Source organism: Prunus avium, chromosome 7 (assembly GCF_965620075.1).
Source record: "Prunus avium chromosome 7, drPruAviu1.hap1.1, whole genome shotgun sequence".
Classification (NCBI taxonomy): Eukaryota; Viridiplantae; Streptophyta; class Magnoliopsida; order Rosales; family Rosaceae; genus Prunus; species Prunus avium.
The window spans coordinates 3,685,925-3,742,371 of NC_142290.1; the positions used below are offsets into that span (position 1 = coordinate 3,685,925).

The 56,447-nt window shown below is 38.1% G+C and overlaps 4 protein-coding genes across 4 annotated transcripts; 2 read left to right on the forward strand and 2 right to left on the reverse strand.

Annotated features, from left to right (window-relative positions):
• Positions 1–133: 133 nt before the first annotated feature.
• Positions 134–4,411, forward strand: LOC110757921 (ArgH (DUF639)). Its single transcript, XM_088244181.1, has 9 exons — positions 134–448; positions 782–883; positions 1,079–1,248; positions 1,774–1,907; positions 2,013–2,190; positions 2,428–2,986; positions 3,227–3,339; positions 3,423–3,666; positions 4,057–4,411. The coding sequence occupies exons 1-9, from the start codon at positions 149–151 to the stop codon at positions 4,273–4,275; spliced, it is 2,019 nt and encodes a 672-aa protein (XP_088100307.1). The 5' UTR covers positions 134–148; the 3' UTR covers positions 4,276–4,411.
• A 287-nt stretch (positions 4,412–4,698) lies between these two features.
• Positions 4,699–9,768, reverse strand: LOC110757897 (HSP20-like chaperones superfamily protein). The gene is made up of 5 exons (XM_021959644.2): positions 9,632–9,768; positions 9,184–9,527; positions 5,978–6,009; positions 5,854–5,899; positions 4,699–5,096 (listed from the first exon to the last, which is right to left on the reverse strand). The coding sequence occupies exons 1-5, from the start codon at positions 9,634–9,636 to the stop codon at positions 5,065–5,067; spliced, it is 459 nt and encodes a 152-aa protein (XP_021815336.1). The 5' UTR covers positions 9,637–9,768; the 3' UTR covers positions 4,699–5,064.
• Positions 9,769–34,137: 24,369 nt separating this feature from the next.
• On the forward strand, positions 34,138–34,683 carry LOC110757908 (uncharacterized). Its single transcript, XM_021959661.1, has one exon. The coding sequence runs from the start codon at positions 34,138–34,140 to the stop codon at positions 34,681–34,683; it is 546 nt and encodes a 181-aa protein (XP_021815353.1).
• Positions 34,684–38,465: 3,782 nt separating this feature from the next.
• LOC110757909 (uncharacterized) lies at positions 38,466–55,284 on the reverse strand. The gene is made up of 3 exons (XM_021959662.2): positions 55,085–55,284; positions 54,855–54,968; positions 38,466–38,715 (listed from the first exon to the last, which is right to left on the reverse strand). Exons 1-3 carry the CDS (start codon positions 55,282–55,284, stop codon positions 38,466–38,468), a joined length of 564 nt encoding a protein of 187 aa, XP_021815354.1.
• Positions 55,285–56,447: the final 1,163 nt, after the last annotated feature.

Sequence of the window (56,447 nt, forward strand, 5' to 3'; positions counted from 1 at the left end):
ATATAGAAAACTACATGGAAGGCAGATGAAACGGCTACATAAAAGTGTGTATATGTTCGTTAAATCCTTCTATAGATGTTGTTCTCCAAATTGTTGGATATATAAAAATATAAAACTGGTTGTGTGTGTGTATATATATATTTGTTAAATGATTATGTTATGTGGCAGAAAATTGGAAACTCCTGTGGAGAAACTGGTGGAGGAATTTGAGACTACATGGAAGGCAGATGAAACGGCGCCGGTTGGTCATAATATTACTGCTACTAATAATAATAACAATAGTTATGGTAGGAAATTTGTAGAATTTTGCAGTGCCAAGGTTCTGCAGACTAGTGACATTTGCAAAACCATTGAGGAAAAGATTGCGGATGGGTCTTTTAGCCGCTTCACTTTCAACATGATGCTTGCCTGGGAGATGCCCACTTCTGCGGACGAAGAATCTTTCACGGTGATTGATTGATTAACTTTTTCCATTTTTATTGAACAGAAAAAATAGTGATCAACTTTGCATATGATTGTGAATAGTAGTATTTTTAATTACCTCCACCTCTGCTAGTTTCTTCGAACTATTCCCCTAGCCGTACCCTAAATCCTCTTAACCTTAGCCCTACCCTAAATGATGATTTTGTCACTGTTTCTAATTGCTGTACCTATTCAGCTTTGTAACACATGGTATTAATTTTTTCTTCTACCAGAATTCTTATTATTGGGATTTAATTATTTTTTGGTTTCGTCTCTAGTATTTCTATTGTTGTTGCAACACAATCTTTGGGGTTTTCAGGAGTGTGTGGCAAAGGAGAAAGAAGAGAAAAAAGTACCTGCAAAATTTTCTACAGAACAAGATGAGATCTCTCTGTTCTATTCCGACCTCATGCCACTTCTTGTAAGCTATATCAGTTCTTAAAATTTAATTTGCAAGCATTGATTTTTCAAGAACAAAGCATAGATGGAATTTTGGATCGAACCAAGTTTTGGTATGAAGTAATGGCAGTTGCTTGAACAAATAATCTTCTATTCCTCCTTGTAGTTGTAAGTATGTTTGTATTTTCTTATTCATGCTTTATGTACTGTCTGGCAGGTTGATAATGAGCAAGATGTTGGAGAAGATGCATTTGTGTGGTTGGGATCGCTGGTTCCACTAGTTGCAGATGTTGTTAATGGGAGATTTACCTTTGAAACTTTAACAGCACCTACAGGAAACCGGCTCCATTTTCCTGCCTATGACAAATTTTTAAAGGAAATTGACAGGTGATGCATCTAACCCTATATTGCATTTTTATGATGTATTGTAAGCATCTACACGAATAATATTGCTGGAGACACTCTTTAATACACTCTACGGCAAACATGCATTGTAAAAGACTAGCAGCTACGCATTTTAGACTAAAGAAAACAATAACACTCATTTGACATGCCCAAACTTAATCTAAATGCAGTCTTTGACCAATACTTGAATTTGAACCTTGTCATATGCAAGATTGATTACTGGAACTATCACATCAGTCGGATCTGCATTAGTTTTTAACTGTAGTTTTCCAGTCATACCCATTTATGGAGATTATCGAGGTTAGGAAGCCAAACATTGTGTAGTCTGATTAAGAATACATCAACAACCTGCTTGCAGACTAATTTAGTTATCTGCTGAGCCAAATACATTTAAACGGGGTAGCAGATGACAAATGGTAGTGTAACTCATAAAAGTATGCTTACATTTAAAGTTTTGAAAAGATTGTTTAAACTTTTTCCTTTTGTGTACTGTTTTGACTTTTGTAGATGTATAAAACATTTGCAAAAACATGCAAAGCCCAAGGGTGCGGAGCTTGCAGATGACGAATTCATTTTACATGTGGAGGGAACTGCTAGCACACAGAGAGTAGTGCGCCACATTGGAGGAACAAGTTGGCCTGGTTTGTTTAAAAGGACAACTTTGATCATCACAAACTTTTTTTTTTTCCCCAGAATTAAATAATTGCTTCGATCTGGCCAGCCATGAATTGGTGTTTTTATTTCAGGTAGGCTTACACTAACAAATTACGCACTCTACTTCGAGGCTTCTGGAATTATAACTTATGAAGATGCTCTTAAAATAGACCTTTCAAAGGATATGGAGCAAAGTGTGAAACCAGCTGCAACAGGGCCATGGGGTGCCCCACTTTTTGACAAGGCTATAGTTTATGAGTCTCCCAATTTGTAAGGACATATTACTCTGCATCGAATTTTTAGATACTAGTATTTGACACTGAAAAACTAAAACCTTCATAGTGCATGTTTTGACTCAACTTGTTTCATGCTAAATGCTGAAGGGTTTCTAGCCCTCCTTGTGGAAATTGTATGGATGTGACATCTACCTAACAGAAACACAACAAAGCAAAGTTTGTTAATTCTTGATATTGTTGTTTTGAATTACTCGTCTCACCAATTTTCTAGATCAGAGGGGATAGTTCTGGAGTTTCCTGAGGTAACAAGCTCTACAAGACGTGACCACTGGCTTGCACTCACAAAGGAGATTATGTTGATGCACCGTTTCCTTGCAAAGTATGAAATAAAATGTCCAATACAAGCATGGGAGATGCATGCAAGGACAATACTATCAATAACAAGGCTTCATGCAGCAAGAGAAATGCTAAGAATATCACCCCCTACACCGACAAGATTCTTAATTTTTTCCTTGTTCGATGAGTTACCAAAGGGAGACTATGTACTGGAAGAGCTTGCTGAGAGTCTAAAGAAGGTCAATAGCGGGCATCCATGCAGTGCTAGTTCCATTCTACGGACTATGAACATGTCAGAGTCAATCATCTCACGTTTAGATGTAACAGAAGCTGGCAAGGAAAGTATAAGTCCAACTGTTCAAGATGAAGACAGTTTCCTACTAGAAACTGCCATTAATCAATCAAGAGAGGAAGAAAAGGAAATTGCTATTGCCAAAGCTACCACAAAGGAACTGAAAGAGGAGGGAATCAGCGAAAGCACTACTATCTTTTTGGTAAGCATCTTACCCCCATCGATGTCACTTTACCCGTATGGATCTTTTTATGCCCTTCATTATCTTACCCTATATGACCATTTAAGTTACCCTTATAAAGATCTTCTGCTCACTAGGTGACCATCCCTAGTATGTTCCTCTCATATTTGTGGTGCACTAGTATGGATGTGGTTTTTTTAGATTGTCTCCTCACTAGGTGCACATTCGCATGCATCATTACTGTGCCCTTTTTTCATGTAGGAGTTACTAAGGCCCCTTAGAAATTCTGTGCCTTGGTTTGAAGAAGTCCTCACATGGGAAAGACCGTCAACCACCCTAGTTGTGATTGCTGCTGCTTTAATAGTGACTTACGAGTAAGTGTTTTCTTTAACTGAAGTGCTACTTTAGCTAAGTTGTGATGAGATTTAGTTAACAATAAGTTATTACTAACATTTAGGGAATGGGTTGGCAAAGCAATAGCAGCTTTCTTGCTGTGGCTGGTTGCAAAGATGTTTAGAGCCAGACTACAAAGGCTTGATACAAAATGCAATGAGATAGTAGTGTGCACTGCATCAGACCAGAGTACAATGGAAAGCATTGTTTCTGCTCAACATGGAATGCAAACTGTGCACGAAATGGTGCAAACGGCAAATGTTTCATTAATGAAGTTGTGGTCCATATTTATTTCGAAGGCTCGCAAGGTATTTACTGTGCCAAGCTATACATTTACTTCTACAACTCACTGTGATTTCCAGTTCTAACTATAGGGATATCAGAAAAGGAAAAGGAAATTAAGAAATGTGAGCGAACGAGAAATTATCTTAAAAGTATCGGAAATGTGAGCATAACATTGGCACCGAGATGAGTGACAGCATGCCGCAGTAATTTAAATATGAATTTGATGGGTACTTGGCAATTCAATTAATGGTTCAAATGTCAATGCTCATGTTATTGTCACTTTTTTCATGCTTATTTGAAGTTCTTGTCAGCGCATCATATTCTGCCGGTTCGCCAGTAATTTACTGTTGAAAAATTGTTGATTACTTATTTCAGTTTCATTCAACTGAAGTAATTATTGATTGTTATTGCAGCATGCAGATATGGCGATGATGGCAATGAGTGCGGTAGCAATATTTTTAGCAGTGGTTCCAATGAAGTTAGTTATAATGGCAGGAATATTGTGTTGCTTCACTATGACATTGGCATCGAGGTTAGGGATGAGCAAGGGGGAGAACCAAAGCAGCAGACGACTAAAAGAATGGTGGGATTCAATTCCAGTTATCCCTGTCCGTGTTGTCGATACTAAATAGACTTCTTCGTGCATCAGGTTTGGCACAGTGTCTCCCTGGAAAATGCATAGAAAAGAGTAGGTTGCATGTGTCCATTTGTAAATCATTATCAAAACCACACTCTATTTGGCATGATAATAATGGAGTTATTGTATAAGCAGCTTCTCTTCCGTCGTTCATTCAGTTACTACACACATCAAATATGATGTAACTGCAACTGCCACCACCACACCACCACTAATTTATAGATTGATAAAGCGATCAATTTTGTGCTTAAATCCTACTACACTACACTTTTACGTTAGCCAAACAAGAAACTTCACAAATTCCGTCATTTTAGTAAGATTAGTACATGTGATGGAGAACATAAGGGCATTTCTAACAAAATTAAAGTTTAAAACCACACGACTGGCATTCGACATGTAGGATAAACAAGAAGCACCATTTGTGATTTTAAACCGCCTATTTATTAACAAAACAACGAGTTGTACCCGTGTTCATATAGCAACAGGAGGTGTCAGCTTAAAGATGATCTGTATCTATTACAACAGCAACTGGTCTACATGTTTTTTTTTTTTTTTGCTGTTATAATTTTAAGATTCACAATGGACAGACTATCCCTGTAATTTAGTTCCGCCTCTTGAAAACTGTGAGTTAGAATCAAAGATGAGACTAAGTTTAGCGCATGAGGATAACCAAATAGTTACAAGGATCTGTCATGTCCAAAGTTCTGCCTTCCATGAAGTGAACTTTCCCTATTCTAATTTCTATCTACCTCATAAGAGTTCCTTGCTGCCCATCCCAAATTGCTTACTTTCTTGCCTTTTCCAGGTCCGGAAGATCTGTTAAAGAATCCAAAACCAGGTGTTAAAGAACATTGAGAGAGAGAGAGAGAGAGAGATGGAGATGCGGAAAAGGCATGTAGCATGCATAACGAAAGCAGCACTTTTAACACCCAAGACAGTTCATATGATTTTCTCTAATTTTTCCAAGAACAGACCGAAATCACAATGTCCTAAAATGCAGCGCATGCATTTCTTCTCATTAAAAGAGAAATGGACTCACTGAAAGTTGAAAATAATGGAGACAAAGTGATTGTAGGCTTTAGAGAGAGAGAGAGAGAGAGAGTGCTATGCATAGAAAAGCAGCAATGTTAATAGCCCACACAGCCTACATAATTCACTATGGTTTGTTTAAAAACACAATCAATTAGAAATGTCTTAAAATGCAAATGCACATTTCATCTTTAGAAGGACGACAAACAAAATTTAAACTCAACAATAAGAAAAAATGCCAAATGTACTAAAAGTCACACAAATTTTGGTTTCAAATATATCAACGTGACAGTTTATGTGGCATGCAATGCATATCGCACTACCCAAACCAATAGTAAACTTGGGAAACACAGGATGCTGCCACTGGCTTGCTGTCTATGCTGCCACATTATCTAGTGGAAGAAGTTTTGCAAATTCTTCACAAGGCTAACCAGCACACATGACTGGAATGATTTTAAAATTCAGGGAACGCAACCAATGCACATCTTTCTATAGAGAAACTATGATTAACATCTCCACAGGACAAATAGAAATATAGACTTACAGAGCATTCCATCATCATCACTGCTTCCACCATCTTGACCGACATACTGCAAAAGTAAAAAATCCATTTTACCTGATTAGATGAACTTAATTCAATACTCTATGATATAGGGTGTCAAATTTACCGCAGCATTGTCATCATCAGAGGCCAAATCAGCTGCAAAAGACCACGCAAAAGTTCAGTCAGATCCAGAAAAGTTTCTCTCAAGAACTAAAGTAAATTCCCGGCACATGATTCTAAAGATTATCAATTTAAAGGCAACAATAATACGGCCCAAATGGCATCCCAAGGCCAACCATGGGATTTCAAGTGAACAATAACAGCATCTTATAGATAGTCATACCCATTGGTATCTATAGCATGACAAGACCAGTGCTGTCATATCATCCTCACTAATGGTCGCCTGCTGCTACAGTTCCGGCTTGGATGTCCCATTGTGAAACCAAAGCTAATTCCAAATTTCTCAGATGATATAAATTCTTTTCTGTGAATAAATGCTGAAGCTCTAATATAATTGCATCTCCAGAGAGATTGCGTCAAAACTACCTGAGGTAGTTAGAAGCTAGGCATGGATATAAGAGTGATGGACATTTTTGCTACCACACATGACAGAAGATGGGTGCCAGTTTTTTATTAAGCATGTCATAGGTTTTCGGATGAGATACTACATGCCAGTTCAAAATGTGGTTTCTGAACTCATATCAACCTTATCGTAAACAACAAATACACATAAAGAAAATCAGTCTTATTTATCTAATTAATGTTAAGTAGCTAAAAAGAAAACAATCTAGACGGCATTTAAGTTTTCTATTTGAAAACTAAGAGGGGCTCGAGCTGTTAACCAGTAAACAAGTTATTCGGTTCCTCTCTCTCTCTCTCTCTCTCTCTCTCTCTCACACACACACACACACACACACACATCATAAGATGCACCTTAAAAATAATATCGTAAGTAACATTCATGACAATTCTGCACAACCTCAAACAATCTGATAATAATATGTTCCCCTGAATCATCTTAAAGGACTTCATCACGCCTAAAATGAATGCATCCAATCCTTAAGGACCAGATCCCCAATTTGTATAGCATATCATCCCCAAATGTTCGGGCACCATAACTTAGATGCTGATTTGGAACAGAAGGCAAAAAGTAGAAGTTAGAAGCAAGGTTTTTGGATGAGGATCAAATTTGGGGCTTCTTAGCTGGATACAGTCTGAAAATAGGAGGTACAAGGTTGCTGTTTTGTGCAATGCATACATGCAGAAATATTAATAGCCGACACAATTTATATAATTTACTGTGGTATGTTTAAGAACACATTCAATTAGAAATGTCTTTAAAATGCATATAAACATTTCTATCTTTTAGAAGGAAAACAAAACAAACTCAAACTCAAACGTAAGAAGCAATGCAAAATGTACTAAAAGTTTACAAATCCCTTGTGAACTTGACATTTTGATGGTAACCTAAGGATGTTGTTTCTAATTCTTACATCATTTTTGGTATATTTTTTTTCACTTTGACTCTGAGTGTTGGTGGGGTTTGTGGAATATGATATTTAGATTATCTCATCATTAAAACAAGACAAATTGCCTAAAGTTTCCTAATTACTTTTACAAAGCCTTACTTATACAGATCTTAATCCTAATATAATAAATTTGGACAAAGGATTTCCTCAGAACTTTAGGAACCCAAATTAAACAGACAACAAAAAAAAAAAAAAAAAAAAACTGACCTCTAACTAAACTAATCCTCAAACTAAAATTAAAAATCTAAATATTACTAATTTTCCCAGTCATGTCTTTAAAAGACAAAAATACCCCTGAGTGAAAATACTAATATAACCCCTACCTATAGAAAATCTTAATAAGGACCCCTCCCAAGATATCCCATTATAATGTGTAATCTACCAAAAAACAACTTTGCGTTAGTTTTGGAAGTCTTATGTCAAAACCCAGATAACAGACATTAGCCCACCTAGGCACGTATCTAGCCACTCACATCGGGGTGGGCAGAGCCATTTAGGTGGGGAAGTTTGGTGATGGGTGTGGGTTAGAGCTACGCTATTATTTAGGAAAATTTTTTCTGATTTGGGGTGGGCTGGAGTGGTTAAAGCAGTGACCGGCATGATAATGCAGGTTAAACTGCAACTTGTGGACTTGGGATTTATCAAAGACAAGATACGGCTGGCAGCAAATAAACTGACTTTTACAAGGAGTACGATTTGACCCAAAAGAGAGAAAAACAAAAGGAACGATGTGCAATCATAGCTGAAATAAAATCAAAATCTATTGAATAGAATCAGCTATGTAGTTACTCTCCAAAGAGTAAAAATGAGGGTTGATCTCATGAAGAAATGGTTTAGCATTTCATCTCTTTTAACCCCAAAAGATGCATTTCCCAACCAGATTGTATTCGAGGAACCTAGAATTGTTTAACAAAATTGCTGAACTGCCACCTAAATTGACTCTCTTCCCAGCATCTCCCTCTCCTCTCTAGGAAATATTAACAAACACAAGGTCACTGATCACACCTCTACATCCTTACAGCACAAAGTATGGTGAGAAGGTGTAGATACTCGATTGACTCTACAAATATGAAAAAGACACGTAGCTTGTGAATCTTTGCTTTCCTTTTTTCCAACTACTTGGAACTTTGGTCGTTCTCTGCTATCTTTATAATCTTCGAATAACGATAATTATGAGTGAATCCCTATGGCCTATTTGCTAAAAATAGAAGCCTATGAAAGTAAAGGTGCTAGGTTTTAGCCTTTCGTACACATCTTAGTGAGCAAATGAAATCACCAGATAGTGCTGCTTCTCTCCTTTCAATCTTTAACTACTGACTAGACAACACCAAGCACAGCAGATAGAAAACGCAACATACCTCTACTCTACCTACCAATCTAGGGCCTTTACATAAACAAATATCTCTTGAATTGTTGAGGAAATTTATTCCACCTCCTGCTTCACATTTCCCCTCCTGGCTCTTTTTTCACATACCATGGTTAGCAAAATAGTGGCAGTAGCAAAAACAACATCATCATCATAACAAGAACTATATTAAAGTTCATTTCTGTTTCACTCTTCACCTTGTAAGTCGCAAACTAGTTGCTAAAATTCATAACTACACAACCCAACAAATAAATATACCCAATTACAGAGGATATCAGAAATTTGCTCGCAACAAAAAGACTGTGATAACAAAAAATAAAACCAAGGTAATAAATAAATTTTAAAAAGCAGCTAAAATGAAATATATAAATACATTTGTTCCAAATGCAAGAGCAAAAATAACCCACTTCATGAAATGTTAAAAAAAGAACTCACAAGTAGAGTCTTCCTCGTCCTCATCACACCATTTGTTCCAATCAACCTTAATGTAAGGTGCAGGCTTCTCTTCAGTCTTGAGCAGCCGTTTCCACCAACCTTTCTGATCTTTCTGGATTGAGCAGAGGATGTTCCTCAACCCAGCTTTAGTTTTGCAACCATCAGGCGTTATTGGTCCGTAAAGGTCCAAAGTGAAGTGAAAGGGCTCGCCTTGGACTCCAATGGCGGAGAAGCTGAAGGAGCCCTGAGGCTCACACTTGATGTTGATGTCTTTGGCGTCGGGTAACGCCACCGTTAGGTACACCTTATCGGAGCGCTGGGCCCACAGAACCTCCGGGTGCCGACTGTTCACACCACAAAACATAACAAAAAAACAAAATCAAATAAATCTGTCTAATGTGTGTGTGTGTGAGAGAGAGAGAGAGAGAGAGAGAGAGAGAGAAGGAACCTCATTTTGGAGCGTGGCTGGGGAAGGGCAGAGATCGAGTGTACTCCGTACTGTAAGACCCAGTATAAGGCAATAAGGAATTTTCCAAATGGAAACTTTGAAACAACCCTCAACCCTAAAAGAATGTTCAAACTCGAATCAAGTACGGCCAACGGGTCAAATTTGGTCAGAGTCTCATTTATGGAACAAAACTTGACCACGGATTGTGGGGTTGAGCTTAGAACTGACAATATTGTACACGATCCGTTAACACAATACGAATCAAACGAAAATTTCAGTATTCGGGTCCGAGTTATCAGGTTGTGCTAGTTGTGTCGTGTCAATTCGCAAATACCCATTAACCCTTTAAGAGCGGACTGACTGCAGGAGTATTTTTGTAAATTTATATCTCCTTCTTTTTTTCTTTTCTTTTTTTCTCCTTCTCTTTCTTCTCTTTCGTCTCTTCCTCCCCATTACCCCGACTCTCTCTCTCTCTCTCTCTCTCTCTCTCTCTCTCTCTCTCTCTCTCTCTCTCTCTCTCTCTCTCTCTCTCTCTCTCTATGCCACCCTCTCTCTCCTCCTCCTTTACCACTCAGCCATGAAGTCCTTGAAGATGTCCATAGATTACCAAGGAATTGAAATCTTCTCAATTTGGCTTCAAGGTTGTAGTTTAGTTAGGTCATCCCCAATGGTTGGGGCTCTAAAAGGAGTTGATAGAACCTCATTTAGAGCTCCGATGGAATCTTTGGGGCTCTAAATGCATTTCTCCCACAATGGGAGGCTTTATATTCATGGAGGGCTCTAAATTTTTTTATGATGTAATTTGATTTATGTGGTTTTTTTTTTTTTTGGTTAACTATTTTACTTTAATGTTTGTTCATGTTATATTAGTTAGTTTTTTTTTTTTTGTGAACATTTCAACCAAAAAAAATCAAAATTTGGACAAAATTTGGAAATCAACATTTTATTTCATAGATACGATACAACAACATGGTTAAATTAAAACAAGATGCACAACATTAATTTGGTGGTCCTCCCAAAGTTGGATATGGGTCCCTTGCATTATGGCTTTCCACCTCTCTCTTATCTACATTGTCAGATAATAATTGTGGTAGCATGGTGATAGCTAGATATGGGTCCCCTTTGTTATGGCCTTTCATCCTATGCCATTTACATTTGTGAGATAATAATAGTGGTAGATGGATATGGGTCCCATTCATTATGGCTTTAGATAAAAAATCTCATCTCTTCATATTACATCTTACAATAACCGTTGGATCCAATTACCTCATATGAATCTCATCCGTATATTTGTTATATCTTAAACCATCATATCCTCTATAAATGAACAACCACCTTATTTTCATAACACACCACCTCCCAACTCTTGTATTCTCAATATTCCTTCTTCTACCACCGCACTAGAATGGCTGACAATGGATATGATAGCTCTTCTAGTGATGAGACAGGTGCCAAAATAATATTTTTGGAAATGTTCGAAAGCTACCAAAGGAAAAAATTAGCAACGAAGAAGGAGAAGGCCTCTATGGTTGTACACAGGGGTACATCGTCACGACAATACCAAGAAATCTAGTAAGTGCCCATGAAAACTTTTTTCAAAATTACTTCTCTAACCATTCGTTGTATCCCTCGTCAGATTTTCGTAATAGGTTTCACATAAGGCATGAGTTGTTTAATCGAATAATGGAACAAATTGTCCCTTTCGACGATTACTTCAAACAAAAACCTGATGCCACTAGAAAGCTCGGTTTCTCACCACAAGTGAAGATGACAGCCGCCTTACGTATGCTTGCATATGGTATGGCAGCTGACCTCAATGATGATTACTTGAAGATAGCATAGATCACATCATTTGAAGCTTGCAAGATATTTTGTCATGCAGTTAACAACTTATACGAAGCTGAATATCTCTGTAAACCAACGAGGGCGGACCTACAAAAACTGCTTCAAACGCTGAGGAACGGGGGTTTCCTGGCATGCTAGGAAGCCTTGACTGCATGCATTGGGAGTGGAAAAACTGCCCAATGTCACACCATGGGGCATACCCGGGCCACCATGGTCGTCCAACCATAATCCTTGAAATGTTTGCTTCTTACGACACATGGATATGGCACGCCAACTTCGGAATGTCGAGAGTATTTAATGACCTCAACGTACTATACAAATCACGTCTTTTTGATGACATCATTCAAGGACGTGGTTCACGGGTCTGATATTATCTGAATGAGAAACAATACAAGCAAGGGTACTATCTTGCAGATGGAATATATCCAAAGTGGAACACAACTGTCCCGTCATTTTAGGATCCTCAAGGACAACAACATCAATTATTCTCTAGTATGTAAGAGGCGTATCGTAAGGATGTGGAGAGAGCTTTTGGAATTCTTCAAGCTCGTTTTGCAGTTGTCACGAAGCTTGCATGCCAATGATACTGAGAAGACATTTGAGAGATACTGAAGACTTGCATAATTTTTCACAATATGATTATTGAAGATTAGCGTGACCAAGACGACATAACTCCTGCTAAGGACACACCATATCATGTGGAGGAGGCTCTAGTGCCACATGAACATGGATCACGCAATATACAAATAGAATCTATTAATCGAAGCATAATAAATGATCCAACTGCCCACTACAACTTTCGATATGATATCATTCAACACTTGTGGGAGTAATATGGAATAGAACTTTAATTGTTGTCTTTTTAAATTTAGTGTTGTGTGTTTAGAATTCAATAACTAAATTGCAATGTCCTTGAATTCAATCATTTCATTAAGTTAAACAAACTAGAACATTTTTAAAATAATAAAACAAAATACAACAGAATTTAAATAAAACAAACTATAACATTCTTTAAATAAAACAAATTGCTAAACTATTCTAGAAATCATCATTTTCTAGGGTTTGGGGACGATAGACTTCATCCTCAAAGTTTAGTGAACGGGAAGAACTCTTCGCGATAATAGCAGCTTGTTTCTATTGGACCCATTGCCTTCTCACCGAAGTTTGGATTGTGGCGGTTTCCTTAAACATAACCTTCAACTCTTTGTTCTCAATCGTACAATCTTTGTAAGACCTCATAATTTCTTTGAGCTCTTTATCATCATGAGATTACTCTTCCGCAACAGCATTTCTTTTTAGCTCCTAAGCTTTTTTGTGTCCCATAGACCTTCGTTGTGGGTTTGAGGTTTGTATGAGAGCTTGAGTTTCTGGAATGGATTCATATGGTGAATCATCATCTACATAACTGGATTCACTCATTGGAGAAGCGTTCATAGAAGAGGAGGATTGGAACCCTTCAAAGGGTTGCCACTTATGAGCATGTTGGACAACATTCCAACAGTGGTCAAGGAGGAATGCTTTCTTGGTCCTCTCGAAAAAAAGTCGTTTTGCATCAATAATCTACACATATTATATGCAAGAATTTAAATTAGTTGGCAAAATAAATTAATAAATTATAAAACTCACATTGTCCATTTTATTTTGGCCACTCTTGTTTAACCTTGCCACTTGAGTAAGACACTCAGAGAATTTGTTGCACATTTGGGAAATGTTCGTCCAACGCGATTTCAATCTCTTTGATGACCTAACTTCCTAGGCATCAAGATGAAATTGTATGAATTGATCCCTTATCCAATTCCACATCATTCCACTTGATTGACAATTCCCGATAATTGGATCTTCACTAATGATTATCCAAGCTCGGCATTGTTTGGATGTGGTCACCAAATTCAAGCCAAACCAAGTCAAGTGGGACTCAATTCTACAAGGTTTAGCCAAAACAAAAGATATTGTTGTTTAGAATAACAATAGTCAAATAATAAATAAATAGAATGGCAAGATCTACAAACTTGGCTTGGGGCCAGCCAAGGCGTGTAAAAGAATAAAGAATCCTCACTGCCAAAAATCAGCTGAAGTGTAGATTTCCTTCAATGGCAGCTGGAATAGTAAAAAGAAAGTGAGTTATTGAGCTGAGATTTTTTATCAAGCTACAGCAGCTGGGTTTCAGACCCTTGGGTGATATCAAGAAGGCCAAAGCCAAGCCCCACGTTAATATTTATGCTGTGAGTTGAAAGGTTGGCTAGTCAAAGCCAACCTGTTGCTGATCAGGTCGCAAGTTTCAATGGCATTGAAACAATTGGTTATATATATATAGTATTATATATATATATATATATATATATATATATATATATATATATATATATATATATATATATATATATATATATATATACTGAATTGGTTATATTATTGGTTAATATTATATATTATTTGAATTGGCTACCAAAAGGGGACTAGAACCTATAATCTAGAAGAACTAGACTAAAAAGGATTTTTAACTAGTTATTGGTGGGAACTTGACTTTAAGAGTTGGTTTGTGTATTTAATAATTTGAAGACTTTGAAGACATGGAAGAAGAAATGGAATTGTTAGCTATGGAAGAGAATAGAGAGTATGACTAAATAGTTGACTTGGAAGATGACTTGGGCAACTAAAAAATAAAAAATAGAGAAATAATGAATAAAATAAATTAATGAATAAATGCAAATTGAAATTAATAAATTAATCATAAACTTAAGAGAAACTTAACATAGGTGAATAAATTATACAAATAAAAAATTATGAGAGCACTAAGTTTAATTAAATAAAGAATATAGATTAATGAAAATAATTGGACTAACATAAATTAGAATTTGAAGGACTATGAAATAAACACAGAAAATAATATTAATTGGAAATATTATTAATTGTGGAAGCTTTGAAAACAAAGTAAGAACTTACAGAAATCTTAGTTCAGTGAAAGCAAGCAATGTCACGCAGGACACTCACACTCCACTCTCACTCACAACTATTGTAGTTGCCTCAGGTCTACAAACTCTGAGAGAACTTTGAAAACTGAAAGAAACTTACAATGCTTATTGAACAAAGCTTGAGGAAACTGAGAATGAAAACTCCTAACTTATAGCCTTGGCTTTCAAGAGAAGACAAAATAACTTTTGACTTTAACTTAAGTGAAAAACATTTAACTTAAACTTTGTCGGACAACTTTGACTGGAAGGAAAGGAAAGGTATCTGCTTTCACGTGGGTGAAAGGACTTTAACATCTGCTTTCGGCTACTTTAACTTGAAGGGCATGGGCATCTTTGAAAAACCTTTAACTTGTCAGGGAATCTTTGACTGGAAGGAAAGGCATCTGCTTTCACATGGGTGAAAGGACTTTATCTCTGCTTTCGGCTAATTTAACTTTGGCAGAGGCATCTTTGACTTGGAAGGCTTCAATCTTCAGAGAGATCATAAGGATCTTGACTGTCGGGCACGTAATCTGACCATCTAGGCTTGGGCTTCTGACTGAATTGCTGACTAGGCACTTGACTGGAAGAAGATTCTGACTTTGGACTAGCATCTTCATCATCTTCATCTTTCATTTGAGAAACTTGGGCAAGGCGCTGCTGTGCTAATTCTGTTAATTCTTTCTTAGATTTTCCTTTGAGGGAGGCATTTGAACTGCTTGGAGAGGCTTCTTTAACTGCATTTGAACTGCTTGGAGGCATCTGAATAGGGGGATAATTTGCATTGACTTCATTGATAATATTTCCTAGAATGACTTTGTCCCACCATTTGACTACATAATGGCGGTTCATAATCCTGGTGTCCCAATTAACCTGATAACTCCATTTTAGAATCCATGGAACCTTGTATTTGGCAAAGAAATGGAGAAGCATAGGGAAGAACTTTTCTTGCTTAGTTAATTGATGCTTTTGACTAAAATAATTAATTGTGGGCTGAAGGCCTACTGGAATGATTTCCCAACAGGGGCCAACAATGTTCCACCATTGGAGAAACCAGCATGGAAAATAGGGCTTAAATTTGGCATCAAAGTTCATAAACCATGAATGACTGAAATCCTCGTGCTGATGGAATAAAATTGTGTACCAGGCATCAATGTAGTCTCCATAATTATAAGTAAGGCCTGATTGAAGTGGTAATTGATCATAGGCATTTTTGCTCCAATGTTCTGGTTTAATGACTTGGCGTATATAAAGGGCATGAAAAATTGTGGCATCTATTTGTTTATCTTTAATGGGCCTAATATCTGCTGATTGGGATTCATAAAGGATATCCCTATAGAACCTCAATTGTTTCGAAGGATGACTTGGAAAATAGTGCATGTTGGGAGGAAAGAACTTCTTAGCTATTTTGGCTGGGTCATTCAAATCTTCTAAATAAGGCTCAACAACAAAAAGATGGGAATTGCTTTTGGGATGATATCTAGACCTTTGGACTGGGCTTTGAGGGCTTTGACTCTGAGAAGGCATAGGAGTATGAATAATAAAAGGGTCATATTGAGAAGTTAATGCTGCTTGATAATTGGGGCGTAGAGAAGGTTGGCTTAGAGGATTAAATCTATTATTAACTGGAATTGACATATAACCTGGAAAAGGCACAAGTTGGGCATTGGCTTCTGGTTTGGGCATCAGGGTTGCTGGCAGGACTCTGGGTTGACTCTGGCCTGGGCTTGATTGGCTTGATTGACTGTATTGCATTATTTGCTTGTCTTTCTTTTCTTTTTCTTTACTTGACATGGCTCTGGCTTTTTATCCTGTAAAAACTCTCTTGTAAGAAAATCTGGAATACTGTTTTCACTACCTCTCAAATATTCTAGCTCAAAATCAAAAACACTCAGAATTGCTTGCCATCTTGCAAAAATTTGCTTACTAGCTATATTTTTAACATCTTTTTCTAAAACATGCTTTGCAGACTTACAGTCAACACGAACTAAAAACTTTTGATTTAATAAATCATCTTGGAATTTGCTTATGCATAAAACAATGGATAAAATTTCTTTTTTAATAGTACTGTAATTATTTTGAGCTTGATTCCAGGCACCGGAATGAAAACGAACAATTTTTTCAGGAGACTCAGGGCTTATTCTTTGTTTTAAAATACCACCATAACCAATATCAGAGGCATCTGTTTCAACAATTTTAAAAGAATTGATTGAAGGAATACCTAGGCATGGGAGTGACTTGACATGAATCTTAATTTGCTTAACTATTTATGTATGACTCGAAGTCCAGGCAGGAGGATTGCTCTGGAGACGATCAAACAGGGGCTTACATAATTTTCTCAGATTTTGATAAAAATCAGAAACACAATTTAAAGATCCTAAAAACCTTTGGAGTTGGCTTTTTTCAAGAATTTGATCTGGGAATTTATCAGCAAACTGAATGACTCGGTTGATTGGGCTTATTTGGCTTTGGCTTATGTTGAATCCTAGAAACCTGACATTGACCTGGAATAACTTGATCTTCTTGGCTGAAATGACTAAACCATTAGATTGGACTATTTGGAAAAACTTATGTAAATGCTTCCAATGTTGTTCTATTGATTCGGAAAAGATCAGGACATCATCTATATATACTATGGAAAAATGACTGTAGGTATTAAAGATTTCATTCATAATATTCTGGAATTCACTAGGGGCATTTTTTAATCCAAAAGGCATAACATTCCATTCATAATGACCAAAAGGGGTAACAAATGCAGTCTTATATCTATCTGATTCCTTAATTTGAATTTGCCAAAAACCACTTTTCATATCGAATTTACTAAAAATTACTGCCTTTTCTAATCTGTTAACTAGATCTCTTTTATTAGGAATTGGGTACCTAATCCATTCTATAACTAAATTAAGGGGCTTATAATTGATAACTAGGCGTGGGGCTCCTCGTTCTAATTCAGCATTTTTCTGAACATAAAAAGCTGGACAAGACCAGGGTGACTTACTTTTTCTAACTATTCCTTTGTTGACTAGATCCGTGACTTCGGCTTTGCATAATTCCATTAATTCTTGGCTCATTTGAATTGGACGGGCTTTGGTTGGAATATTCTTTTCACTAAATGACTTGACATAAGGTAAAGTAACTACATGTTGCTTTCGGTGCCAAAAGGCATTGGGTAAATCAGAACAAACTTCATTTTTTTAACTTTTCTTCAAATTTACCTATTTCTAACTGGAGTGACTTGTCGGTTAACTGTTGTTCTACCCTTTTAAATTTAATTTCTTCTTTTAAAAAGTTAACTTGGCTTGTTTTACTCTGAATTAACTTAATTGACTTAGAAATAGCTGACTTTTGTAATGACTTAAGACTATGTAATTATGGCTTAGTTAAAAATTCAAATCTAACCTTTTCTCCTAATTGGCTTGAAGTGACTCCATCATATTCTACCTGAAAGGGATAGAGTAAAGAAATAAAGGGTAATCCTAAAATTACATCATCCGTGATATTCTGGATCAGGACAAAGGATGTCTTAAAGCATATTTTATTTTGGCATACATGGGCTTTTGGTAATTCATATTTTAACTTAAGGGCTTTACCAGATGCTGTTCCTAAAACTTCTTTTGACTTTTTGTAAAATTGAGTTGGAATTAGACCTTCCTGAATACAATTTAAATCGGCTCTTGAATCAAATAAAGCAATTGTATTTAATTCAAATTCATTAATAAAAATACTAACTCTGGAGTACCATTTTCTAAAATTAATTTGCTTAATTAGACTTATGACCTTTTCTTCTTTATCGGATAGATCTGGCTCAGACTCAGAACTAGACTTACCGAAAGGATTACTAGACTCTGCTTTGGATTCTAACAGACTAATTAAATTATGTTTAATTGCATAATTCTCAGTTTCTAATTTTTGGCTTATTTGTTTTAACTCTAAAATTTCCTTTTTAACTAATTTGACTTCTAACTGGAGATCCTGGAGGGTGACTTCTTTCTTTCTATTAAATCTTTCTAATGTGGCATTAAGGCTTATCTTAGGAGGCGTAGGGGAACTAGACTCTTCTTGACTTATGATTTTCCTAAGTTTTCTAAGATACTCGGATTTCAATTCTGGGTCCTGGACTTTGCTAATTAATTCGATTAATAATTCTTCCTGTTCTTCCTGCTTAGTTAAGACACAAATTGATTTATTTAAAATTCTACAACATTTATCCTTACAACCTAATTGGACTTCTGGCTCACTAGTCTGGGAACTGTCTGAACTATAGACATGTGAATTATCTGAAGGCATAGGATCCGACTCAGTGTTGGCTAACTCTAGGACTTTAATTAATTTGGCTTCTTCCTCGGATGCTAACTTTAACTGCTTAATTGCTTCTTTTACCTTACACTCATTAGCATAATGACCTTGCTTTTTGCATTTGTAACATCTGACTTCGCTTTTATCCGTACTTTTCTTAAAGTAATTCTTTTTACCTTGTCGGGGGCTTTTCCTAAAACCTTTTGAATAACCTTTTGACCATTTGCTTTTCCTAGGGGTAAATTTCTTTTTACTATAAAATTCATTATCATCTTTGAAATAATTTTTTCTACGAGAATAATGGCGTCTTTTACTAAAGCGTCTATCATGGCTTCTTTTGATTTGTCTAGACGGTGGGACCGGTGCTAGACCATATTGTTCACAAAAATTACCTAATTCATACTTGGCATTTTTACTATCGGCTTGGATTGATTTTCCTATTTTTAAATCTACACACATTTTCATACCGACTTGATTGATCGTACTAATTATATTACCGTAAGTTAACTCATCATAATTAATTTGACCTGATTCATTGCTTAGGACTGCTCTAATCTTATGGGCAAATAAATTGGGGAGACCATTTATGAACTTTTCTTTCCAAAAGGCTTGATTACTGTCATCTCTAAGCATGACTCTGGAAATGAAAACATCTTTATACCATCTAAAATCACTTAGCTTAGGGCATCGTAAATTACTTAACTGGTCATGAATTCTGGTTGTTGTACTACTGGGTGTTCCTATGAAATGCTCAATTATTGTATATAAAAGGACATTGACTCCATCTTCTATGCTTGTTCCTACTCTTTCATCTAAAATAGGGTAACCATCTTCATTAGTTTTAAAGGCATGGATTATTCTTAACTTGGCATCTTCTGTGAGATGTTTATCCCACCAGAAACGAAGTGTTCCTGTAAACCCTGTTTCTAAAAGGGAGACTATTTCTGACTGTTTTAGTTGGTGATTAGTGGCATAACTATTGGCTACCATAGACATATGTTGTAATTTATTAAGTATTTCCTGTTCGGATAAACCATCTATATTCCATTCGTAAAGCTTATCGGAAGATACTGAGAATTGGCTTTGGGTTCTTTCTTCAAATTGAACATCTGGAGGCGTAGGCTTAGGATACCAATTTTTTGTAAGACTTGTAGGGTTAACTTTACCTGTTAAACGACTGACTTTAAGACTCTGGGCATCTTGATTAACTTGGAGATTGCTAAAGGCTTTTTCTATTTTAGAAATATTACTAGTTTCTGACTCTAAACTTTGGCTTGATTCTTCAGACATGATTGACTCACTATCAGGATTAACATCAAAACTTAAGACTTTAACTGAGGCTTCTTCTTCCTTTCCTTTGTCTTTTTCTTTATTAGGCTTTGGTTTAACTGGGGTTAATTCTTGAAACATTTCTTCTATTTTTCGCATTGTTGGACTGACTTTTAGGGCAGATTCTGGTTTTAACTCAAAGTGGACTGAAGGCTTTTCTTTTCTAGGCTTAAGAGTAACTTCCTGTGGGATTAATTTATCAACTTTTGTTTCTATCTTATCTAGTTGCTTACCTATTACTATTAGGCTTGTGTTGGCAAAATTATTTTGTTCTATGACCTTTTTTACTGGCTCATCTTTTGACTCAGCTACTTTGTAAGGGCTTGCAACAACTTTGGTATTTCTATGATTAATTATTATTGTTTCAACTGGGGGGTGCGTACTGACAACTTTGGAGGCTAACTAAATTAAAAGAAACTTGGGAGACTTGCTAACTCAGAAAACTTAAATCAGCCACTTGGGCGATATGAGTAGCAGACTTAGACTCAATATATATATATATATATATATATATATATATATATATATATATATATATATCCAAGTCATACAGAAATAGTTAAGCAAATTAAGCTTCATGTCAAGTCTCTTCCATGCTTAGGTATCCCTTCAGTCAATTCTTTTAAAATTGTTGAAACAGATGCCTCTGATATAGGTTATGGTGGTATTCTTAAGCAAAGAATTAATCCTAATTCCCCTGAGCAAATTATCCGTTTTCATTCCGGTGTCTGGAATCAAGCTCAGAATAATTATAGTACTATTAAAAAAGAAATTTTATCTATTGTTTTATGCATAAGCAAATTTCAAGATGATTTATTGAACCAAAAGTTTTTAGTTCGTGTTGATTGTAAGTCTGCAAAACATGTTTTAGAAAAAGATGTTAAAAATATAGCTAGTAAACAAATTTTTGCAAGATGGCAAGCAATTCTGAGTGTTTTTGATTTTGAGTTAGAATATTTGAGAGGTAGTGAAAACAGTATTCCAGATTTTCTTACAAGAGAATTTCTACAGGACAAACAAGCAGAGCCATGTCAAGCAAAGAAAAAGAAAAGAAAAATAAAGGAATAATGCAGTATAGTCAGACAAGCCAACCAAGCCCAGGCCAGAATCAACCCAGAATCCTTCCAGCTACCTTGATGCCTACGCCAGTCAAACAAGAAGCCAATGCCCAACTTGTGCCTTTTCCAGGTTATATGCCCATTCCAGTTAATAATAGATTTAATCCTTTAAGCCAACCTTCTCTTCGCCCTAATTATCAGTCTGTCTTTTAACTAGTAATAGATGGAAGACTTAGAGTTGGATTTGGCTTATGTGTATTTAAAGACTTAAAGACTTTGCATGTGTATGAAAACTTTGCATGTGTATTTAATGGAGTGAAGACTTGGAAGAAGAAATGGAATTGTTAGCTACGGAAGAGAATGGAGAGTATGACTAAATAATTGACTTGGTAGATGACTTGGGCAACTAACAAATAAAAAATAGAGAAATAATGAATAAAATAAATTATTGAATGGATGCAAATTGAAACTAATAAATTAATCATAAACTTAAAAGAAAATTAACGTATGAGAATAAATTGTATAAATAAAAAATTATGAGGGCACTAAATTTAATTAAATAAAGAATATAAATTAATGAAAATAATTGGACTAACATAAATTAGAATTTGAAGGACTATGAAATAAACACAGGAAATAATATTAATTGAAAATATTATTAACTGTGGAAGCTTTGAAAACAAAGTAAGAACTTACAGAAATCTTAGTTCAATGAAAGCAAGCAATGTCATGCAGGACACTCACACTCCACTCTCACTTACAACTATTGTAGTTGCCTCAGGTCTACAAACTCTGAGAGAACTTTGAAAACTGAAAGAAACTTACAATGCTTACTAAACAAAGCTTGGAGATACAACTGACGGAAGGCTTCTATTTAAAGCCTTGGCATACAAAAGAGGACAAAATAACTTTTGAATTAACTTCTACTTTGACTGAAGTGAAAAACATTTAACTTTGAATTTTGTCAGGGCATCTTTGCTTTCGCCAACTTTGAATTGAAGGGCATGGGCATCTTTGAATTGAAAGGCATGGGCATCTTTGAAAAACCTTTAACTTGTCAGGGCATCTTTGAATTGAAGGGCACATCTTTGAATTGAAAGGCATGGGCATCTTTGCTTTAACTCTGGAGAAACAGAAAGGCATCTGCTTTCACATGGGTGAAAGGACTTTAACTCTGCTTTCGGCTAATTTAACTTTGGCAGAGGCATCTTTGACTTGGAGGGCTTCAATCTTCAGAGAGATCATAAGGATCTTGACTATCAGGCACATAATCGGACCATCTAGGCTTAGGCTTGCTCTGGAGACGATCAAATAGAGGCTTGCATAATTTTCTCAAATTTTGATAAAAATCAGAAATATAATTTAAAGAACCTAGAAACCTTTGGAGCTGACTTTTTTCTAGAATTTGATCTGGAAACTTATCAGCAAACTGGATGACTCGATTGATTGGGCTTATTTGGCTTTGGCTTATGTTGAAACCTAGAAACCTGACATTAACCTGGAATAACTTGATTTTCTTAGCTGAAATGACTAAACCATTAGATTTAGCTATCTGGAAAAACTTATGTAAATGCTTCCAATGCTGTTCTATTGACTCGGAAAAGATAAGAACATCATCTATGTATACTATGGAAAAATGACTGTAGGCATTAAAGATTTCATTCATAATATTCTGGAATTCACTAGGGGCATTTTTTAATCCAAAAGGCATAACATTCCATTCATAATGACCAAAAGGGGTAACAAATGCAGTCTTATACCTATCTGATTCTTTAATCTGAATTTGCCAAAAACCACTTTTCATATCAAATTTACTAAAGATAACGGCTTTTTCTAATCTATTAACTAAATCTCTTTTATTAGGGATTGGGTACCTAATCCATTCTAAAACTGAATTAAGAGGCTTATAATTTATAACTAATCGTGGGGCTCCTCTTTCTAACTCGGCATTTTTCTGAACATAAAAAGCTGGACAAGACCATGGTGACTTACTTTTCCTAACTATTCCTTTGTTAACTAAATCCGTGACTTCGGCTTTGCATAATTCCATTAACTCTTGGCTCATTTGAATTGGACGGGCTTTGGTAGGAATATTCTTTTCACTAAATGACTTGACATAAGGTAAAGAAACGACATGTTGCTTACGGTGCCAAAAGGCATTGGGCATATCAGAACAAAACAAACTTTATTTTTTAACTTATCTTCAAATTTACAAATCTGTGACTGTAGTGACCTGTCGGCTAACTGTTGTTCTACCCTTTTGAATTTAATTTCTTCTTTTAGAAAGTTAACTTGGCTTGTTTTACTTTGAATTAATTTAACTGACTTAGAAATAGCTGACTTCTGTAATGACTTAAGACTATGCAATTCTGGCTTAGTTAAAAATTCAAATTTAACTTTTTCTCCTAATTGGCTTGAGGTGACTCCATCATATTCTACCTGAAAGGGGTAAAGTAAAGAGATAAAGGGTAAACCTAGAATTACTTCATCCGTGATATTCTGGATCAGGACAAAAGACGTCTTAAAGCATATTTTATTCTGGCATACATGGGCTTTAGGTAATTCGTATTTTAACTTAAGGGCTTTACCGGACGCTGTTCCTAGAACTTCTTTTGACTTCTTGTAAAACTGGGTTGGAATTAAACCTTCCTGAATACAATTTAAATCTGCTCCTGAATCAAATAAAGCAATTGTATTTAATTCAAATTCATTAATAAAAATACTAAAGTCTATGCCATGGTCCAGTACATTTTGATTGTTATCCAGATTTTACTGTAAGCCTTAGTGATCCGCATATTTTGAAAGTTTTAACTTTAACTATTAAAATGCACGGTTATAATGTTTTACCAGGTACCCAACCTTTAGCTTTAATTTATAGAATTTATTACAAAGTCACAGGCACCAACATTAATTTTCAAGCCTTAAGCAAAAGTATGATAGGCTAATTGATGTTTTCGACTTGGCTGAGAGAATGACCTTTTTGAAGTTGTTTGGATAGTGGACTTGGCTGGGAGAATGAAGAGTTGGCTGGGACAAGTCAAGGCCTTGGCCTTTCATGTCAATGAGTTTGCTGGAGAATGGAAGTCTTGGCTGAAGAGATGGTTTGGACATGAGAGGACCCACATGGATTTACCTTGATATTCTCAAATTTGGTTCCAATTGGCATGGGTTTCAAGATGGCTATGAGCAATATATATATATATATATATATATATATATATATATATTGCATATTATACTTTATATATGTATAAGGCCTATGGCCTGGGAGGTTAGAGACAAGAATCAAAGGCCAACTAAATGGCCTACGAGTTCTCTTTCTACATATAAATAAATAAATATATATATATATATATGTATGTATTAATATTGAAAGATAAAAATTCATGTAGACCTTGGCCAAGTTTCTTAGACGGACTCATTGAAATTCCAAGTCACCCAGCATTAATGGATTATATTCAATCAAAATTAAAGACTCCGGAAGCCACATCGTCTCACCAGATGTTAAGCCCAAAACCTCCAGATATTTTCATGCACGTGACAAGATCCATTCAAGGAAAGCAATCAAAGAGAGTGATGTCAATCTGGAACATTCCTAAGGATGAGAGAATCAAGTGATCAGATTTGCAATCCGATGATCTCATTCAAATCAATTCCACAAATTTAGGAAGCCACACAAGGAAAGATTTTGAACGAAGTTGACCTTTGGCCATTCAATGGCCAGCCCGTGGGCTGACGAATGCCCCTATATAAACCTCATCAGACAAAGAGCAAAGGACCCCGACATCAGACACAAAAACCTACTTTTTGTCTTTCAATTTTTTATCCCTAGACTAGGTTTTTATTTTCCAAGCAAGTAGACTAGATCAGTTCTTCACTTTCGTTAGTGTAAGTTTAATTTCTTGCATTTTCCTTTACGTTGTTTTAAGATTCAAGCTTATCGCTTTATTTTTAATTGTTATCGAATTCTCTTTAAGATTATATTAATTTCAGATTGCTTTATTTTATTGTCTTTATCATTTATATCGTTCTTGTTTTGTTCTTCGTTTAATTTATGTTTATCTATTGCTTTGATTTACTTTATTGCATTTTAATTCTTGTATTTAAGTTCAATCGCATCTTTTAATTTAATTTGCATCATTATCATTAAAATCTCAAAAAATACTAAAATACTCATACGAAACCTAACCATCCTCGACCCCGAGGAAGTGAAAGGACCTAGGCCAAGAGGCGATTCCTTGCTTGGCCAATCAATCGGCTGGTTAGAAGTCAGAAGCGCGAACTTAACAATCCAACCTTTTTCATTCGAGCCAATCAGTGGCTTGGTGGTGGCACGCCTACGCAATCCAAGAGAAGAATGACCAAAAGTTCCTTCCAACAGCCACCTTGGCCGAAAAGAGGGAAACATAATTCGGCACGCCCAGTTGGACCACTAGGTTTTATATGGTCGTAAACACTAGGAGGAATCCTAGAAGAGATCAAGAATTTGAAGAATCTAGACTTCGGTCGGAATCAGAGACAAGCATGGCTGGATCACTCCCTATGAATACTCAGCCACAAAATGTTCCGACCGCTCAACAAGAGCAAAATGGCCCTGGCCGGGCTACGGCCATCGGCCACGACCAAGTGTTAGTTGAAGATGTTACGGAAGTCGTTGGGGGACCAGTCTTGAGGCCGAATCCGGCCACTTCATTGGAACTCCAACAACTCATGCGTGTCATGGAGACAATGGCATAGACAATGGTCACTCAAAATGCTCAAATCAATGAAAGGTTTGATCGATGGATAGGCCAACAAAATGGCCAAAATGGGAATCAGGTGCCTCCAAATGGAGTGCCAGCGGCTGGGCCTCAAATGGAGGTTCAACCAAATGTCTTGGGTGCGAATCTGCCTCAACCGAATCTACCAGCTGGTGGTAACCCAACCCTAGCAGTCAATGTTCAACCGATAGGTAATAACCCATTTGTGGCGACCAACCAATTCCAGGGATTCCCGCCATATAACCAATTTCGCCCACAAGTCCACCAGGGGGCAGGACTTAACTTCGTTGGACCTCATATTAACAAATTCGCCGGAATCGGTGGATGGAATAATCTTGGTGGGAATGCGAAGTTGAATAATCCACTACTGGGAAACCAAGCGATCGACCGAGGAGCGATCGAACAGATGATCCAAGATATGGTACCTCATGTTTGGAGGATTGGTAGACCAGTTTACTAGAGGCCTTATCCGGAGCATTTTGATCAAGAGGAGTTTCCACGAGGATTCAAAGTTCCGAACTTTGCACTGTTTTCAGGAGACGGACTTCAGTCGACCGTGGAGCATATTGGCCGATTCACGGCTCAATGTGCTGAAATCGGACATCGTGAGGCCTTGAAATTAAGGTTATTCCCGAGTACCCTCACGGGGGCTGCTTTTTCATGGTATGTCAAACTTCCTCAGAACTCCGTTCCAAATTGGCAGACCATGGAGCAAATCTTCCATGAACAATTTTATTGGCCAGAGTCAGAGGTTTCGATGGCTGACTTGGCCAAGATGCGTCAAGGATCAAATGAGTCAGTCCAAGAATACTTGGGGAAGTTCAGAGAAGCAAGGGCTAGATGTACGGTCAACATGCCTGAACATGAGTTTGCAAAGTTGGCCCAAGGTGGATTATTGCTCGATCTCCGGAAGAAGTTTGAGGGTATTGAGTTTCGCGACATTTACGACCTCCTACTTCGGGTGGATCGATATGAAGCTCTTCTAAAGGAGGAACAACAAAAGAATCGGCCAACATCTCGGCCAACCTTTTATAGAGATCTGCCAAAACCTTCCACATCTAGAACCACAGCTGTCCATGCAGTGGATGTTGAAGATATGGACTCGGAGGAAAGAGACGAGGAAGTCTTCCTAGATGAAGAAGGAGAGTTGGCTGGGGTAAACTTGGCTGAAATCGTGGTCAGCGAACCACACGTATGCAAGGCTTTGTCCAAAGCCTCCAAGGATCAGAGACCGACGACGGTCCAGATTTCTAATTTTAGCGGAACCTCACAAAAGGGAATTGGGACGAAGTCCTATACCTTTGACATTTCGAAAGCCGAACTAATCTTCGACCAACTTTTAAAAGAAAATATGATAAAATTGCCTAATGGTCATGATATTCCATCGGCTAGCGAACTTAGAAAATAAGACTTTTTGCAAATGGCATAATGTATGGTCTCATGCGACTAATAATTGCCTTGTTTTTCGAAATGTTGTGCAGGACCTCATTTATCGAAAGACCTTGAAATTTCCGGAGAAAGCTACGATGGGTGTCGATCAGAATCCGTTTCCTAATGCTCAGGCCAACATCGTGAATGCTAACTTCCCAAGGCCAGATCAACCTCGACCAAGGTTGGACTTGGGTGGTTCTGGGAAAGCAGCGGCTAAGAGAAGAGCAAGGGAGACCCAAGTGGATCCTAAGGCGAAGGGTAAGGCCAAGATGTATCTAGAAATGACTAAGACTTTAGATGAAAAGACTCCAATCAGGGAAGAACCTCCCAAGGCCATTGTGTTATGCAGCCGATGTCAATGTGAGGTCTCATTGGAGTAGTTCCACCAAAGCCCAAGGAGCCATCCAAAGAACCGACTAGGGAGTCGGCCAAGGAGCATGTCCAGGCAAGTAGACTCAAAAGTGAGGGGAAGAATATGATGAGAAGTCCGGCCAAAAATTACGGCCCACATAGCCCAAGGGACTTGATGGAGACAATGCCGAACAACCGACCATTACATGAGTACCAAGATAGGTACGAGAGGTCACGATATCAGCCTAAGAGAAGAAATCAGCAGATGCCTCTAAGGTATGAGGATGTTGATCCGCTGAACCCAAGCCGAAACCAAAATAGAAGCATGTGGGTTTCAGTGGGAGAAGGAAGGAATCGAGATGTGGCTTATGTATCAAGACCTCGCCCAGCAGATGGTAGTGGTGTTCCGACGTTCAAGATGCCAAACACCAAGGTAGGTCAGTGGTATAGGAGTAGAGGTTCAAAGCTTCCTCCAGTACCTTTAAGCAAAACTCAAACAAGAAGGGCTCAGAGGAAATATGTTGCCTCATGTAATGCGGAGTTTGAATGGGCGGACGAGAGGCAAGCCCAACTTAATCGATTAGTTGAGCTTCGAGAAAAACTTCGGCTGGAAGAGTTGGGGTTAGCCAAAGCCGATGCCGTGGCTTCGTAGATAAAAATCCGCCGACAATGGGCAAATGGCCAAGTTGTGGTGACAGCCTTAGATGAGCCAATCTTGGAGTTGGAGGCTCATTTGAGTGGAGCTTTTGAAGCAAACAATTCCAAGGCCAAATCTAGTGGGCCAACGAAGGGGTTGGATGACAAACCATCAAAGGTTGAGAAGTCTAGGAAGGTTCAGTTGAAGGCCAAGCCTCCAGTCCTCAAGAATCAAGTAGCGACAAAGGTGGTATCAACATCTGAGGTCGATGAGAAAAAAGAAAATGACCATGAAATGGTCGAGAATGTTAGGGGAAAGCCCCAAACTAGAGAAGACAAGCCAAAGGTAGAAGAGGACCAAGTCATGGTCGATGTTCAAACACCTGAGGCGGAAGAAAAGGCCGAGGCTACGACCGATGTTGAGGCCACAAAAGCTTCAGAAAATCCAGAAGGCACTTTGGCTGACGACGAAGAACTTTATGGGGAAGAGGAAGAGTATGGTGATGATGAGTACTTCGAAGAACTTACAGAAGAAGTTATGGAGCAACTAGCTAAAGAACGCACGGAAGAGATGGCCAAGTTTGAAAATGAACTAAAAGTGGGCAAGGCCAAGGTGAAGTTTGGGGACTTCGATGAAGTTGAAGCCATGGTCATCACACTTCCCTTATTTTTCGAGGCTCAGCCAGGTCAACCAAATTCCATGGATGGGGATGTGTTCGATGAAATCGAATCCATGGTCCAGATGGGAGAACCAAAGGAAATCGAAGTGATTCGGGAAATCCCGAAGGCAAAGGTAGCTCATCCTCAAATCGTGGTTCCAAGTTTAGAGAAGGAAATGCCGAAGAAGGTGTGCTACGAAATGCTCACTAAGAAGATGGCTTCCCATCTTAAACCTCTATATGTGAGTGCTCATTTTGATGGGATTCCGGTGAGCAAAGTTCTAGTCGACACAGGGGCCACGGTGAACATCCTCCCAGCCTCGGTGATGAAGAAATTGAAGAAGAGTTCAGACGAATTAATCCCGACCGAGACAACGGTCAGCGGCTTTGTGGGAGACACCACAAGATCGAAGGGGATCATCCCACTCCAAGTCAGAGTAGGAGGAAAGGTCAGGATGACAGCCTTCTTCGTGGTAGAAACAATGGCTCACTTTAGTACATTGTTGGGTCAAGATTGGATCCACGGAAGTATGTGTGTCCCTTCCTCGCTTCATCAGACTCTACAATTTTGGCACGAGGATGGGAGTGTGGAACTAGTTCAGGCCGACTCACGGCCTTTCATGGCTTCAGCCAACACAGTGAAGGCCAGATTTTATGAGGATGATCTTGGTCTTCTTTATTTCACAGGGTCAGATAAGAACGGCCGACCTACGGGAGTCTCGGCCCAAAAATTGATAGACTTGGGGTCACATGATGCCCAAGCAGATGGGGAGCGCCCCACGATGGCTGATTTCTTCTCTCTCAATGAGTGACACGACCATCGAGGAAGAAAAAAGAGCCGCGGTGGAAGACACTTTGAGACGGCTATATGGTTTTTGGGCCGAGAGAGCAGCCGAACATGGGTCCACTGCTCATTTGGTGGAATTCCTTCACAAAGGTCCGGAAGATGATGCACTCGAACTTGAAGAAGTTGAGTTGGCGCCAACTGAGATGGATGATTCAAAGGCGGAAGTCCAAGATCCATTATTGGAGATCAACCTAGGAACGGAAGACAACCATCGGCCAATCTACATTAGTGGCCTAATGGAGCCAGAGCTTCGGACCAAGATGGAGGAGCTTTTAAGAGAATTCAAGGATTGCTTTGCTTGGGATTACACCGAGATGCCTGGATTGAGTCGTGACTTAGTCGAGCATTGCTTACCAACAACGGAGGATTTCAAGCCCTTCAAGCAGTCACCTCGTCGAATGTCGACGGAAGTAGAATTACAGGTTAAGGAAGAAATTGTAAGGCTTGTTAAAGCCAAGTTTATTAGGCCAGCTAGGTATGTAGAATGGCTTTCAAATATTGTACCTGTAAAGAAAAAGACTGGAGCAATAAGAATTTGTGTTGATTTTCGTAATCTCAATCTTGCAACTCCTAAAGATGAATACCCCATTCCTATGGCTGACCTCTTAGTTGATGGGGCAGCCAAGTGTTCGTACCACTTGTGCAAAACCCAAGGGAAGGTATCGTATAATAGTGTAGCTCGGAAGTCCGAGTGTCGTATCCACAGAGAGCAGGTGTAAAGAAAATAACAGAGATGAAAAAGAACAAGTGTGATTGAGAGGTAGATTTATGCAAGATTTGATTTAGAGAAAATTTAATTGATTAAAACACTAAAGCATTGGGATTCCACTTTTAACATAAACATGCAACTCTTAATAATTTGATCCACAAAATATTTTTCAATGTAGTTGTTCAAAATAATTAAAGCTCTTTTTAATTTCCTTTAGAAGTATTCTAAGCATAACTTGTACCATTGGCAACAAACTATCAAAAAATAATCTTCATCAAAATTCTATTAATCCTTAGTAATTCTCTTCTCTTTTAAAAGCATGAAAGTTTTTACTACACAATGGGAAAAACATGATTGAACCCATGAAATAGATTATCAAACATTCATCAATTAATTAAAAAGAAAACTACAAATTCCATTTGAACAAATACTACAAAATCACATTAAAGCTTAAGTTTGGATCAAACTAATAAAAATTACACACTTATATTGAAAGCTTTCTCCCTAGCCTTAGCTAGGGAGTTAGTTCCCCATAATAAAATAAAACTTAAAACAGAAATTAAAACTTAGAAAGATGGAGGGAAGAGAGAGAAAGCTCAAGAATTGTGGAGCTTGGTGTAGTTTTACAATGCCGTAGCTCCACCTATTTATAGGAGGATGGGAGCAACTCTAAATTCATTAAATCCCTCTATTCATGAATTTAATATGTCTTCCACTTGCCATCAAACCAATTGCCAAGTTGCTTCCTTTAATTAATTCATTGTGATGATGACTCCTTATCTAAATTCTTCAAAACTTTCTTCCACTTGAACACTTTATCATGCATTTCCATACTTTCCTTCGTGCCTTCTCATAAAAACTGCAGCAACTTTCCTCAAATTGTAGCTAGATAACAACTCAAGCATCATCATTCTTCTTTGCATTCATTGGTTGCAAGTAGTCAATTTGAACTTCTCCTTCATTGTTTATTCATTCTTTCTTTATTTCTTCAATGATGGAAGCTTGCATGCATGTCCTAGAGCATAGATACAATTGATTGCTTCTTCTTTTCATTTGGCATTGAACCACACGTTGTCTTGAGCATATTTCCTTCACCATGGCTGCACACATTTTCATCTTTCTTCTATCTTCTTTTCTTGCAACACATTACTTATTCCTCCTCCTCCTCATGCCATTGGTGGAAGACACTTAATATCTACAAATAACCACTCATTAAATATAAAAACAAGATTTGGAATGAAACAATAAAAATACTCTAATAGATTTACATGAAACAAAAGAAAATACTAACAACTATAAATTTAAGGATAAAACTTGTATTAATTTTGTACTCATCACCAAGCATGAAATCTTATCCTTTATGGATGGACACTCTTGCTATAATCAAATTTTCATAGCCGAGGAGGATATCCACAAAACAGCCTTCAGATGTCCCGGGTCTATTGGAACCTTTGAGTATGTGGTGATGCCATTTGGCCTCAAGAATGCCGGAGCCACATATCAACGGGCGATGAATGCCATCTTCCATGACATGATCGGTCGAAACTTGGAAGTTTACATCGATGATGTAGTTGTGAAGTCGGAGTCAAGGCCAGGTCACTTGATTGACCTTCGGTCGGCTTTCGAGAGAATGCGAAAACATCAATTGAAGATGAATCCAAAGAAGTGTGCCTTTGGGGTTTCAGCTGGAAACTTTCTAGGGTTCTTGGTGCACCAAATGGGGATCGAGATAGACAAGAATAAGGCTAAGGCCATCATTGATGCGCCACCCCCGAAAAATAAGAAAGGGTTACAAAGCTTGCTAGGCTAAATAAATTTCCTTATGAGGTTTATAGCCAATTCACCCGGGAAGGTTGAACCTTTTTCATCTTTGCTAAAACTCAAGGAGGAAGAGAAATTTAGGTGGGATGAAGTCCACCAAAAGGCTTTCGATTCTATCAAAGAATATTTGACCAAACCATCGGTTCTCATCCCACCAAAACGAGGCCGACCCTTGAAGCTTTATATCTCGGCCTCAGAAAATTCCATTGGAAGCCTTTTGGCCTAAGACAACGATGATAAGAAGGAGCAAGCGGTGTATTACCTTAGCCGGATTCTAACGGCCACCGAAAGGAAGTATTCACCGATTGAAAAACTTTGCTTGGCTTTATATTTCACAGCGACCAAGTTGAGGCACTACATGTTGCCTTCCACGGTTCATATAATTGCCAAGACTGATATGATAAAATACATGCTTACTCGGCCAATTATTAGAGGTCGAATAGGAAAATGGACGATGGCCTTGGCTGAGTTTACTTTTCGTTACGTACCACAATTGGCCGTCAAGGGGCAAGCTTTGGCTGATTTCTTGGCCGCTCACCCTTGTGTCGAAATAGAAGACATGGACTATTTTTTGGTCAACACGTTGAGTCTATTCCCGTGGCGTCTCTATTTCGATGGATCTCGAACTTCAAACATGGGTGAAGCAGGCATCATCATAGAATCACCCCAAGGTTTCCGAACTGGATATTCATTCCAGTTGGACTTTGATTATTCCAACAATCAAGCCGAGTATGAGGCTTTGATCATTGGGTTAGAGATCGTGAGAGAACTCAGAATAAACAATGTCGTAATTCTTGGGGATTCAATGTTGGTTTTGAAACAACTATTTGGAGATTACAAGGTGACCAGCCAAGCCTTGCTTGGCTATCATGCTTTGGCCAGCCAAATGATCGAGGATCTTGATGAAGTGACTCTTACTCACCTAACGAGGGAACACAATTCTCAGGCCAACGCCATGGCCCAATTAGCATTAGGAGTATAAATCTCCGAAGGACTCTCTGAAGAACTTTCAAGGTAGAGAAACGATCTCTTTCTTCTGTTTTTGAAAAAGGGATTTCACCGGAGGTCATGGTGCTAACCGTAACGCCGGATGATTGGAGGCATGATATCGTATCCTATTTGAAAGCCCCAAACGGGCCACATAGCCAACAAGTTCGGCGGAGGGCTCGATATTATGTGATAAGGGACGAGATACTCTTCCGCATAGGCTCCGACGACTTGCTCATGAAGTGTTTGGGCAAGAAAGAACAACTTATAGCCATGACTGAAGTCCATGAAGGCATATGTGGAGCTCATCAAGCCGGCATCAAGATGAGATGGCTTTTAAGGAGACATGGCTATTATTGGCCAACTATCCTCAAAGATTGCATTGAGTATGCCAAGGGATGCCAAGATTGTCAAAGGCATGGTCCGGTTCAACATGTTCCGGCTGGACCTATGAATCCCATTGTGAAGGCTTGGCCTTTCAAAGGTTGGGCGATGGATGTGATCGGTCAAATTTACCCAGAGTCGTCCAAAGGCCACAAGTACATCTTGGTGGCCACCGACTTCTTCACCAAGTGGGTGGAGGCCGTCCCGCTAAAGAAGGTAACCCAAGCCGAGGTGTTAGAATTCATCGAGAAAACCATCATCCACCGTTTTGGCCTACCTAAATCTATCATGACTGATCGAGGAACGGCTTTTATGGGGGAGGCTGTCCAAGCAGCCGCAAGAAATTGGGGGGGTTAGAATAGTTCAATCCACTCCATACAATCCTCAATCGAATGGCCAAGCTGAGGCCAGCAATAAAGTTATAAAGGAGATCTTGGGAAAAATGATAGAGAATAATCCCAGAGAATGGCATTCCCTCCTTTCTAATACTCTATGGGCGTATAGGACCTTAAGAAGGTCTGGTACCGGAACGACACCATTCGCCCTCACATATGGCCATGATGCCGTTCTCCCCCTCGAGATATCCGTAAGATCATTGAGGGTGGCTCGTCATGGCGAATGGAGTAAGGATGAGTACAACCAAGCCATGACGCAAGAGTTGGACGATCTTGATGAAGTACGGTTGGATGCCTTGGACAAGCTTAGGGCGCAAAAGGAAACGGTGGCCCGAGCATATGACAAGAGAACTAAGGCCAAAAGTTTCGGAGTTGGAGATTTGGTGTGGAAGACCATCCTTCCTATTGGATCTAAGGATTCCAGGTTTGGTAAGTGGTCTCTGACTTGGGAAGGCCCATTCCTCATCCACCAAGTTTTAGGGAAAGGAGCCTATAAGCTAAGTGACCGAAATGGGCGAGCCCATGATGCTCCAATTAATGGCCGATTTCTGAAGAAATATTATCCTACAGCTTGGGAGATGATGGAGAAGTAGTCTACCAGAACATTCGGGTTTGGTAAAGTTAGTTTGTTATACGGGTAAGACTTTTGAAGTAAAGCAAAATGAATAGCCCGAACAACATCGTATATATGGATATGTCAGTTAAGCCATCTACAAAATAGGCCCAGCAATGGCCAAAACATCCATCGGATTGAAAAAAGCTAGCTTTATCATATATGACAACAACAAAATGTAAGTCTAGATAGATACAAAAAGGGCCAACTAATGGCCTAATACATGTCTAAACATCGGGAAACAAGCTACGAAGAGCAGTCCTGAAGCTCTCACATGCGCTCTCTCCAGCGGATAAGGCAGATATGATGGGTAGCTTCCTCGCCTCAAATGACTTCACCGCAACTGAGTCCTGGCGAAGTTGAGCCTCAAGAGGCCCATAACTCCGAATATCCTCGGAGACCTCGGTGAGAATGGCAGCCCTCCTTTCCTGAAGCTGCCTGATCTGCTCATCAATATTCCCGACCTCATGCCTTTTCTTACGACCAAGCTCGACCTTCTGCCTAATAATGGCACTCGTCGAAGCAATATGCTGCTCTAGGGCCTCGCCTACCCTTAGTTCCTCTCGAAGGGAAGGATGAAGGGGAATCAATCTCGCCACCTCTCCAAAGAGATGCATGATCGTACGCACTGTAGTCTGGTCAGGAAAAAAGCCGGAGCTCACCAATGCCTCAATAGCGGCTTTGACCTTGTCTCTCTCATCCTGGTCGGCCAAGGATATGCAATCTCGATCTCTGTAGGACTGAAGTAGGGCCTCAACTGCGGGATCTGAAAGCACCACAGCCATAGTCGAAGAAGTGGCATGACGAGTGGAAGCCTTCGCAGTAGTGGCTGAAGCATCCCAATGATGGAGATAAGCAAAAATGTCGCCAGGGGCCTGCCAATTAGATTATATGAATATCAGAAGTCCCAAATTATGGAAAAAAGAATTGAGGGGATTGGCAAATGATGCTTACATGGTCCAAAAGCGACTGAATAAGGTCATCTTGGTCTGTCGATGGTGGTTGATCACCGCCACCCTCAACCAAAGCTCCAGCTGTACATGCCTGAACGGAAGGGGGATCGGGCATAATAGGTTCTCCAACCTAGCATGAGATCGAATGAGTTGAGAGAATATTTAAGCATTGAAAAGCAAGATGTCAAGACATACCTCATGTCGATGATCTGTCAGAATAGGTATGGACACATCTTATGATGGCTGAGGGATTCATGATGCAAGCCCGTCGCTCAATGCGACTGAGATGGCCGAAAGTACACCACTGGCAATGGCCGTCTGATCGGTTGAAGTAGTCTGATGATCCACAACATTCACCAAAGTGAGAAAATGTAAATTTTCGAAAGACTTTGGAATATGTAAAAAATAATGAAGCATGTGGAATTACCTGAAAAATCTGACCATCTGTGGAATGATTGTTTGGGTCTAGAAGATCTGAGGTGTGATCTGGTAAAACTTGAACTTCATCTCTAATTGTCGTTGGGTCAACCAAGGTGGTCTCAAGACTAAGAGAAGCTACCTAAAACGGTTCAAAGTTTTAATAAAGGGACCGGGGGCAAGTTGTCAAGTAAAAGAAATTCGATGAAGTTGAAATACCAAGATTACCTGATGATCTGGAATATGGGAAGAGTCATCAATGACGCCATGATCAGCCTCATGACTTCCTGATGGCTGGATGACTTGTTGAGTCTCAGCCATGATAATATCCGGGTTGGTGGAAAGGTTGGCATCGATAATCTCAGCCTCAGAAGTAGCAGTCTGTCCACCAACTTCAGCCTCGAATATGGGAATTCAAGATTCCTACATTTAAACCGCAAGCTGAGAAAATACCAAGATTAAAGTGGAAAATGTAGTGAGAATGAAACTTACCGGAATGGCCGAAGAAGAAACGGCTGAGTGAGTGGCCATAGTCGAGTGAGTGGGGTTGGGTTGCTCTGTTATCCTACTCGAGCCTATAAGGCCAAAGTTCAATTATAATTATTTAATAAATTAATTAATAAATTTATTTTATTTTTATTATTATTTTTATTTAAAGGATCGTACCTGGGGGCAATGGGTTCCTCAGGATCTTTCTTGGTCGAGCTAGGATTGTGTCATTCGCTAGTGGAATCTCAACATCATAGCCGGAGGAGTTCCGATCTTCTCCAACATCTGAAAGAAAACATCGAAAATGTTGGCTTCTAAAAACACCCAAGATTATATGGGAAATGGCCAGAAGTCCAACAAAAGTTGGCTTACCTTGTGTGGAGGGAAGTGGCCTCTTCTCACCTTGACTACGATTGGAGTCGGCACTCGCCTCTTTTGTGGCTGCAAAAGGTGAAGATGTTAGTGGACTAATAGTCAAGGCTAGCATATATAAAAAAACAAAAAAGACTAAAAGTTTACCTTGTTTAAAACTATAATAAGTCGAAGAGCAAGCACAACCCCAGAAAATCTTCTCCATATGGACCTCAGAGGGTTGGGAAAACCAAGTGGCTGATATTTTTCCCCACCAAGCCTTGAAAGATTCGGTGATGCCAAATTCGGGGTCGCGGGTCTGGAAGTTGAAAACTTTGACCAGCTCACGATTAAAGTTTACCACGGAATTCACCTCTTCTACTTCCTTAAAAAAGACTCTCCATGAGAAGAAATAGTTATGGGAGTCAACCATGGGAGATGGAACACCCTGAATAAAACCCATATGACGACCAACGGCAGCAGGATAATAAACCTCGCAGCTGCAAGGGTAATGGTTCCCTTTGTTCAATGCAAGGCCATAAGGAAGATCTCAACTGATTAAGATGCTTGCCCAAAGTTCTCGTCGTTCTTCCTTGGTCCCAAGTATGGGGACACTGGCAAGGTCCAATGCCAAATAACCTGGATAACGATGATCTAAGCACATGTATAACTCACTAGGTGACCTCTGCGAACATCCGTAGAAAAATCGGAAGCAATCCTCAACGTGGTGTTTGGGCAAGGGGAGGCTAGCAATCGATTTTCCCAGAAGCGAGTCACCCCGGAATGTGACATTGGTTGGACCCAACTCCGGGAAGTAAACTTGAAGCCACAGCTGAAAAAACCAAATCGGGCTTGAAGGGTTGCATGACATGGGTTTGGGCAAGACAATATCACGAAGACATCTGTAAAGGTAGGCCAAAAATATGGGACCCAAGGCCACTGCTTGGCCATCTGCAAGAGCTTCAGCCAAAGGTTGGACTTCTTTGGTGACTTGGCTAGATTTTGAGCAAGTCAAGAATTTGCATAGCCACATCTGAAGAAATGCTACATGCTCTGTGTAAGATACACCATTTGTTGAACCTATCGGAGCACCAGATGATGACCCGGTATAGCCAAAGTGGATCTTGATCCAGTTAGTGAAATTCTTGTTGGGCTTGTCGTAGTCCGGCTTCAAAAGGGGTTCCGGAAGGTCGACCACCGAATAAACCACACCATGTGGACGAAGGCCGACGATAGCCGCCAGATCAAGTAGAGTGGGGGTCATCATCCCAAATCGTAACCTCATGCAATTAACAGAGGATGACCAAAAACATAGGCCTGCGATGATAAGTGAACGATCACAAGGAAAGTCCCCGGAGGCGCAAAGAGCCAAGACATCATAGATCCCACTTTTTTGCCAAGAAGTCTTGAGTTTTGGTTCCAAAGCTCTATACCAGTCATACCAACTTCTCTTAGGATCAACGTCGGCCACTGAGTTGGGTTTCTTGGCTTTAGACTTCTTCTTAGCCACACAATCAACCTCAGAAGTTTTGCATGGCCAACCTTTGAAAGGTCAGAGGGCTTCCCAAGTTGATTTCCAGTCGAACTCCATGGTTAAAGGTGGAGGATCATCACTTTGCTCGGCCCAAATCTTCACCACTTCATCTGGAGGTTGAAGTGGGTACAAAGGACCAAGAACATATCTTGGAACATCTCCTTGTAATTTGATGGCATAGGCTTCCTCGGGTTGTTGATCACTTTCCGCCATGGCCTTCTTCAACTTGGCCAAGTGAGAGATGATGGACTTCAACTCTGGATCCATCCTACAAACACAAATATTATTTCAATCAAGAAAAGTAGAGTGGCAAAAAAGCAAAAATTTGCCAAGAACACGAAGAACATTCAAACTTTCAAAAGTTTAAAAAATGAGCTTCCAATGGCCACCATTCATCAAAATCACAACAATATCAACCGGAAAAGACTTTAACATACTTGAAAACTCGCAAAATAACGGATTTGATGATGATTTGAATGGTTTTTGGCCTATCAAATGGTGAATCTAGGGAGCAAAGTGTAGGTTTGGTGGGAGAGAGTTTTCTAAGAGCAATGGCAATGGAGTTTTGAGTATGAAGAAATGTTTGGAGCCAAATTGGTATTTATAATGCCTAGGTTTTTCAACGGTTATGAAGTTGAAAAGTTTTTTAAAAATTGATTAGGGTTTCTCCCTAAACATCAATTTAATTCAAACACAATAAATTGCCACAGAGAAGCATGACATTGAAACATCCGAAGAAAAATGAAAAGTCATGAGAGTTTTGATTCACTTACCCTTTCCCCAATTGAAGGCCAAGGAATCAAGGGGGCAATGTTTGGATGTGGTCACCAAATTCAAGCCAAACCAAGTCAAGTGGGACTCAATTCTACAAAGTTTAGCCAAAACAAAAGATATTGTTGTTTAGAATAACAATAGTCAAATAATAAATAAATAGAATGGCAAGATCTACAAGCTTGGCTTGGGGCCAGCCAAGGGGTGTAAAAGAATGAAGAATCCTCACCACCAAAAATCAGCTGAAGTGTAGATTTCCTTCAATGGCAGCTGGAATAGTAAAAAGAAAGTGAGTTATTGAGCTGAGATTTTTTATCAAGCTACAGCAGCTGGGTTTCAGACCCTTGGGTGATATCAAGAAGGCCAAAGCCAAGCCCCACGTTAATATTTTTCCTGTGAGTTGAAAGGTTGGCTAGTCAAAGCCAACCTGTTGCTGATCAGGTCGCAAGTTTCAATGGCATTGAAACAATTGGTTATATATATATAGTATTATATATATATATATATATATATATATATAATATTGAATTGGTTATATTATTGGTTAATATTATATATTATAATAATATATAATATGATAGGCTAATTGATGTTTTCGACTTGGCTGAGAGAATGGCCTTTTTGAAGTTGTTTGGATAGTGGACTTGGCTGGGAGAATGAAGAGTTGGCTGGGACAAGTCAAGGCCTTGGCCTTTCATGTCAGTGAGTTGGCTGGAGAATGGAAGTCTTGGCTGAAGAGATGGTTTGGACATGAGAGGACCCATATGGATTTACCTTGATATTCTCAAATTTGGTTCCAATTGGCATGGGTTTCAAGATGGCTATGAGCAAAATATATATATATATATATACGGTACTGGCCTAGACTCTTAAGAGCAAAATTTTTCTCAATCAATTTTAAGCTTTCGAGCGGAAGGTAGTGTAGAGACGTAGAGAATAAACATAATTATTATGAGGAATTCAAACATACAAAGCCAAAACCAAGGATAATAATATAGAGAAATTAAATACGATATCAAACGTAGTATCATTAATATTCAACAAACTTACATAGAAGCAGGGAAAGCAGTAGTGCTTAACAGAAGCTTCGCAGAAGCAGCACTTGAAAACACTCAAAAACACTCCAAAACACTCAAAACACAAAGTTTATTTTCTGCTTGAGAGGCGATCTTTTTCGGTGCTTCGCAAAGGAGGAGAAGCCCTTCATTTAAAGCCTCCTGGCTGTTGACGTGTCAATTAGAGGCAGAAGATCACAAAGCAGCCTACAGAAGAGCGGCATCTTCACTTTAATGATTCTGTCTGAACGTTCACGCAAGCGGCCAAAAAAGGAAAAAGGCAGACTCTTACAAAAGGCAAATAAAAACAGAGTAAAAGCAGGAACGTCTTGCTTTTACCAGAAAAACGTAAAAGTAAAAAGCTTTATCACAAATTACAGTAAACACAAATTGTCTTCTTATCAGACATAATATTACTTGGGCCCACCATAAAGATCCGAATGGAGATCTGGATGAAAATGGTCAAGCATGTCTTCATTAGCAAAAGGGTCCACCTCATCTTCAGGTTGAGTGGCGGAGGCTGATGCCATCGACTCGTCATCTAAATCCAGGATCTCGAGGACTTTCTTTTTCAAATCTTCTTTTGATGAAGAAGAGCCTGGCTGATCTATCAGCATCTGTAGCCTTTGCGAAACACTTAGACTGGCAGGAGAAGTGACCAAAGGCTGAGCAGCAACAGGATCAAAGGAGGGAATAATTGCTGGGGTAATCTTGACAGGAACTAAGTGGTCTCTTGTGAATTTATCCCACCAACGAATTAAGATGCTTCGGACTAAGTTAGGAATATAGGTCCATTCTTCATCAATGTCTTCCGAGATGACATATTCCCATTTTAATATCCAAGGTAGCTCATACATTATCATGAACCACATGAACAAAGTCCTTTGATCAGGATGATTCTTATTCCATTTACAAAATTTCATTTGAAAAGACTCCTTAATTTCAGGAGGAAGGTATTCCATAGTAGGAACCCAGATAAGGAAAAAGCTCTTGAACCAATTTGGGAGTTCTTTCAGAGCCCGAAGCTTAAATTGGATGAACCAAGTATGAGAATAGTTTTGATTTTGAAAACATAAGACATATTCCCATGCTTTTTTATAATCCCAGAAATTATATGAATATGGCCTAATTTCAGGATGGATAAATCTTTTAGCCCTTTCAGGGCTAGGACCCCATTCTTCCAAGGAAATAACATTTAGAATTTGGATTTTGGAAAAGGCTATTGTGTTGGTATTTTCACCTCTATGACGATGAACTATATTAACAGATTTAGTTTCAATTAGGAGAGTTTCATAGAATAGACGGGGCTTATTTAAGGGAGGAAGGTTATCCCTTAAATATTTTTCAGCTAGAAAATTCGGATGTTTGTCCAGATCATTCATTTCAATAATTGCTACAGACATATTCATATATTCACGGAATGGATTTTCAGCAATCTGCTTCTCCTTACCCTTATTATATGGAGAAGAAGTCATCAAGGGCTTTGGATCAGTCGGGGAAGACCTAGCAAGAACTCCTGAAGAGCTCCTACTTGGAGTCATTTGTCCGGAACTCCTGGTTCGCACCCTGCAAAAATTCTCGAGTTAAGAAATCAGGGAGCGCATTAGTTTCACCTTTAATAAATTCAATATCAAAATCGAAAGCAGATAGTATTCCTTGCCATCTTGCGAAAATTTGTTTTGATGCTAAATTTTTTACATCTTTAAACAGAATGTCTTTTGCAGCCTTGCAATCCACTCTTATCAGGAATTTTTTATTTAAAAGATCACTCTCGAATTTAGAAACAGCATGGACTATGGCTAGCATTTCTTTCTTAACAGTAGAATAATTCTTTTGAGCCGGTTTCCAAACTCCAGAAGTGAATCTAACCAGTTGTTCTGAATTATTGACCTTCTGTTTTAGGATTCCTCCATATCCGATTTCTGAAGCATCTGTTTCTACTATTTTAAAGGCTTCGGGGTTGGCTAAGGCTAAGCAAGGAAGTTCTTTGACTTTAATTTTCAACCTTCTTACTGCTTTAGTGTGTTCTTCTGACCAGGGAGTTGGGTTCTTTTTCAACCTTTGGTATAACAATTTTGAATCTTGAGCCAAATCTTTATAAAAATCTTTTATATAATTAAGACTTCCTAAGAACCTTTGTAACTGTTGCTTGTCCCTTATCTCATCAGGGAATTTTTCAGCAAAGGATATTGCTCGATCAATAGGAACTATCAGTCCCTTATTAATATTGTGTCCCAAAAAACGAATCTTTGAAGAAAATAATTTCATTTTCTTTGTTGAAACCACTAATCCTGCATGCTTCACAACTCTCAAAAAGATATTCAGATGTTTAAAGTGTTGTTCTAAAGAATTAGAATAAACCAAAACATCATCAATATAAACAATGGTGAAAGCTGTATAAGGATTAAATATATCATTCATAATATTTTGAAACTCAGAGGGAGCATTTTTTAGACCAAACGGTAAAACATTCCATTCGTAATGTCCGAAGGGGACATTAAAGGCTATTTTGTACCTGTCTTTTTCCGCAATTTGAATCTGCCAATATCCCGATTTCATATCAAATTTAGAAAAAATTACTGCCTTATTCAATCTATCCAAAAGGTCCTTTTTATTAGGAATTGGATATCTAACCCATTTTAAGGCTTTATTAAGAGGTTTGTAGTTTATCACCAATCTAGGTAACCCTCTTTCTAATTCTGCTGCGTTTTCTACATAGAAGGCAGAACAGCTCCAGGGAGATGAGCTTTTCCTAATTAACTTTTTCCCTAATAAATCTTGAATTTCAGATTTACAAATTTCCATTAGCCTAGCATTCATTTGAATTGGCCTAGCTTTGGTTGGGATTTTCTTTTCATCAAAATCAGGCTCATACGGCAATTCCACTATGTGTCTTTTCCTATTCCAAAAAGCATTGGGTATTTCGGCACAAACTTGATTTTCAAACATCTTTTGGACTTCTTCTACCTTTTCTTTTACCCTATTGTCTTGCAGTTGTTCCTCTATTCTTTTGTACTGCAATTCTTCTATCAGGTGATATAGATAACTTTCTTTCTTCTTTATCTTTTCTTGAATTTCATTAATATACTTATGCTTGGGTGGTTGAGAGAACCTAAAGACTATAGGTTGACCCTCTACCTCAGTTCTTATTCCCTCTTCAGAAATAGAGAAAGGATAAAGCATATTAATGAAAGGGGTTCCTAATATCAGGGACTGGTTTAATCCTTTCACCAAGACAAAAGGGGTTTCAAAGCAAATTCCTTGATTAAGTACAGCAGCGTTAGATAATTTAAACTGAATCCCCATCCTTTGACTATTGACTGCTGTGTGTAGGACTTGGGTAGTTTTCTGAAAATACCTCGTTGGTACAACACCTTCATTTATACAATTAAGATCGGCTCCAGTGTCTATCAGCACTTCAATAGTAAACTTGTAGGTTTTATTAATAACAATAGTTATCATTGCATACCATTTTTGTGATATTACCTTATCTATGCTATTAATGAATCTCATAGTATTAACTTGTTCTTCCTGTAGGGTTTCTCTTGTTACAGGTTCTATTTTCTCTTGAAATTCTTCCATTAGGTTTTCGAATTCTAATTGCTCAGATTTTTCTTCTGTATCTTTTTCTGAAAAAGGACGATAGAGTTCTAAAACTCTAACCCTATTTTTTAACTCTCTAAGTTCTTCTTTCACATCATGGACCTCGCACTGAAGGTCGTTGAGCGTAGGTTCCTTTTTATGAATTTTATCATTCATTCTGTTTACTATAGTCTTAAAACTATAGTTTTCAACTGGTTGTCTTACATTAGCTATGGCCGGTTGGGGATTATTTGGTCCGGTTCTAGCTAGCGAGATATAACTTTCCAAAGCTTCTCTCTTCTTTTCTGGATCTTCTATTTTATCAATTAAGTCTACTATTAGACTTTCTTCTTTTGTTAAGACACATATTCTCAGATCTTTAAATTGACAGGCGCACTCTTCCTCGCTACCTGAGCTAGTCTCAGTATCTGATTCAAACAATTCTTCATTTTCTAGTTGGGCTAGTTCGTCATCACTATCTTGTTCAGAACTAGATGAATTAAGCATTATTTGGCAAAGCTGTTGTTTAAGGTCTTCACTAATGCTTAGGTTACTGATTTTATCCTTCATTTTGCACTCAGATTTATAATGTCCTACTTTTCCACACTTATAGCATGTAGGGACAGCTCATTTCTTTCCTTTACTAGCCTTTTTGCTAGTATCTCCTGTGTATTTCCTTTTTCTGAAAGTTCTATATGGCTTCTTGGGTTCAGACTTATATTTCTCGTATTTTTTAGTCTTACGCCCCCCAAATTTCTTTCCCTTCTTGTATGTTTTATGTGAATATGATTTTATTGGTTCAAAACCAAATTGTTCACAAAAGTCACCTAATTCCTTTTTTCCTAGGGCCTTTTGCTTATCAAGCTGTTTTCTTAATTTCATATCTGTGCAAAGAGCTAATCCTTCTGCGCAGATTTCAGAGGACAATTCCCCATAGGTGTAAGACCCATAAGGAATGACACCACCATTTTTCTCTTTAATTCTATTCCTAACCTTTTCAGCGAATAGAAGTGGCAATCCTGAAAGAAATTTCTCTTTCCAAAAGTCAGCATTACAGTCTTGCCTAGTGAACACCTTGGAGTAAAACACGTCCTTATACCACCTAAAATGGGACAAGGTAGGACACTTAAGGTTCATTAAGAGTTCTCTAGACCTGTCGTGCTGTAATTCTGTAGTTCCTACAAAATGTAGAGTAATTGTGTAAATTAGTGAATTTACCGCATCTTCCTGGTAAATGTTTTCACTTTTGATTAATCCAGTTACTGGGTCTTGTACATTCTGCTGACCAATAGCCACCTGGGCGTTCAGGATTTGGGCTCTTGCTGAGTCGCTTAGGTGGAAATCCCACCATCCTTTTAATTGACCTACAAAGCCTGCGATGATAGCTTCAGCCACCCTCTTATCTCCATTTCCTTTTATCTTAGAGGCTGTAGCGTACATCATCATATGTTTCATTGCATTAATGATCTGATATTCCGTTAGACCATCAATATTCCATTCTACTATGGAGCTTCCATCATACTGAGCGGAATTCCACATTCCATCTTCCTCAAACTGTAAATCTACTGGAGTGGGTCTGGGGTAGTAATTTCTTATTTTAGCAGTTTGAGTGAATTTCTTTTCATTTGTTAACTTATTAATTTCAGGTCGTTCTTCCTTAAACATCGTTTCAAGGTCCTCTATTTCTCCTTCAGTGAGAACCGACACTTGAGGTCCTTTTCCTTTATCTGACAATTGTACTTCTGATAATTTCTTTGCCAGGATATCAACAAAATTTTCATCTTCTGACAATGTTCTTCCCATCTTAAAGTTTTTATTATCTAAAGGGGGAGGTGGTTTGAAGAACACCTGACTACTCATTTCCTTGATCCTTTTAGTTTCTGAGGGACTGGGGTCGGATTGCTGCTCCTTTACAGAAACAGACGTTTCAATCCTAGTGACTTGCTTTCCTAGAGACTGCAGAAACAGGTTGGTGTAATTATTCTGCTGAATAACTGCGCCTATATCCTCTTTACTCGCTGTGCGAAAATTATTGGCGCTATCATCAAGGAAAGTGGTTTCTTTGTAGGGAGCCGCTATCATATCTTTCTGTTTAATTACCATCTCGGGTGGATGTACGGCTTTTACTGATTTCCCATCTTTGGAAGTGTAAGTCGAGAATGGGCTTCCTATCATCTCTATATGGCTCCTATATTCAGGAATGTCATATTTCTGAGCACACCAATCTAACCACGTAAAAAAGAAACAATTGAATTTCTTTTCTTTCATAAAGGCGGTATGGGCTTTCCAGAGATGATTTTGCCTATGCTCCTGAAAGGCTGTTTCAAACCAGATTCTTTTATTAATATTTTCAATACTCAGATAATTCCTTTTTATCTTTTCGTGTTCTATTTCGAAGGATTTTAACATATTTATTTCAAATTCTACATCCGAGAAGGAAGGCTCGGGTTGAGGTGGATTCATCCTAATTCCTGGGTTTGGAAGGGTTTGCTCAAACCTGTAGGCTGGCCTTTGTGTCTGTTCCTGGGTTCTCCTAAGACCTGCCAAGATCATTCTGTCATGGTCTAGATCGTAAGCTATATCAGAGGAGGTGCTCGACCTATGGGGTTCTAGGTTGGATCTAGAGGGTGCTAGATCAATCCTAGAGGTACTCGACCTATGTGGTTCTAGGTTAGATCCAAAGGGCGCTAGATCAATCCTAGTTTTTCTAGCGTTGGAGAATTGTATTTCTACCTCTCCATCAGCGAATTGGGAGATCCGAGTAGGTTCTTGATTTTCAAGGGGCTTCTTTGGGACTATTTCATCCAAAATCCACTTTTCTGGTAGGGTTATATCACTCCACTTTATCATTTTTGGGACTGCTACGTTTGATTTTTCAAGGTTGGTTTGGAACAAGGTAGTTTCACCTTTGCTGTCTAAATCTTTAGCTTTGGGACAGACAGTGTTCATAACCTTATATGAAACCCTATAAATGATCGCTAGATTTTGGGATCCTGGGTCCATATCATAACCCTGAGTTTGAATATTCAATGTTAAAGCTTTTAAGACATTTACGTCGGAAAGTGCAACAGAAAAGTTTGGGAAACAGTTAAAGTATATCGGACCTTCCCCTAAGGTTGACTCAACTATTCCTAACAAGGAATCCGTGAACTTTCTATGTCTTCCATCTCTTACACAAAGCAAGATTGAACTGGGCAATCCTGTTCTGGTAAGTGGTTTCACCACTACCTGCACCAATCCTATGTGCAAATAGTTATAATTTCTCTCCAGATGCTGGTCGATTTGACTCTGGGTGAATAGCTGAAAACTATCTTTTTTATCAATGACAGATATCGTTTTTTCAACAGTTTTTATTGCGTAATCAGATCTGAACTTGAAAGATCCTTTATAGTATATATCAGTGATGGGTATTCTGGGTATATCCCAGTTGCACAACTCCTTTTCTACGTCCCGCATGATTATTTCTTGAGAGTTTTTAACTCGTAGGGTTCTATGGCTAGGACTGTTACTAGAGCTTGCTTCTCTAGAAGAACGGATAGACAACATTCTCCTAAGGCTTGCCATTTTAAAATTCTGGATTTTATGCTTTCCTTCTGTTCTCCTCCTAATTCAAGGTTGCTAGTCCCTGCCTAGGTCTCTCAACGCCTTAGCTTAACGGGCAACGGCTAATGAGCCTATCTGACAGCTAGACAACTCGATGACTAGTGAGTAAAGGAAACTTGACAGAAAAACCAGAAGATTAAACCAACAACTTAGTTTGAACCTTAAACTTAACCACTCTTCTAGGGACTTTTGGCTCTGATACCAGGTACTGGCCCAAACTCTTAATATATATATATATATATATTGCATATTATACTTTATAATATGTATAAGGCCTATGGCCTGGGAGGTTATAGACAAGAATCAAAGGCCAACTAAATGGCCTACGAGTTCTCTTTCTACATATAAATAAATAAATAAATAAATATATATATATATATATATGTATTAATATTGAAAGATAAAAATTCATGTAGACCTTGGCCAAGTTTCTTAGACGGACTCATTGAAATTCCAAGTCACCCAGCATTGATGGATTATGTTCAATCAAAATTAAAGACTCCGGAAGCCACATCGTCTCACCAGATGTTAAGCCCAAAACCTCCAGATATTTTCATGCACGTGACAAGATCCATTCAAGGAAAGCAATCAAAGAGAGTGATGTCAATCTGGAACATTCCTAAGGAGGAGAGAATCAAGTGATCAGATTTGCAATCCGATGATCTCATTCAAATCAATTCCACAAATTTAGGAAGCCACACAAGGAAAGATTTTGAACGAAGTTGACCTTTGGCCATTTAATGGCCAGCCCATGGGCTGACGAATGCCCCTATATAAACCTCATCAGACAAAGAGCAAAGGACCCCAACATCAGACACAAAAACCTACTTTTTATCTTTCAATTTTCTATCCCTAGACTAGGTTTTTATTTTCCAAGCAAGTGGACTAGATCAGTTCTTCACTTTCGTTAGTGTAAGTTTAATTTCTTGCATTTTCCTTTACGTTGTTTTAAGATTCAAGCTTATCGCTTTATTTTTAATTGTTATCGAATTCTCTTTAAGATTATATTAATTTCAGATTGCTTTATTTTATTGTCTTTATCATTTATATCGTTCTTGTTTCGTTCTTCATTTAATTTATGTTTATCTATTGCTTTGATTTACTTTATTGCATTTTAATTCTTGTCTTTAAGTTCAATCGCATCTTTTAATTTAATTTGCATCATTATCATTAAAATCTCAAAAAATACTAAAAACCCATACGAAACCTAACCATCCTCGACCCCGAGGAAGTGAAAGGACCTAGGCCAAGAGGAGGTTCCTTGCTTGGCCGATCAATCGGCTGGTTAGAAGTCAGAAGCGCGAACTTAACGATCCAACCTTTTCCATTCGAGCCAATCAGTGGCTTGGTGGTGGCACGCCTACGCAATCCAAGCAAAGAAGGACCAAAAGTTCCTTCCAATGGCCACCTTGGCCGAAAAGAGGGAAACAGGCATAGAGCAACATCTTCATCGATGGAGTTATTTGCACCTTTTTGCTTCGAACCTTCGACCATTGGTGGAAAAGAGATTAACAAAAAATTACAAAAAATTAAATAATTTAGTGAGTGAAAAAATTTGACAAATTGATCAAGAGTGATAAAGATGTTGTGGTGTGTAAAAATTATGAGAGATATGGTGGATCTTTATAGGGAGAATTGAGTTGAAAATCTATTAAATAAATAAATAAATAAATAAAAGAATATAGCCGTTTATAGCAGTTGGTTCCACAACTTTTGGAAAAATTGGTCAGCATGGTGGCAAGCATGTTGTCGACAGAAGAAAAAAAAGGCAAGTATGGCTTTCCACAGTCGCAAGGCAAGTGAGAGACAAAATATGTGAGCTGCAGCTTTTCTCCTTGAGTGTCCCACTGGGTTTCAAGGACTTCAACCAAGCATATAGATTTAGTTAGTGCTCCCGTTGGGCTTCAAGTTTTAAAACCTTGAATTTGCACCATTGGAGATGCTTTTTTTAAGGAGAATTTGTATTTATGGGAGCCTTATGGTGGTTGAGCCCCAAATAGAGATCCAATTGGGAATGACCTTACAAACAATATTGTAGAGTTAAATGACTTACTTTTCAGTTGTTACGTTGTAATCAGATATGAAGTTGAATTTTCTTTGTGGATGAATTTGGTCCTTTTTTTTGTTGGGGTTTTAGGAATCACAGAAAAAAGAAAAAGAAAAACCATAGCACGGGCTCTCGTTGTGTCCTTGTTGATTGATTGATTTATTTATTTTTTTCAGTTTTCTTATTTTTTTAAATTATTTTTTTCGGTTTTTTTTCTCTTTACAGGTGAAACGGATCGTGTCGTGTTATTTGCGAATTGTAACGAGTTGTGTTTGTGTTTAGTATTTTCCAACCATTTTCTTAACGGGTAGTGTTGTGTCAACCCGTTAAGAAAAATGGGTTGACACGAACACAACACGAATATTGCCAACACGACACGATTGCCATGTCTTGAAATTGAGGGTGCAAATTAAAAGTAGTGTACAATTGATAGTTAACCCAAGACAATTATACCATATTTTTTCAAAATGTCTCTGTTTATTAAAATAATTTTTTAATTTAATTTTATATTATTTCAACATATAAAATGACCAATTTGCCCTCATATTTAACGAATGGTGGTCATGGGGGAATCGGGTTAGGATGGGGATGGGTGAATGGTCTGGGGGTAAAAAAACAAGGGAGTTTCACTAAAATATCCAAAATGGGGGCTGAAATTATAAAAATACCCAACACCCAAAACACTTTATAAACATACCCAAAACTCATCATTACACACACTCAAAACCCATTTATAAACATACCCAAAACCCATCATTACACACATACCCAAAACCCATTTTGGGTATGTTTCTATGTTTAAATAGTGCTTGGGTATTTGTATAAATACATGTCTAGGATTGGGTATTGTTATAAATATCTAAAAAAACAAAAGGGAGACAGGTGGGGGTTTTGGTCTGGAGTGAAGGGTGGTGGTCATGGGGAGGAGAAGAAAACCGGGGAGGGGGGAGGGGCGGGGGATGAGGTGGTGGGTCCATAGGATAATTTTTTTTCTTTTTTCCTTTTGTTTTTTTTCTTTAAGTTTTTCAAAAGAAATGTATTTTTTTTTAATAATTTGACGAATTATTGGATGACATGTTGTTGATTTAGACAGTAGGGGGAATTGGCAATAAAAATTAATTCGTATACTTAATTTTCCAAAAAAAAAAAAATTGAGGGTGCAAATTAAAAGTAGTGTACAATTTCCGGGGGGGTAAATTGACAGTTAACCCAAGACAATTATACCATATTTTTTCAAAATGTCTTAGAGATGAAATGGGCCCCTCTGTTTATTAAAATAACTTTTTAATTTAATTTTATATTATCTCAACATATAAAATGTCCAATTTGCCCTCATATTTAATGAATGGTGGTCATGGGGGAATCGGGTTATGATGGGGGGGTGGGTCCATAGGATTTTTTTTTTGGCTTTTTTTCTTTAATTTTTTCAAAAAATATATTTTTTAATAATTTGACGGATTATTGGATGACATGTTGTTGATTTAGACGGTAAGGGGGAATTGGCAATAAAAATTAATTCGTGTACTTAATTTTCCAAAAAAAAAGTTGTGGGTGAAAATTGAAAGTAGCGTACAAGTTCAGCGGGTAAATCGACAGTTAACCCAATTGTCTTAATGAATATCTGACATGACCCGACCCAAATTCCAATTTGAATCTGCACTGGACTCTGTGCATGTCCGACACCTGGCGGGTGCCAAGTACACTTGACCAAAATGCCCTTCTAATAAAAAACCACAGATTCTTTTAAGGTTTGACTTCTACCAAAAATTCGGCAGAGTCTCCCCTGTAACTTGGACTTTTCCCAAAAAATTTCAACTTGTTAAAATACAATTAATATCCACAACTGACAGCATGCACAAGTTAACCTTCAAGCATTTTACAACTAGGCCTCTGGCCTTCAATAATTCTAAACAAAACCACCAGTAATACTTTTAAATCAGATAATAATATTTAACAGAGCAAACAATGAACTCAAACTAAATCATGCATATCCACTATAGTTAACATAAAATAACTTTTCAATTTCCATCGTATGATGTTTAACAACCCAACACAATCACAAGTACTTTAAGCACTCGGCCCCCAAATCATACAACAATCCAAAACGGGTTTCAAAAATGTCTTGACCACAACCACACTTAACAACCAACGACTAAATTAAAGTTCCCTAAATATCTTTTGTTGGCGGCTGCACCTGGGTGGGACCCTAGGCTACCTACGTACCCATAATAAGGGATCAAGCCACACGTAGTTCTTCCTCTTTTACTATTGCCCTTGTATATCACGTCATTTATTATTTCCATTGTGATTACAAATCAATCCGAGTTCTCATATTAGTGATATGCTCAATCTTATTCACAAACTCTAGAGTACACTTTCCAACTTTCCCAATTCTCAAACCAGTTCATACTCAGAACATAAATAAGTCACTTACTGAACTTCCTCTAATTCATAAATCGATTTATATAATACTTTCCTTAACTATTCCATCAATTTCGAGAATATTCCTTCAATTCCAAATATTCTGTCTGTTATATCCTCGCGGGCCTCGAAAATACAAAGTCAATCCGAGCCACATTCCTCACAGGCCTCAGGAACACAAAGTCAACCCGAGCCGCCTTCCTCACAAGACTCAGGGGACCATTAGTCAACCTGAGCCGCATTCCTCGCAGAACTCGGGGGACATGTAGTTAGCCCGAGAACGCATATCCTCGCACTACACGGTTCAGGCGTCCCCGAAACTCGTGGGCATTATCATAAATGACAAAACTGTTTCAACTACTGAGTATGTATATATATTGAATACAAATATGCGCTTAGATATTTAATTAACTTATTAATCCCGTTGAAATATGAATAGCAAACCATTCCATGTTGATATTATAATAATAAACTTAATAGTAATAGATAACTAAATAAATAAATACTTAATTAACCACCACTCAATCCGTATATTTTATTTATAATCATAATAATGTAAGTTAATGAAAAATAGTAGCCATTACCCCATATCCTCAATTCAACCAAAACTCAATATGCACAACATGCCATAATTGGAAAACGAAATACACTTAACCACGAATATCCACCCACTTCTTAATAATCATAGTCGAGTTCCATGACTCGCTTCCACAACCAACAATTCAAGTATCCCCAAAATCATATATTCCATCGTTTCAAATATTGCAAAAACTTCACATAATAGTTAACATCCGATAACCCCACAATATAAAATAATTTAAATAATCTCATAAACCCATAAAATCAACATAACTCAAATAACGGTCAAGACTCGTCAATACAGTTATTCTAACAGTATTCGAGGGGTGGGACTACCTCGGAAGACTCACGATCAACCGAGGGTCAAACTCCCTAACTCGGTCATCCGGGTCCGTGAGGCCCACGACCTCCGTTTTACGAGCTAGAAGTTCCTATGAGTTCCACAAGGTTTATTAAGCACATCTATAATTTTGGTCCGAATCGAACAGTCAGATTGATCACGATCGGAGGATTATTGTTTAATTAAACTTCGAATTATTGAATTGAAATATCCGGGGCTCCGGTTCACGATCCGTGAAAACCTACACGATCCTAGGAGTACCTAGATCAACATATAATAAGTTGGAGACAATCCAACGATTCAAACCTATCGAACCCGGATAACGTGTAATATGTGTAATCCATTCGAGGTTCAAACGATATCCGAATTGACATCCGAGCACACCTACGCGCTCGTGACAACACAAGAATCATTTTAGGATTTAATGCTGGATTGCCTCGATAAATTTCCGGCTCCAAACCGCGGGCCAAGATTCCCTAGGTTCAGAACATTGATTGGAGTCACTTTTGTTCTTGGACCTACCCCGAAAAATGACCTGAGTGGCCGGAATTTCAAATTGAAAACCGGCCAAAACCTAAGTTATAAATCGAGGTATCTAGGCTAGAAATTGATCAAATCCTACCCTTCCATCAGCTAGAGCTCGAAAAATAGGTGAGAAACCATACCTCACTCGCCGGAAACAGTGGCTGAAGGAGGGAGAACGAGAAGCTGGAAGTTTTTGTCAAAACCGGCGTGATTTTCTTCGATTTTCCAACGGGAAAGGTGCTGGGGTGTGACGGCGGGGCCAAGCCGATTCGTTTGGCTCCGGTGTCGTGGCCTCTAATGGCCGAAGGCAGCAGCTGCAAAAACTGGTCGAGAGAGAGAGAGAGAGAGAGAGAGAGAGAGAGAAGGGTTTTAAAAAATCAATTATCAAAAAATTACAATTTTGCCCCTACATGAAATTTGATTGTATCTCTCTCGTTATAACTCGGATTTGAGCCCACCACGTGTCTATGGACTCATCTCGATGTGCTCTACGCAACGGTACAATCGGAATTCCCAAATTCCTTCCCAAACTTAAAATGACCTTTTTGTCCCTTTTTTAATATTAAATAATATTTTAATTTTCAAAAACCTTAATTAATTCAAATCATTTTATTGTTTATTTCAATTTATTTTCTCATTTAAATTTATTTCCTATTATTTTAATTATTTTATTACTTTTTCGAATCGAGATGTTACAGTTTCACCAAAATCTTCATCGGATAAAAATGTCAACACTAAAATCATTTAAATATTCCCGGGGTAAAATTGTATTTTTCTTGAATAATTTAATATTTAACTGTTAATTTAGGATCAGGTTGTTACAATATCTCTTATAAAAATGGATATAGGACTAACATCACAAGTCCCCCTCAAGGTATGGGGTCATTCTTAATATGGGTCACCGAGTTTTAATTTCATCATTTTACACCCCATAGTTTTCAAATTCTGCCAATTTACACTGTTTGTCAAGTTCACCATTAGATTTTCTGTTAAATTGGTGATGTGGCAATTGTGGTACCCACTTTGATGTTGATGTGTAAACAAAAATAATAAAAATTCTTTAAAAATATTATTAAATTAGATGTTTAAAAACAGAAAAAAAATAAAAAAATATTCCCCATTCTCTCTCCTCCTATCTCCCTCCATCTCTCTGTCCAGAACACCCCACCCACATCTCCGACCCATCTTCGATCACCTCCCCACCGAACCGCCATTGAAGCCATACAAACCCCACCCACATATCCGCCCCTCTTTGACTCACTATCTCATTCTCTTCCTCTCTCACCGTCTCTGTGTCTGGGTCGGGTTCGCAAGAGAGGAGCCGGATTCAGCTCATTCTAGAGACATGTGGGCATGCTTAGTATTATGGGTTTTCAGGTTTTGGAAGAGTACAAAGCTTGAAGAAGAAGACGAATGAGAAGAAATGGAGGAAGATAGAAAAGAGGGCGCAGAGCAAAGGCCACAAAAGGAGATTTTGGAGTGACGAAATATTTGGGGTTTGGGAGATTTTGGAGAGTCCTAGGGTTTTGTTCTTGGTCCCATTTTCTGTTATGTCACAGAGTTCATCCACATTTGGAGGAGTAATCTCTTCATATTTCCTATAAATTAAGAAATCATGAAAATGTAAGAATAATACTTATAGTAACTTCACATCATCAGAAGAAGAAAACAATTGTACCAATCAGACGACAGATTCAAAGATTTGTGAGCTTACGATGCAATGAACATTGAAGCAACTCCTAGTAGCTGATGCTTCTGGTTGTTGTCCACATTGATCGATAGATACTTATCGATATAAGAAACGGAGAGATGAAGAGTGTCTGGAAGGAGCTTATATTCCTCTACAACCTCCACCAACCAATCCACAAGGACCGCTCTCATATTAGCATTAGCATCTTTCTGAACCTTCTCCATGTAATCAGGCAACGACCTTCTCTTTGGTTCCACCTAAAGAAATCAACCCATTATTCACAGTGAGCCTAATCCCCAATTGACAAAACATTAAACCCTAATTTTGAGAATTCCTAAACCTACTATACCCAGAATCAAAATTAACCAAAATCCTACCAATTGGATCTTAATGCTTTATAGCCAATTTCACTATCAAAATTGAAACCAAAAACCTTTTTCCCAATATCAATTTTAAGTTGAAAATTCCAAGACCGTTCTGATTATCAAAATCTGAAGAAACAAAGATGGGATCTCGACTTCCCCGATCCGAACGTCAGTTCCGCCGCCATCTCCATCCTCTCCGCCATCCCCTCCTACTGCCTCTCCAAGCTCATCACCGATGCATAGAAGGAAATCAACAGCTGCTTCTCCATCACCGAAGTAGAGAGAAGGAGGGAGAGGGAGGGAGATAGGTTGGATATGTGGGTGGGGTTTTCAAGTTCTGGGCAGGGAGAGAGAAAGAGAGAGATTGGGGAAATTTTTTTTTTTCTGTTTAAAAAAATATAATTTAATAATATTTTTAAAGAATTTTTTAATTATTTTTGTTTACAAATCAACATCAAAGTGGGTACCACAACAGACACGTTACCTATTTAATAGAAAATCTAACGTTGAACTTAACAGACGGTGTAAATTGGCCCATTTTGAAAACTATGGGGTGTAAAATTATGAAATTAAAACCTGGTGACCCATATTAAGAAGGACTCCAAACCTTGAGGGGGTTTTTTGATGTTAGTCCATGGATATATAAATAATCCAAAATCTGGAAATGGGTTTACCATCATTATAGTATATATATGAAGAATTTTGTTGGAACTCTTGAAGTGTTTGAAACATATCGCCAGATGCAATTTCCTGAAAAATACAAAGGAACAAATCCTAAGAGATATAATGTGTCATGCAATATATAAATTGCATAAAGAAATCTTGAATGTGTGAAAGAGCCTGAAGCTCAGTATAAGTACTCAATCGTCTTGAAATGAATAAATTTCCTTAGTGAATACCTTGATTGAATTCAAATTCAAAGACGTTGCAACATATTCAAATGTTTAAAGTTATGAAAAATATTTAAAGACTTATGAAGAAGAACCCATGAAGAATATCATATGCAATTGTTCCCAAAACAT

Bases quoted from the DNA above. Each gene is read 5' to 3' on its own strand.
- LOC110757921 (XM_088244181.1), top strand. From the start codon at position 149: ATGATTATGTTATGTGGCAGAAAATTGGAAACTCCTGTGGAGAAACTG. The intron at 449-781 runs GTGATTGATTGA...TGGGGTTTTCAG, and splicing joins CGGACGAAGAATCTTTCACG to GAGTGTGTGGCAAAGGAGAA. The intron at 2,191-2,427 runs GTAAGGACATAT...CCAATTTTCTAG, and splicing joins GTTTATGAGTCTCCCAATTT to ATCAGAGGGGATAGTTCTGG.
- LOC110757897 (XM_021959644.2), bottom strand. The intron at 6,010-9,183 runs GTGAGTTCTTTT...GGTCTTTTGCAG, and splicing joins GGACGAGGAAGACTCTACTT to CTGATTTGGCCTCTGATGAT. The intron at 5,900-5,977 runs GTAAATTTGACA...TTACTTTTGCAG, and splicing joins CTGATGATGACAATGCTGCG to TATGTCGGTCAAGATGGTGG.
- LOC110757908 (XM_021959661.1), top strand. From the start codon at position 34,138: ATGATAGAGAATAATCCCAGAGAATGGCATTCCCTCCTTTCTAATACT.
- LOC110757909 (XM_021959662.2), bottom strand. From the start codon at position 55,284: ATGGAGAAGGTTCAGAAAGATGCTAATGCTAATATGAGAGCGGTCCTT. The intron at 54,969-55,084 runs GTAAGCTCACAA...CTTAATTTATAG, and splicing joins GCTTCAATGTTCATTGCATC to GAAATATGAAGAGATTACTC. The intron at 38,716-54,854 runs GTCACTCCAAAA...TTGTGTTTGTAG, and splicing joins TCCCAAACCCCAAATATTTC to GATGGATCCAGAGTTGAAGT.